A 59,204-nucleotide genomic window follows, 5' to 3' on the forward strand; every position below is an offset into this window, starting at 1 on the left:
TGTTCAAATCTAACTCACAGAGACCTTCAATGAGTGTTATGGCAATTATATGTATTATGTATTATTTTTTAAGACCAATAATTTGAAATTTTAGAAGTTATCGATATGTTGCTTATCGGCAATTTATAAGAATTATTTTTAAACGTTTGGGGCGGAAACATAGGACTCCCATTCCCAGCTGTGTTGTGGCGAAAATTAGAAGCACTTGGCCCTCAGAAGAATATTGTGGGTTCAAATACCCAAGATTTGTTGATTAAATTTACAAATATCACGTGAAATAATAAATAAATAAATAAGCAACAACGATTGGTTTTTTTATTGAAATCTTGATTTTAATTTTGCTACTAAGTCGGCTTTGCTGACATCCATAGAATATAAGGAAGACAGTGTAGCTACTCGTGAAGGAGTAGTGATTAAATCTGTAGCGACAGAGTGAACTGCTTGTTCATAAAACAGTTGCATTAATTTTCCCACATATTCTGTAAAGAAATGAAACATTTTCAAGTTTGTACCGTAATAAAAGAATCAGTACTAACACGCACCATATGTACTTTCTACCAAAACGTGTCGCACAGTAGCTGCTCCACTTTTAGCCTTAGGGTAAGATATGTAGAATTGTTCTTCTCCTTTGGCTGTTTTAGCTTGTTCTTTGTGACCATTTCATTGTAATGGAGTGCAGCAAGATAAATCCTGAGTTTGGAATTTAATTGCCTGAGAAAATGTACCCGTACAGCAAGCTCAGGGCGTATAAAAAACGAACCTCGACTGCATTGAGTCTTTTGTAAAATGGTACATTTTTGGGCTGAATGAATTCAGCACCGAATGGAAAACTTCCACTGAGTAGGTTTGATATTTCGAGGAAAGTTGGTAAATAGCGGCAAGAGTGTAAGGAGAATTTACTACTTTGCTAACTTCGTCGAAAAGTTTGGTGCCTAAAATATAATAACTGTAGTTTAGATTTTGATATAATTAAATTTGTCGAAAGAATATATGTTTCAGATCTTCCAAAATTATTTCGTCAATTTGCAAGTTATCGTTATTAACAATTAGAAACTAAAAACTACGCTTCTTCTGAGACTGGTTGTTTGTTTTTATATGAAATCTGTTACTCGTCTCTTGCGATCCATATCCTTTCATCTCGTTCTTCAAGCGGACCATGTTGGCTTTTCGAAAATTCTTTTCCATGTCCTTCATAAACATCAGTAATATGATTTAACATAGAGAGCCATTTATCCTTTCTTTCGTCTCTTGTCGTTGATGATGCCCCAACCCAATATATGTGGTTTGTTATCCCAGGTATCCACAAATTTAAAGCACTGTAACTTTTTTCTTCGCAATTACTGCTAGTTTGGCCTTTATATCTGAAAACAAAGCAAAACGACTTCATTTGCAAAATGGGGTGTACCTTTAGAGTTGATTTGTCAAATTGCATTTAGTAACTAGCTCACAATGTTGTAATCTGAGTCAAGCTAACCAACCGATTTCAGCATGCTATTTGGCACCTCCACATCAAGGTTTCAACTCTTTCTTTTGGCAACATGCCAATTATCAAACTCGTGGATAATGTCAGTGTGAGTGTCCCTCAAATAAGCTATAACCCCTTGATTACGGTCAGTTACTATTTTGGCGATTCCAATCATCATATTTGAGAAAAATTCCAGTTCTCTTTTCAATCCTTCTAATTCCATCTGGTTAGATGCCGTTACGTCAGTGGACTGGAATAATTTGTTGCCATTGATATAGTTCTTCACAAGCTTATTTTATATGACCTGCTATTACCTGAACAAGTTCAACGTGGAGTATTTTGCTCGTTTCTGCATCCATAAAAGTGTATGTCCCATACTTTGCAGAGAAGCCAGGACTATCAGCTCTACCATCACCGCAAAGAGTAAATTTCTTCGCAGGATCTGATAGCAATAGATCTTCTTGTTCTTTGACCCAAAACTTCAAAAATGGTTAGATACAAATGTCTATATCTCAAATTTATGACAATACCTTTTCAATTATGGGATGAAACATCCTTTGATATAGGAAATACATGCGGATTGAAAAAACTTTTATATTCAAGTTTTTAAACACTCGCAAACATTTTGAAGGTATTTCCCCAGAAAAAAATATTGCTGCTGCCAAGAGGTAATTTCCCCACGAAGCTAGATTGACTTTCCCAAACATCATTGTGACCTGCTAAACATTCCGTTTTGACTGTCAAACATGAGCCAGAAATATTTCTAGTCAAATGGACAATGGGATTTTGGCAATCTTGCCTCCGGCAAAATTTAAATAGTAGAAGTAATTGGGAGATGAAAACAATGTATTTATCCTCTAAAGTGGGGCTTAGTTTCTGGAACAAATCCCTCTATATATCTGCATAATAAGTTTGAAAATTTTGAAAGTGACCTTTGATATAAAATTGAGAAGAAATTTAAAACTAACTCATCTTCCGATTGTATTGCTTCACTCTCTTGTGTGCCAGAAAGACTGGGTTCATATGAAGAACTGGGATCTATTCCTAAGGCCTCGGTAGAATCACTGCAAGTTTGAGACCCTATGGGTTCTGGCACAGGTTCCTCGTCTTCCAAAACTAGCTCCTCATGAAAAAGATCTTCAGTGTCAGATATCACTTGACTCCTTTGATACTCATTTTCAGTAGAAACCTGAAGTTCAAGTGTGCCCGCTGTAATAATTTTATCGCAAATTGTACCTGATAACTCTTATGAAATTTAGCCTTAGTTAAATATCAGAATAAACTGTAGTTTCTAACTTGTATTTGCAGCAGCCTCTCCAATATGATGACTGCTTTGTACCGTACCTAATTTGGCCATTTTTCGAGATGATACTTCTCCCCAAACGCTAGGTACAGCAGTTCTTTTCAAATATTTTCGTTTATCACTTGCATAAGAACTTGGGGTGAAATGATTGGAGCACACTCTCAACTTCTTCCTTGGGATCCAATCTCCCTCTTTACCAATTGCGTTTTTCAACTGACGTAGAATTTCTGGGTTACTAGGAAAACTGTGAAATTTCACGTCTTTTCCTCGGCAATTTTCTTGAGTGTTAGTGCAGCCCGGAACCGCGCAAATATCACCCGACATCCCAATATTTTGTTACTAAACTTTTTCGTTCACTTTTAAAATACTGTATGATATATAATTTTGCATTAGGTACATAACATTTGTCAAATGTGTACATTTGTTACTAATACTTACTAAGCCTTGGCCGATAGAAAAGTTTTCAGTTTTCACCAGAATCCCGATATACCACTCGTAATTCTACGTTGAATTTTAGCGAAATATATATCTCAACTATCAGCATTTTCCCTTCATCTTCATTTATTTATTGTATATTAACTGTATTTACCGACAAATTTATCCGTCAATCCGTATTTTAACTTAAGGCGAACGCGAGCATGGCGAAGGGCGAAGGCTGTCTCAGGCTCTCAGCACGCGTTTTTCCCGCATATTTATTGTCCGCTAGAGGGGGCCCTCCTCATTGGTCAGAGGTGCAGGGCTCAAATAATAAAAAAAAGGACAAAATCGGCGCCTTTTTTTGAATTTTTAAAAATTCTAGAGATATTTCCTGAATGTTTCACTATGCATATAGGTCTTATAACTAGTAAAATAATCGATTAAAACTAACTTGATTTTCCTCTTCACCCTCCCTTTAAAAAGCTTTTGTTGACAAAGCTGTAGCTTCTGCTCTTTTTATTTTTACCCTAGAGTTAGAACTTGGAGCTCTGCCCTTCCACGTAAAATAAAAAATGTAAAATATTCTTATCTATATCTCCCTTTCTGAAGCTAATTACTATAACACATGAACTCAAGTGGCGGCCCCTGGCAGGTGGGATAGACTAATCTGCTGAATTTCTGAACGTCTGAAATGCTGAAAATAGTAGAATTCCTACCATAAAATTCTCCCATCCTACCAAACCGTAAAATGTCTGAACCTTTTTGACTATTTTGCTGAAATGCCGAATTCTGAACAGTTAACTTTGAAATTAAAGTAAGAGATCGTCTGAACCTTTTTGACTATTTTGCTGAAATGCTGAATTCTGAACCGTGAACTTTGAAATTAATGTAAGCTAGAGACCGTCTGAACTTTTTGACTATTTTGCTAAAATGCTGAATTCTGAACCGTGAATTTTAAAAATTAAGTAGTATGGAGACCGTCTGAACTTTTTTGACTATTTTGCTGAAATGCCGAATTCTGAACCGAAATTAATGTAAGATAGAGATCGACTGAACGTTTTTGACTATTTTTCTGAATTGCCGAATTCTGAACCTAAATTAATGTAAGATAGAAACCGTCTGAATTTTTTTGACTATTTTGCTGAAATGCTGAATTGATAGTATGCCGGGGGGGGCAACTAAATGAACTTCAAGGACTGGCGACAGAAGTATAGCTATGGTATTTTTAGGACATACAGAATTTACCAAAATCATTAATTTTTGGTAAAGTAATCTGAGAAATTTCGAAATTATTGTGTGAAGAAAATTTTAGAAATTCCAAAAATAAGAAAAAAAGCAGAATATAAGCGGGAAGTTTTGAAAATTACATTAGCGATATTTTAGTTTCTAAAAAGAGCATTAAAGCAATATTTTGGGAAAAAGGCACTAATTGGTTTTTAAGTAACTAGGCTTTCTCAACTAAAATTTGCTTTTCCAAAATTTTTATACTCAAATAAAATGACACCTTTTCTGAAATTTTTCTCAATTAAAATCCACCTTTTCCAGAATTTAGATGCTTACTTCATTTACAACACAAATAAAATGGGACCTTTTCCTAATTTTTTCTCAATTAAAATCCACATTTTCAAATATTATTAGCATAAATTTCATAATTTTTGTAGATTCTGCTTTTATTAGTGAGATCTAGAATTCAGCGTTTCAGCAAAATAGTCAAAAAAGTTCAGACGGTCTCTATCTTACATTAATTTCAAAGTTCACGGTTCAGAATTCAGCATTTCAGCAAAATAGTCAAAAAAGTTCAGACGGTCTCCATTCTACTTCATTTTCAAAATTCACGGTTCAGAATTCAGCATTTCAGCAAAATAGTTAAAAAAAGTTCAGACGGTCTCTATCTTACATTAATTTCAAAGTTCACGGTTCAGAATTCGGCATTTCAGCAAAATAGTCAAAAAAGTTCAGACGGTCTCCATTCTACTTCATTTTCAAAATTGACGGTTCAGAATTCAGCATTTCAGCAAAATAGTTTAAAAAGTTCAGACGGTCTCTATCTTACATTAATTTCGGTTCAGAATTCGGCATTTCAGCAAAATAGTCAAAAAAGTTCAGACGGTCTCTATCTTTCATTAATTTCGGTTCAGAATTCAGCATTTCAGCAAAATACTCAAAAAGGTTCAGACGGTCTCTATCTTATATTAATTTCAAAGTTCACGGTTCAGAATTCAGCATTTCAGCATATAGTCTAAAAAGTTCAGACGGTCTCTATCTTACATTAATTTCGGTTCAGAATTCGGCATTTCAGCAAAATAGTCAAAAAGGTTCAGACGGTCTCTATCTTACATTAATTTCGGCTCTGAATTCGGCATTTCAGCAAATTAGTAAAAAAAGTTCAGACGGTCTCTATCTTACATTAATTTCGGTTCAGAATTCAGCATTTCAGCAAAATAGTCAAAAAAGTTGAGACGGTCTCCATTCTACTTCATTTTCAAAATTCACGGTTCAGAATTCAGCATTTCAGCAAAATGGTCAAAAAGGTTCAGACGGTCTCTATCTTACATTTATTTCGGTTCAGAATTCGGCATTTCAGGAAATTAATCAAAAAAGTTCAGACGGTCTCTATCTTACATTCATTTCGGTTCAGAATTCAGCATTTCAGCAAAATACTCAAAAAAGTTCAGACGGTCTCTATCTTACATTAATTTCAAAGTTCACGGTTCAGAATTCGGCATTTCAGCAAAATAGTCAAAAAAGTTCAGACGGTCTCCATACTACTTCATTTTTAAAATTCACGGTTCAGAATTCAGCATTTTAGCAAAATAGTCAAAAAGTTTAGACGGTCTCTATCTTACATTAATTTCAAAGTTCACGGTTCAGAATTCAGCATTTCAGCAAAATAGTCATAAAGATTCAGACGATCTCTTACTTTAATTTCAATGTTCACTGTTCAGAATTCGGCATTTCAGCAAAATAGTCAAAAAGGTTCAGACATTTTACGGTTTAGTAGGATGGGAGAATTTTATGGTAGGAATTCTACTATTTTCAGCAGTTCAGACGTTCAGACATTCAGCTGATTAGTCGATCCCCTGGCAGGGGGTGGCCCCGGGCCATGGCCCTGTTGGCCCAGCCCTAAGGCCGGCTCGGAATCTTTTCTTGCACAGGCCTATGGAATATTGTTTTACATAGGTCTACGGAATGTTTTTGAGCAAATCTGCATGGAATCCTTTTGAGTATAGGAGTATGGAATCTTCTGAGCACAGGTCTATGAAATTTTTTGTTCATGGGTCTATGATATATTTATGTGCACAAGTTTGAAGAATCTTTATGTGCACACAAGTCTGAAGAATCTTTATGTGCCCACAAGTCCGAAGAATATTTATGTGCACACAAGTCTGAAGAATCTTTATGTGCACACAAGTCTGAAGAATCTTTATGTGCACACAAGTCTGAAGAATCTTTATGTGCACACAAGTCTGAAGAATCTTTATGTGCACACAAGTCTGAAGAATCTTTATGTGCCCAAGTCTGAAAAATATTTATTTGCACAGGTCTACGACTTCTGTTTGTGCACAGGTCTACGACTTCTGTTTGTGCACAGGTCTAAGACTTCTGTTTGTGCACAGGTCTACGACTTCTGTTTGTGCACAGGTCTACGAATTCTGTTTGTGCACAGGTCTACGACTTCTGTTTGTGCACAGGTCTACGACTTCTGTTTGTGCAAGTCAATGTAATCTGTTTGTTCGCAGGACTATAACATTTGTTTATGCACAAGTCTAAAACATCTGTTTGTACACAAGACTAAAACATCTGTTTGTGAGCAAGTCTATAACACCTGTTTGTGAGCAATTCTATAACACCTGTTTGTGAGCAATTCTATAACACCTGTTTGTGAGCAATTCTATAACACCTGCTTGTGAACAAGTCTATAACATCTGTTTATTCACAAGTCTATGACATCTGTTTATTCACAAGTCTATGACATCTGTTTGTGCACACACGAGTGACATCTGTTTATTCACAAGTCTATGACATCTGTTTGTGCACACACGAGTGACTTCTGTTTGAGCAAGGGTCTACGGAATATTTTTGAGCAGGGATCTACGGATTATTTTTGTGCAAATGGGTATGGAATCTTTTTGAGCATAAGGGTTTGAAATCTGTTTGAGCATAGGGGTATTGAAAATGTTTGTGCACAACTCTATGGAATCTGATGTGCACATATCTATAACAGCTCTTTTTGCGCGAGTTCACGACATTTCTTTGTGCACAAGCCTGTGATTTCAATTTGTGCACAAGCCTGTGATTTCTATTTGTGCACAAGCCTGTGATTTCTATTTGTGCACAAGTGTACGAAATATTTTTATGCATAGTTGTACGGAATATTTTAATGCACAATTGTACAGAATATTTTTGTACACAGGTGTACGAACTGTTTTGTTCACAGGTGTACGGAATATTTTTATGCATAGGTGTATGGAATATTATGGTGAAAATGGATTTGGAATATTTTTGTGCACAGATGTACGAAATATTTGTGTGCACAGCTGTACGTGATATCTGTGTACACAGCTGTACGGAATATTTTTGTGCACATGTGTACGGAATATTTTTGTGCACAGCTGTACGGAATATTTTTGTGCACAGGTGTACGAAATATTTTTGTGCACAGGTGGACGAAATATTTTTGTGACAATAGATACCTAATATTTTTGTGCACAGGTGTACGAAATATTTTTGTGCACAGGTGAACGTGATATTTTTGTGCAAATGGGTAAGGAAAATTTTTGAGCTTAGGGATATGGAATAATTTTGTGCATAGGTCCATGGAATATTTTTTGTGTACAGGTCCATGGAATATTTTTTGTGTACAGGTAAATGGAATGATTTTGTGCAGAGGTCCGTGGAATATTTTTTGTGTACAGGTACATGACTCATGTTTGTGCATAAATCTATAAAATGTTTCGTACACCGGTCTATGACATATGATTGTGCACAAGTCTATGGCAACAGTTTGTGCAAAAGTCTAAGGAATGTGTTTTTGCACAAATATTTGACATCTATTTTTGCACAAGTCTATTGTATATGTGTGTGTACAGGTCTACAAAATATGTTTGTGCATGTGCACAAGTCTACGGAATCTGATGTGCATATGTCGATGACATCTCTTTTTGAGCAAGTCTATGAAATCAGTTTTTTACACAAGCATATGACATCTGTTTGTGCACAAGTCTATAACATCGGATTGTGCAAAAAAAGTGTGACTGCTGTTTGTGCGCAAATCTATGGAATCTATTTGTGCACGAGTCTACGACATCTGTTTGTGCACGGGTCTACGGAAAATGTTTTTGCTAATGCTTGTGGAATATTTCTGTTCATATAGGGGTATGGAATGTTTCTGAACAGGTCCAAGGCATGTTTTTGTGCACAGGTCCAAGGCATGTTTTTGTGCACAGGTCCATGCAATATTTTTGTAAACAGGTCTATGTCACATGTTTATACAAAAGCCAATAGAATATTTTGTGCATAGGTCAATGGAATCTTTTTGTGCACAGTTTTACGAAATATTTTTGTGCGCAGGTCTAGGGAATATTTTTGTGCAAATGGTTATGGAATAGTTTTGTGCTATGGGTATGAAACCTTTATGTACACAGGTCTCTGGAATCTTTAGCGCGCAGGTCTATGGAATCTTTATGTGCACAAGTCTATAGAATGTTTTTGTGCACAGGTCTATGACTTCTGAGATAAGTAATTTTTTATTTCAATTATTTTATATGAAACTAATCCATTACCAGTAAAATCAGGTGATTGAATTAAATTCTAAAGAGTAGTAAAATACGGATGTCTTTAAAATTCAATAGAAAGAAAAATAATATCCGCGCTTCAGTCAACTGGAAAAAATCTTATCGTTTTGTTTTTAAGGCTTGGGCAAACCAAGTCTTTTTATATAATATCTGTTCCTTCAGTCTTAATTTGTATTAATCTGTTATAAAAATAATTTTTTGCTTGTCAAACGTCATTCATTCGATGTTCCAGTAAGATGTTCGAGAGCATATTGGCTCACACGTGTGCCTCTCATTATTTTATGGGAAATTTTATATAATTTGGTAGGGGAGTGGTAAATAAATTAACCATTATTATACGGGTGACAAATTATTTCACCAGAGGTAACCGGGTGGTAATTTATTTCACCATATGTAACCGGGTGGTAACTTATTTCACGATTAGTAGGGGTTGGTAACTCAATTCATAATTGGTTGGCGGTTCGTATCTTATTCCACCATTGGTAGGCGGGTGGTAACTTGTCTCACCTTTTAGTAGGCGGGTGGTAACTTATCTCACCTTTGGTATGCGGGTGGTAACTTATCTCACCTTTGGTAGGCGGGTGGTAACTTAATATTATATGAAAGGGTAGTGTATAAACTAACTTGAGAGCACGCACCAGAAGGAAAACTAGGAAACATAGCTTTGAACTGGTCCCTTCTGAATTTTCATAAAAGTTCCCAAGGACCAGTAACGCCCGGATTTCGAATAAAAAACTGGTCCCTTCTGAATTTTCATAAAAGTTCCCAAGGACCAGTAACGCCCGGATTTCGAATAAAAAACTGGTCCGAGCAATTAAAAAAACTGGTTTTGGACCTGTGCTATTTCCAAGACTGGTCACTATCCCGAAAATTTATCAAAAACAACCTGCCGTAGAATATAAACCACCATCACTGTTTTGTGGCTAATCCGCGTATCCCGAGGATCTGTTTAAAAAGCTAGATGACACTGGATGCTCTGTAGCTAAGATCTCGTAAGAATAAGAAAATCCTAAAATAAGAAACCATCCATCTATCCTACAAGCTTTTACAATCATCAGCTTTACATTACAAAGAAACCACTTCCGGTTTGTTTAGATAAAATTGATCTTTTGTCCTTTCAATGGGTATTTTTACAGCCAATTTCGAGCCTTTTTGGCGGCTTATTCTCAAAATGAACAAAACATTAGTTTACGCTAATAAAATGACCTTAGTACCTTTAGAACAGCAACACGAACCCAATAATTTCTATAATTATTTTCATTCGTCACCATGAACTCGGAGCTGCAGAGATATCACACTCAAGATGGAAACTATAAAAAAGCTTTAAGCAGAGCGGGGTTTTATTCCTTACATACCAATGATCTAGTACAATGCTTTGAATGCAACTGCATTTTGTTAGCTTGGAAACCGACCGATAATCCTTACGAAGAACATTTAAAACATTTCCCTAAATGTAATTTTATCAGAGGTGGACCCACAAAAAACATACCCTTTAGCTCTGATGAAACGGAAACGTACACCAAATGTATAACTAACGAAATCAAGACCGAGGCAAACCACCTGAAAAACACATAGAAAACACGGAAGAAATTTACCATACCTTTAAAGTTAAAACTAAAGATCTTGAAAGATTAGTCTTGGAACTTTACGTTAGAAAACAACTTAACGCTTTGTATATTAAAGAGAAACTTAATGCCTTACGTAAGATTTAAAAATAATCATCTTCCTTACGAAGATAGAAGAAATTATTATAGGTTAAATCAAATGAATTTTAAAATGAAAATTGAAAATATATCTTTAATATTAAAACCTATACTTTTAAAGAAAATAAAAAACTTTTTACTTTATATTATGGTCTTAATTTATAAGCTCACAAATCTATAAGCCTAAACACTCATCCATTGTTATTAATAAAAGGGAGAAGACTTTGAGAGAGAGATAAAAGGGGGGAACCTGAAGTGGGGGCCAAAGATGCCACGCCTGTATACGCCAGTGAAACTGGCGACTAAATCAATCTAGTTTAATTTCCTTGAATCGGTAATCAATCTAGTTTAATTTCCTTGAATCGGTAATCAATCTAGTTTAATTTCCTTGAATCGGTAATCAATCTATTTTAATTTCCTTTAATCGTTAATCTAGTTTAATTTCCTCGAATCGGTCATCAATCTAGCTTTACTTCCTTTAATCGTTAATCTAGTTTAAATTCCTCTAATCTGTAACAAAATTTAATTTCCTTTAATCGGTAATCTAGATTAATTTCCGGCACTCGGTAATCTAGATTAATTTCTGGCACTCGGTAATCTAGATTAATTTCCGGCACTCGGTAATCTAGATTAATTTCCTAAACTCGGTAATCTAGATTAATTTCCTGCACTCGGTAATCTAGATTAATTTCCTGCACTCGGTAATCTAGATCAATTTCCTGCACTCGGTAATCTATATCAATTTCCTAAACTCGATATTCTAGATCAATTTCCTGCACTCGATAATCTAGATCAATCTCATGCACTCGGTAATCTAGATTAATTTCCTGCACTCGGTAATTTAGCTTAATGTCCTGTACTCGATAATCTAGATAAATTTCCTATACTCGATAATCTATATTAATTTCCTATAATCGGTAATCTAGCTTAATTTCCTGTACTCGGTAATTTAGCTTAATGTCCTGTACTCGGTAATTTAGCTTAATGTCCTGTACTCGGTAATTTAGCTTAATGTCCTGTACTCGATAATCTAGATCAATTTCCTATACTCGATAATCTAGATCAATTTCCTATACTCGATAATCTAGATCAATTTCCTATACTCGATAATCTAGATCAATTTCCTATACTCGGTAATCTAGATCAATTTCCTATACTCGGTAATCTAGATCAATTTCCTATAATCGGTAATCTAGATCAATTTCCTATAATCGGTAATCTAGCTTAATTTCCTATAATCGGTAATCTAGATCAATTTCCTTTAATCGGTAATCCAGCTTAATTTCTTTTAATCGGTAATTCAGCTTAATTTCCCATAATCGGTAATCCAGCTTAATTTCCTATAATCGGTAGTCTTGCTTAATTTCCTGTAATCGGTAATCTAGCTTAATTTCCTGTAATCGGTAATCTAGCTTAATTTCCTGTAATCGGTAATCTAGCTTAATTTCCTGAAATCGGTAATCTAGCTTAATTTCCTGTAATCGGTAATCTAGCTTAATTTCCTGTAATCGGTAATCTAGCTTAATTTCCTGTAATCGGTAATCTAGCTTAATTTCCTGTAATCGGTAATCTAGCTTAATTTCCTGTAATCGGTAATCTAGCTTAATTTCCTCTAATCGGTAATCTAGCTTAATTTCCGGTAATCGGTAATCTGGCTTAATTTCCGGTAATCGGTAATCTAGCTTTTTAACCTGTAATAGGTAATTTAGCTTAATAATCTGTGACTGGTAGTCTGGCATAATTAATTTTCGTAAATGAACAAGTTTACCATAAATATAAAAAAAAGGTATTAAAGGCCTTAGAACACTATTATAACAATAGCTTTCCACTCACAACTTCATTTTTTTAAGTTAGCTTTTGAAATTTTAGTTTATATTTTGTTATTTTAAGTTGTTTTTTTATATAAATTTAGGCTTCGATACTTTAAGTTGCATTTTAATATAATTTCAGGGTTTGAAGTTTTAAGTTGTATTTTAATATAAATTTAGGCTTTGATATTTTAAATTATATTTTTTAAATTATAATGTGTTAATTTACTTACTCTTCAATTTTGTTCCCTGTATATCAAACGATGTTAATATTGCTGGTTTTTCGTTAAAATAAATCATATAATAATTACCAAATGCAAATACAGCATGTGTGGGGCTTACAAGTCACGAAGTGACTTAGCCCCACGCCATCCAATGTATAATTGCTAAAGAAAAATAAATTGAATTGAAAATGTTGTGATAAATTTTATGAAAAAGAAAACTACTCTTAGCAACTTTATTTTTTATGAAATAAACTAACAGATGGATCTTTTTGGAATATTAACCACACATTAAAGGCTCAGAATATAGTTCTGTGGAATATTTTGAAAACAATAAACAGAATATTAAAAAAGTTACATCCTTTCAAAAAATCACCCTTATATATTAGAGGCAGTATCAAGTCTTATCTAAGGGAGCTGTTCATGAGATCTCAGGATTTTTATATCTTAGTTTTAGTGTTTTGGTAGGGTAAACTTTTTCATCTCATTACGTCGAGGGGGTTATGGACTTTGTCAACGTGCAACATGCTTCGACAACATTTGCGTGCTTAGATAGTGCCGATTTCTGTAATCATCTTGGATATAAGCTTTGTCTAGTCTTTTTCCATTATTTTTAATTGTTTTTTTTATATGTTATGATTGAAGTCGAAAATACTGCAAACTGAAAGTTTTTCTGGAATTCATGAGACAGCAGGTTTTCTTCAGTGAAATGTTAATTAATAACATCATCAAGTTACTTGCACCAATTCACCGAAACGAATGAATATTACTTTCAAAAGACTCCAGCATTTTTAACCACCTCGATGAACAGTGTAATAAGCGAGATTATCATTCCATAAAGGTACAGTAAGAAAACTGAAGATAGGTATCCTAAAGTCGTTGCCATTGGTTCATTTAAATTATTATCTCTCTCCGTATCAAGAATTTCTCGAGATCGAAACAAAATCGTCTTGCGTCTGGGTTCGTTTTGTCGAGTTTCAATAAACCTACATATGCTATGTTAAAACAGTGCCAATTAATTTGTAAGTCCTCAAAGTGAGTGTCTTATAGTATTTGTAAGAAACCCACTAAGCCACAAATGCAAAAGGTCTTACAGATATTTTAGGTCTTCAAGGGTATTTGTAGGTATATTTTTGTTGAATATCATATGCAGACTCGTGGTTTCAAATTCCGTTTCTCCAATGTGTAAAAGCCTTTTCTTTTCAAACAATTGCGGCCCAAAATTTTCGAGGACACTGTCAATATATTTCATTTCGTAAAATAATACGCCCTTTCCATTTACAACGTCGTCTGTGACGTTCTTTTGGTTTGAATTCCCGAAATAATTTCCATTTAAAGCCATTCTACGTCGTAGCTTCTTGTACTCGGAAAGGGATCTCTGCGTTTAACGAAGAAATAGTTAAATTTGTTTTTAATTGATTGCTATCCTGCACATACGTCAATCATTTCCTTTAGCTCTCCAGTTTTCATGATAAACGGAAAAACTTTAGGATTTCTTAATAAATCTTCTATGGTGTTTATATACTCTGCTTTGGAAACTATCATTTCGCATTTCACCGATCCAAGATATGATTGTATGAGAATAAACGTTGCGAGTATCCATGATCCAATCAAAATCCGCGTCGGTATTTTTCGCCCCAAAACAGAAAGATCACCTAAAATATTGAATCCTGTCTCAGTGGTTTTAGTTGACAGTAACTAAAGAATAAAATTACACTTAACTGTTTAAGATTAGACTAGTTGTAAATATCCACATCATTCGAGCTAAGTTGCGTAAACGTGTTCCGTCATACATTAGGGAGGAGTCACGGTAGATACGAAGAGAAGTAATGGATACAATAAAAAGAGACAGTAAAGTATAATAGTAAATTGTGGAATTCAATAATAGGATGTTCATAGATGTTGAAGCAAAGTCATTGTTGATACTAGATACTGTACTGAAGATTCTGTAACCTGATATTGATAGTGGTGGCGAAACGTCGTATGTCATGACAACTATCGGAGAAACGTGAGTTGACGACATAAAAATATCCAACGCCTGTAAGTTATAGAAAATGATTCCCCCTTAGAAGTTCAAATTACTTCACTTGTCTTATCTCAATAACAAAAGTGAAGTAAATCCAGAACTTCTAAAGCGGAAAATGCATACATCGAGCCTCATCGCTGTAACCATATTTGCGTAATACGAGTTGTTGATAGTCTCGTTCATTCTTTTAAGATTACTAATAACTTCTTCAATACTAGTATATTTCCATCTGAAAAATTTAGAACGTTTTTCGCGTTTCAATATTCATTTCTATAAATACGATAAAACGATATCAAGGTAATTCCTACGTGATGTTTTTCATATAGTTTATTAAAAGCCTCGCGAACAAAACATGATCAGCATCGTACGCTTCATATCGTCCAGAATGCCAAAGATATTTGAAGTTATTCTATTAAGTGTGGTTTATTACAAAAGTTTAGAAAAACATGTATGAGTACACCAAGAACTGGATTTTTACATATAACATCTCCCTAAAAGTACTGGACGTAGGTTATGCTTATGTAAACAGCGTTTTCTTCCAAGAAATCCAAGCCCGCCTTCTATAGCTCAGTTTTACAACAATAGTTTTACCATTAACACGGATCTGGAGTTACGTTAACCTACGGAAGTTCCGGTTGATGGTAATACCTGTCAGTGTCGTGATTAGTTTAATTAGAATAATTTTAATTTAGAATGGCTTATGTCTCTTTGCTAATTAAGAAAAACGCCGAGGATCAATTACAATCGTTTCATGCCCAAATGAAAGACACATCAGCTGAACACGATTTATGTGATATTAAAAGCACTTAACCGTAAGCGACTAAAACGTTTTGTAAAACTGAATAATATTGACCAGCATCTTTCGCAAACGGAAAACGTTAAAGCATTTAAAAAATTTGTCAGAAAAGAAAAGGAAAACAAATTTCTATGTCGACGCACGTAACTTTTATATAGTAATAAATCGGTCCAACTATCCCGGCTAAAAACCTTTAAATCGGTGGAAACTCAGTGCTGTATTAGGGATGCATTAAAAATGTTCTAGCATGATCAAGAATATTTTGATCATTTGAATTCATATTAATTTCCTTTTCAACACAAGCGTTTAAAATTGCGCGAAATACCTATAGACCTCCAATTATTTTTTAAAATCGGAAAAATAAAGTGGACTTCTACTATTATATTCACAACCCAACATTATGTATGTAACAACTTGTTTCCTTCCGCTCTCTTCTCCTCAAACCTTTCCTCATTGACTACCACTTACTTCCGTTTGCTTCCCTGCTTTTTAAAAATTTCTTTCGCGCCAAAACCATTCCTTTGGTTTAGTTCACAAATTTGCCGCTGCGTTTCGCATATACCCTTTTCCCTTCAGTGCTGGGAGACAATAGACCTATATATAAACAAGTTGGGAAAACCAAAATATTACCTCTCCGAGTCAAGACGACTACTTACAAACTTATTTACCCAGATATGGAAATGTTTCTTAAGTTAAAATTTATGAAATATTAAAGCAGTATACAAAGCACGCCATTTAAATAGCTATAGTCCCATATAGCTATTTGTATTAATTCCTCCATGGTTTTTTCGCCAAGCTGAGAACTACGCGTTTTACGTCACGTTATCCAAAGAGCCGACTATTTTCTTTGAAGACCGCGTTAGCTCAGCGCTAAGCACCGTGACGTCAAAATTCAAAAACAGAATCCCGTTATGCAGAACACTGCTAACAGCACTGGGCTCTGCTGAACGCGGCCCAGATTTCCACCATAGATTTTAAAATCTAAGCCTATTTATTTAAAAGTGTATTTAACTTTCGGCTCACTCTGAACCGTTAATGTCTCTGCATAACAGAAACGAAAAACAAACCCAAGCTTTTAGTTTTCGGTTCACTAGGCCTATTGACAAATAAAAGTTCATTTGACCAACATAGTAGCGTTGAACTTGTATTCACGTTAGAAAGGATTATGCTATAAACAGATGTAGTATAGCTTAAGTAATATATAAACATCTATTTTAAATAATAATATTAAAAACATTCTTTGGAATATCAAAATGAAATAGAGCTTTAAAGCTACAAAAGTACTAAATGCATCATAATTACGAAAAATATTTCCACATATTCACTTTATATTAAGGATAAAGGGAATATTATGGTTCTGTAGTATTCCTTTACACATCAAAACAAAACGAACTTCTAACGCAGCGCACTACTGTAACAACGGACGGACACACACAAACAACAAGTCGGGAAAACCAAAATATTACCTCTCCGTGTCGAGAAGATTATATAACCTTAAGTATCCAATGAAAACGTCGACCTTTTGCCCTCATACTTTCCCGCGCTTTGCGCTTCCGCATTTCATCCTTACTCTCAACATTATCTTCCTCCATTTTACATATAAAAATCAAATACTCACAAAAAGAAGTGGCAAAAACCTGCTGGCTCTTTACAACCACTTAATTTGACTTAATATCCAATTTCCAACAACAATAATATACCGGTAGTTTAATTGACAACCTACTAGCATCGAAATTCTCATAAGGAATGGCTCCCGCGGATAAAAAACGGCAATTTTCAACTAGGTGGGCGTTATCTCATAAGATCTGAAAAATATCATTTGTCTTTTTTACCAATGCCTAACCGTTTGGATTTTTTAAAGCAGTCTTAGCACCAAAAAATATTTTTGAATGAGGATAAAAAAGGTCTGTCCTCTCGTAATTTTTTAAGCTTTTATCATGATTACTCTATACAACAGTAACAAGGAGTATAAACGCATTAGTGGAAGCAGTATTTTTTTCCCAAAACAATCTCGCTTATGTTTATGCAATGAATGAAATATATCACAATGCACGGGCCTTGATAGATATAGGAGGCAATGAAGGAAATATATCGCATGCACGGGCCTTGGTAGATATAGGAGGCAATGATAATCTCTCTCTTTGCACGAGAGGTTTATCTTTAATATTTAAATAAATATAGGAGGCAATGAAGGAAATATATCGCATGCACGGGCCTTGGTAGATATAGGAGGCAATGATAATCTCTCTCTTTGCACGAGAGGTTTATCTTTAATATTTAAATAAATATAATTATTTTTAATTATTTTAATCTTCAATAATTAACATTAATAATAGTTAAATCGTTTAAAATAAAGTTATACTTATTATCTTCTTAAACTTTGCTAATATTGACGTTTAAAGTGAAGGGTACCCCTCTTCCCGCTTTCTTCAAATTTTGGGGTATATATACGATTCGTTTCCATTATAATAGTAAGGAAAAACCGCAAATGCGAAAACCTTTGGTAGCGATCCTACCTTAGGGAGGCTAGACGTTTCTCGTAACCCTAGCTGATCGCCGCGTATATCCTAAAACCAAACGATGATAATGGAGTAGAAGCCAATGATACAGATTGGTGTCTATGTGGAATAGACGGAAGACCAGTGGATGGTGGTGTTAGAAGGCAGTGTAAGTGCAGACGGGTGTCAATGTGGGATTGACAAAGAACAGAAGATGGTGGTGATTAGAAGCCAGTATGTACAGACTGGTGTCCACGTGGAATGGACGAAGACCAGAAGATGGTGGTGATTAGCAGCCAGTAAGAACAGACTAGTGTCCGTGTGGTATGGACAAAGACCAGAAGATTGGTGGTGTGAGAACTCAAGTAGAGGAGCCATTTCCGTGACTGTGAAAGCAGTTCGGAAATGGCGAACACGTTTGCTCCGATACGCAAACTGCGAACGCGGTCACGTGGGTGTAACAACGGACAGACAGACACACACACACACACACACACAGACAGACACGGCCGTTACAGAACCTCTCCTGGACTACGTCACACGGAGAGGTAAAAACATAGACAGCTTTTTAACTCTTTCCGTATTAATTTTGAATTGAGAAACAAGATTATCTTAAATAATAAGATAAATATAATTAATATTTAATATTTTCTTCGTTAGTTATTCGCCTTATTGAACGTTACATCGTTTTAAAAAAGAACAATTAAACATTCTTGAGAGACTTGACTAATATTGGCGTTTGAAATGAAGCATACGCCGGTTGCTTCGCCTTAATCAAATAGGTAGTATATAAGGGTGTCGAACTACAGTTAAAAGCAAGAACAACCGCAATTGCGAAAACCTATCGTGGACAACCCACCCTAGGGAGGCTAGACGTTTCTCGTAACCCTAGCTGATCGCCGCGAATGTCTTAAACCCAACGATGACGATGGAGTAGAAGCCAGGTGTGCAGACTGGTGTCCATGTGGGATGGACAAAAACATAGACCAGAAGATGGTGGTGTAGAAGCCAGGTGTACAGACTGGTGTCCATGTGGGATGGACAAAAACAAAGACCAGAAGATGGTGGTGTTAGAAGCCAGTGTGTACAGACTGGTGTCCATGTGGGATGGACAATGACCAGAAGATGGTGGTGTTAGAAGCCAATAAGTACAGACTAGTGTCCATGTGGGATGGACAATGACCAGATGATGGTGGTGGTTAGAAGTGAGTATGTACAGACTGGTGTCCATGTGGGATGGACGAAGGCTATAAGTTGGTGGTGATTAGAAGCCAGTAAGTACAGACTAGTGTCCATGTGGGATGGACGAAGGCCATAAGTTGGTGGTGATTAGAAGCCAGTAAGTACAGACTGGTGTCCGTGTGAGATGGACAAAGACCAGAAGATGGTGGCGTGAGAACTCAAGTAGAGTAGCCATTTCCGTGACTGTGAAAGCAGTTCGGAAATGGCGAACACGTTTGCTCCGATTTGGAATCTGCGAACGCGGTCACGTGGGTGAAACAACAGACACACAGACATACAGACACACAGACACACAGACTCGATCGTTACAGAACCTCTCCGTGACATACGTCACTCGGAGAGGTAAAAAGACTTCGTTTGCCCAAGCCTTAAAAACAAAACGATAAGAGTTTTTCCAGTTGATTGAAGCGTGGATATTATTTTTTTTCTATTGAATTTTAAAGACAATCCGTATTTTACTTCTCTTTAGAATTTAATTCAATCACCCGATTTCACTGCTAGTGGATTAGTTTCGGCTCTGCCCCATTGGACCGAATCGCATTCGGCCGAAACCAGTCCCTATCAACCGAAAAACCCGCACTTCTCCGGGTTTCGGTTCGGTCCATTTGGACAAGAATGCATGCGCATATACACCCGATGGAACTAAAATGAATTTAATTGATTGCATCTTTGCGAGCAAACAACTACTTTGACTTGTAATAAAATAATGGTCAAAGAAAATGAGCACCATAGGAGAACATTCTGTAAAATATTAAGCACCTATTTTAGTTTAGAAGAACCAAATACTTTCAAATCCCCGAAAATTTACTTTTTAAAGGGAATTGTAGGTTTTTTTTATTATTTTAAGTCATATTTATCACGTTACATGGTTTTTGCTTCAGTTTTAGAGTATTAACTAGACATTTTCGAATATTGGTTTTTTAGATATGAAAACCATAACCCTTAAAAAACCTATTCGTTCCCAAAGATATATATATATATATATATAGTATATAACTGCCGAAATACCTAACTTAACCAAACCAAACCTAACATAACATAACAGTAATGTTTTGGAAAAGGCATATTATTTGAGAAGTCAAAGAAGCTAAACATAAATATATTGGAAAAGGCGTAGCATAGTTAAATGATTTATAAAATATTATTTACCTAACTTAACCAAACAAACCTAACCTAACATAACAGTAATGTTTTGGAAAAGGCATATTATTTGAGAAGTCAATGAAGCTAAACATTAATATTTTGGAAAAGGCGTACCATAGTTAAATGATTTATAAAATATTACTAACCTAACCTAACCTAACATAACAGTAATGTTTTGGAAAAGGCATATTATTTGAGAAGTCAATGAAGCTAAACATTAATATTTTGGAAAAGGCGTAAAATAATTAAATGATTTATAAAATATTACAAACCTAACTTAACCTAACATAACAGCAATGTTTTGGAAAAGGCATATTATTTGAGAAGTCAATGAAACTAAACATCAATATTTTGGAAAAGGCGTAATATAGTTAAATTATTTATAAAATATTACTAACCTAACCTAACCAAACCAAACCTATAACCTATCAATAAACCAATAACAACCAAACCTAACCTAAACTGACTTTAAAAATGTTATAAAATATTCCACCTCAATTGAAACCCTAGCCAAACATTTTCTGTCGAATGCGATTTTGTCCAATGAGATTCGGTTGAATGGGAACCCCCCTTAGTTTCCTATAAATTAATTGAAATAAAAAATTACTTATCTCAGATTTTTCAGCAACAATTCCATTTTCATGACGCTTAGGTCAACTGGAAAAACTCTTATCGTTTTGTTTTTAAGGCTTGGGCAAACGAAGTCTTTTTTATTTAGTATCTGTTCCTTCAGCCGTAATTTGTATTAATTACATTTTATTTTTCATGCTAGGCTTTCCAGCACTGGTAACCAGGTGGCGCTAGTATCTACTTGTCTTCTTTTTAGTATAGGCAGTTGCACATCCTATGGAGCGACGAATGTTTTTCACGCGCATCCTTTATCAATGGTCAAGCCATCAAAACTTCGGAAAAATTTACTGGTCAACCGTCCGGTGACCCCTTTAGTTTTAAATAAAAATTATGGAACATTTTAAATATTTATTGGACAATGTCCAGTGTCCTGTGCTTAATTACGGCCCTGAGATAGTTTCACCTATCCTGACCTGGGCCGGAAATAAAAACAGTACACTGAACTTTGTCCAATAAAATTTTTAAATGACCCATAATTTAGAAAATCGAGACAGGGATTATCTATTTATACTCAATCCTAACTCTTATTGTTAATCTCTACGGAGCTTAACATTACGACGTGAAAAGAATTTTCAGAGTTAGACCCAAGGTTTCGCAACCAAGGGGGTGCACTTTTTTCACAACAAAACTTTACAGCAATAGATTAGCAAAAGCACATCTCTCAGTGTAAAGTTTAGTTAACCATTATAGGTTTTAAAAAAAGTTATTTCTAAACCATGCGCCAGCACGCACACATTTCATTGAAAGTTTGTTATTTAAGAATTTTCCCTTCTATATACTAAGAATCTTCATCAAACATTGACAACGAGCGTTCCAAGACTAGAACCTGCAATGTTTTGCCTCGAATGCAAACGCGTTAACCATTACTCCACATGACCGTATTTGTAAGAACAAAAAAAATTATCGAAACATTGTATTTATAGGATTATTTCTTTTATGATGTATAAAAGATCTGTAAAAATAAACACTAAGCTTGCCAGGACTCGAACCTGCAATCTTCTGCTCCGTAGGCAGAAGCGTTATCCTATTCGCCACAAATCCGTTGGAGGCAGAATAAATGCTATGCAAACAGTGTAATATATGTAACGGTTTTATCATGATTTATAAATTAATTAAAATAAAATACTTAGACTTAATTGTTCTTAATCAAACTTCAGAAGTTCAACATTCCATAGTTGCTTGATAATTCAAAAGTGTTCCGAACCTTAACTTCGCAGTAGTTTCTGAGTTATTCGATGGAGTGGAACACCAAAAATCCCATGCTTTTTCTATGGGACGCTAAGCCTAAAATCTGTGAATTATTTCTTTAACATTACGGGAGGGTGTGGGTTCTTATCTAGAAGGGCCTACCGGCACTCTAGAATTCATACTTATGGCCGCGCATGAGCAGTTACAATGTTTGGCGGCATGAGTTTCTCGCTTCTATGGAGTTAACATGTAAACTTAACTTTGATGGACGTGGGGGAGAACTTTTTGTAATTTAATATTAAAATAAAATGCATAGTACTTAAACCCAAGAAAGTACAATTAAAACCAAGTTTAGAAATGAAGTGTTTATGTTTTAATGGAAACGATGCGTTGATATTAGTAGGCTAAAACTCACTTAGCCTCGGCGACGGTATAGGATGATCGCTTCCTCGGCGATATGACATTGTCCGCCGCCGATGCCGTGCCGAAAGCGCTACGGATAAAATGTTCGTAAGCCTTGGCGCCCAATTTGTTGTGTAGAATTTCATTAACTACCTTAATCTTACATCTATCAATGGAATTCGATAAAATTTCACGTAGGAAGTTCAATTAATATATTTGCTACCGGTAATACAACACTGTTTTATGAAAATAAACTAAGGCAAAAGCAATGGCTACAAAAATACGACTGGCAACAAACATTCTTTCTGCGCATGCTCATCTGTCGAGAATTTAACCCCCTTTTCACCCTCGCTCTACCGGTGAAAAGGTCTATGCTGATGCACAGCGATGTTATATCGTCCAGTACTTCTAGGGAGCTGTAATATGATCCACATTTGATTTTTATAATTTGATAATTTTAATTTTCCATAGCAACGAGACAAAGCGTTCACCAATCTTGCCGTCCAAACACAAGTTTAAAGACTTTCAAATGTAGCAATCACTAAATAGTTATGGTTTTCGACTCACCTGGTACATACCCAACCTTACAGTGGTAGTGTTAACATGTAGAGTTTCATACATTTTCCAAAGTTATCCAGTAATATTGCCCTTAAAGAAGTGATAGGCCAACTTCGGGAAATATAATTTGGAGATTTACCCTTCTGTGAAAGAATTATTCTGTGTTTCCAAGTTAACTTTGAATTTTCTGTGGGTAGAATTTGAGCGAACCAAATGGACGCCGTCGTTTCCTTATTCTCTAATCATTGAATATATATATATCCGTACGACAGCGCTATCGTTCCAAGTGAAAACACTTCGACTTGTTTTACAGCATTTCCTTCTGTAACAACGCAATCTATATACATATACAACAAGGAGTAAACCCGGCATAAATAAACAATAGCCACCTGCTAGTGTTTCTTCTACCATATTTTTCTGTTACATCGGGTAAAAGATCATTAAAGATGGCTAAATTACTGAATAACGTGTTTTTCTCGTCGCGTGTTTACAATAACACTGCTCCTACTTTGGTATTCGATGCAATGCACTGTTAAAAAGTGGGTCAGCGTTCTTAAGAAAACCATTCACGATTCTCACGAGGTTATTGCTTTGAAGGAAAGTAGATAATGTGAGAAATTCCTGAGAGGGGAAAGAAGATAGCGTGCATTGCCATAAATAATTTAGTAGTCTAACGTCATTTTACTATTTATTTTTCAGAATCAAATGGCGATGTAGCAGTGTACAATCGAATGAAAACGGAAATAAACAGTTGTTATTGACATATTCGAACTGTTGTGTTATAGTAGTAATGTTTACCTTCTTTTTTTTGGTCAAAAACTATACCTGTATAAAATTCTATTTCGTTGTTTCGTTCTGCATTATAAGCATCAATTTCGAAGTTAAATGCGCAAATAGCTATGAGAAAGTTTTTTACATATCGCAGCAAACTAAGAGAATGCAGAGGAAAACATTTGCTTTATGAAACCAAGCAAACTTGTCAGGCAACAATGTGCAACAATTCATGTAAGAAAACCTTTCGTTAACATCAGAAGCGGATTATATGTAATCCGCTTCTGTTACATCGAATTATAACATCTACAATAGGTTTATTTCACTTTTAAATATGAGGGTTATAATTCAATGCTGATTTTTATAGTTAAATAAGGGTTTTACCTAGACAATAAAAACAAAATCCATTCGAAAATGTGTTTTTACAAGTAATATTCCCCGCTTTCACATCGATAACACCATTTGGATTAGTTTTCGTCTCACACGAGTTTATATAAGCGATAACGGAGTACCCCATAACTTTCAAATTTATATTGCAAATGTGGGTGGAGGGTTTTGAGATAGAGAATATTACCAGTAACAACGAATATTTCACCATAAGAACGTTTTGGAAAATACCGATGTGTTTGATAGAAGCGGCTTTTTGAATTGCACATCCAGACATATTTTAGTTTTATACTGCAAAATATAATAGAAAACCCATTAAAGACAAATCAGTTATTCTTTAAACTATCTCATGATTATGGAATCTGTTAATAATGTTGAAATTAGCTGGGCTGTTGTACCTACGCTATTTCTAAATAATATTTAAGTGCTTAAACTTCCACTGAAACAAGGCTTCTAGAATAAGAGAACCCAGAAAAATCGCGTGTTAAACATGTAACAAGTCGTCTAAAATTTTAACACCCTAATGGTCGTTTATCTATATCTATATCTATATAAATCAAAGTCCTGACTGACTGACTGACAGACTGACTGATAATCAACGCCCAGCCCAATCCGCTTGCCCTAGAAGGCTGAAAATTTGCAGGAACGTTACTCATAAGTATTAGGCAAGTTCTAAGAAAGATTTTTCCAATCCGCCGCCATCTTAAAAAATGGCGCCCAGAAATGTAAAACTCTTCTCTATGCAACAAAGTCCGCGCGTTTCAACCGATTCCGCGCGTTTCAACCGATTTCACAGATATTTAGTACACGGGTTTCCTTTAACCTATAGGCGGACTGAATGGTCTTTTGGGTTCGATTTATTGCCATCTTTTTAAATGGCGGCCAAAAACTAAAAAACCCTTCTTTATGGAATAATGTCCGCGTGAAAAGTAATAAAAAATGTCCCGACGGGCTGACGGGCAACGCCGAGTGCCTTCGCTCCTAGGGTGCTACAAAAATATTTGTCATCAGTAAAATCTACCCATTCTTTGTATCATTTTGATGGAAGTTCTTATTACACGCGAGCGACGCCGCGGGTAACAGCTAGTTAAGCATATAACAAAAAGTCTAGATATAGATTACTCTTAAAGGTGAGGTATTAAGCTATCGACAGTACACATAGAATTAGAGAAATCCGAAAGGTGGAGTATTAAGCATTTAAAAGGGTTCAGTTCCATTGCGCCAAATCCCAATCAACCGCACCCAATCCCATTCGTCCGAAAAACCCGCACTTTGGCGGATTTATGAATCGGTCCAATGGGACAACCCCATTGAACCGAAAAACCCGCACTTCGAGTTTTTCCCGATGTAATTTAAATAAACAAATTCCCGGGAACGCAAAGATTTTATCTTTGCTAGCAAAAATTAAATTAACTTAAAACAATTTAAGGCCTATGTAAAATTAACACTAGATCCAAACATTTTCTAAATAATTATTTTAAAACTAAGGATTATAAGAACAAAATAGTAATAAATCAGCAAAATATGACATAATAAAACCAATTACTAATATTTATTTTTTTATGTTATATTCATCATGAAAATACTTTAAGCCAGCCGTTTTAAAATAATTGAAGTGTATAACCGCTCCAAAGAGGAAGAGACGGCCTCCTAACCAAACCTAACATAACAGTAATTTTTTGGAAAAGGCATATTATTTGAGAAGTCAATGAAGATAAACATCAATATTTTGGAAAAGGCGTAACATTGTTAAGTGATTTATAAAATATTACTAACCTGGCTTAACCAAATAGTGGCGTTTCCAAGTCAGTAAAAATGAATTTAAAACGCTTTCATTAAAAAACGACATTAATAGAAATTAAACTACATAGCATTTTTGGGGTCGCTGTTTTCGACAAATAGAGTCGTTTGAATTGTAAATACCTAACCCGCTATTGGGCTAAATTAATTAAAAACATTGGCGGGATTCGGTCTAATGGAATTCTGCGCAATGGGAAGATACCTGTAAAAAGACGCCTAGAATAAGAATAATAAATGAAGTGGGCTGTTTAGCATATAGAAAGACGTCTAAAATTAGCCCACCCTCAAGAGGTCCGAAAATGAGCGATGTCACAGAAAGTCTAGATTCTAGATCACCATTAGAGGTTGTGTAATAAAGATGTTACAAACCATAAAGCATTAAATCTACACCAGACTCAGAGGTTGTGAATTAAATTTATCTAGAACTATATGGCTCTCATAGGTCTGGTATTAAGACGTATGAGAGATATTAGAGGATACATTTTAGGAGGAACAACAATCTAGATGCTACACGTTGAGTCTGGCGCCACTCTTTCTAAATTGCGCGATATACACCGCAAATCGTGAAAAACACATAACAACACTTTGTTTATAAATGCAGGTTTTTCTTAATGCAAAATATTAGCTATTATTTTCCAGCGTATCGGGCCGGACCGAGCCGGGCTTTCCACATTTGAAAATTGTATCGGGCCGGGCCGGGTCGGGCTTTTCAAATTTTGGAAATTAAGGGGCCAGGCCGGTCCTGGCTTTTGTTCATTTTTCAGAATTCGGGCCGGGCCGTGCCGAACTTGATTCTCATTTAATCCAAGATTCAAATGAAAGATATGTTTAGTGCACTCGCGACTTAATAAAAATAAACATGCTTCGATAGAAAGGTAAAAATAGTTTATTAAGCGTCTCGCGACTTGTACAAAAACTACCCCGATTTGAAATTATTGATTGATAACATTCGGTGTTGCGGATCAAAGTTAAAAAGTGGACTATATAAATTAAATGTTTTCACCTTAAATTTTAGATATTGGGAGGCTTGATTGCTCGTCGGGCTCTAATTTGCTGTACTTGGACATCACTGTTATCAGGGTCTTCAGTTTTTTCTTGGGGGAGGATTGCCTTGATGATATTGGAAGAGTGGTCTTGACGGTTCTAGCTTTGTTACTGGAAATGGTACATCTTGGGCTTGGACTCGGATGTTGATGCTGTTAAGGACCCACTAGGGTATCTATATCTTCGTAACTTGAGTTTATAGAATCCTCTGAATTATCCAGGATCTGAAATCTCTTCAGCTTGTCAACGGACGTCACATTCCTGTAGAACTTCTGATTCCGTGGTGCATCTGTTTAATCCTCGATTTGATACTGATCAAAATTTAGCTTCTTAGTCACGATGTATGGTCCCCGGTAATTTCTTCTCGTTTTTCTAGGCTCTCCCGTTGCAGGTGCCTCCGATCGTACGACGACCAGGTCTCTAGATTTATAGTCTTCAGCTTCCATTCTTTTGGAGTTATATCTGCGGCGCTGATTATCTTGATCTTGACGGATTTTGTTTATAGCTTCCTTTCGACGATTCATAATGCTATCATCAAACGTTTCTTTTACTGCGTCGGTTGCTGGGTCTCCAGTAGGGTTACGGGAGGAATAATTGAAAAGTAGCCCGAACGGTGTGCTACCGGTGGATTTGCTGAAGGTCTTATTTAAACCCCATTGTACTTGGGGTACGCGACGATCCCAATCCCTATCATCTTCCAGCTCACAGAGAGAAGCTAGCGCTGGCGTGATTGAACGATTGAACCTTTCCACCTAACCATTGCCTATACAGTGTTCTAGACCTGGATAGAATCTCATTTGATTATCGGGAAATATATCCTGACTCGCCTTCGGTTCCCCATTGGTATGCATATCCACAAAACCAATGTAGTTTGATGGAATAACGGTAGCTCTGGCGGCCCAAAGATTTACCAATGGTTTTGGTAAGTCCGGAATATTGATCTTGCGCAGGCAGTCGTCATGGTCTTGGTCGTTATCTTCAGTTTTCTCATTGAAGAGCCTTACGATATTCCGTCTTCTGATTAATGTGACATACGATTGTTCAGTAAAGGGTTGTCCGACCATTAACGGGATACTTTGAGTGGAGTCAGGAACTATGTAAACTTCGACTGAGGCGTCTGCTTGATCAACCTTCAAATGAGCTTTGAATCTTCCTATAGGTTTGACAACACCAGCCCCGTATCCATTGATGATGCATCCATCCGGAGGTTCTTCATGGGCAAGTTTTAACTTTTGAGCATCTGTTTCTCTGATAGTCACGCATTTGCTGCCTTGATCCAAATAGGCGCGAATCTTCTTGTTGTCAAGTTCTGCTTCGAAGAAGTACTTTTCATTCTGGTTCTGGTTTGAATTCTGTTTTTCCATGCAGAGGTTGTTGCTCATCCCATTATTATGACTTCCCGCTGAAGATCTTCTGGTTGGGCAACTCCTTCACTCATGAGTGGTCTTTTGACAGTGGTCGCAACGTGGCTTCCTTGATGGTTGAGAGCAATCTTTGGCGAAGTGACCATACTCGGAGCAATTAAAACAAAGTGCTTCTCTCTTTGAGTTAAATCTCGGCTTTCGTGATGGATTGAGTTAAATCTCGGCTTTTGTGATGGATTTGGACCTTTTTCAAACTTCGGCTGACTACGCTGGTGGTGAACTTCCGCGAATTTTTCTTCATCCTGATATCTGGCAGATGAGGCTTATCTTGGGTCCTTTCGTGAGTTTTCCCATTCTTGCGCTTGAAGAGAGACGGAGACGTTCTTCCATCTGCTTCACAAACTTGAGGAGTTCTTGAGGATTTGCGTACTCTCTTACACTCAGAGACGTAATAAGTTGGTCATCCATCAATCCCGTGATTAGATATTCCACCATATCCGACTCCGTAAGGTTGCAGAAGTGAACTTTCGCAATCTTATCATGGTAATAAGCCTAGAACGTTTCTCCCTTCCGTCTGGTTCGCTGCTCCGTTTCTCGGTAGAGTCTCTGCATAGATTTTGTTGATGGAAACCATTCCTTGAGCTAGTTTTTCCAGTCCATCTAGCTATGATTGACTGAGGCGAGCCCGTCGTACCATACCCTTGCATTACCTTCAAGCTTCGACAGAGCGTGACTGATTGTAGTTTTTTCCGACCAGGAATATGCGTTTGCAATCTCGTCTACCTTGGCCAGCCACGTCTCCATGGACTGTTGCGGAGCCATTTCCGGATCAAATATTGGAATCAGCTGGTTTGTTTCATTCCATGGTTGTAGTAGAGGGGTTACTGTTTGCGCAATTGGGACTTGGTTTTGTTCAATATTCATGACTGCTGCTAATGCTTGTTGTACTGCGGTGCTGACGGCTACTTGCATGGCTTTCTCGAAATCCGCCATTGCAACGATTCCAGTTGGTGGTGAACCTTGAGCCATTGCCCTTGTCGAGTGGTGGACGAACTCGTTATCGTTGGGCAAATCGTGTAGGCTTAAACTTGACTGGGAATCGGCTATATCCAATTGAACTAGCTTAGGGTTCGTGACAGAGTCTTTTACGTTTGCGTTCGAATAGTTAACCTTCTTAACTTGGCGAAATTCACTAAGATTGTTCTTACTGCGTACAGACTTAAACGTTGCCATACTCACGGCAGTGATACGAAACTTATTCTTCTCCGCCAATCTTGCACTGGTTCTTAATCCGTCCGCCGAATCCCTTTTCTTCATTAAAGACTCTTCTTGTTGTTTAAACCGATGTTGCCAGGTTGATATGTAGCTCACAAAAAGTACCGCCGACTGTTTCTCATTTTTAGATATTTCATTCGTTCCCGGGTTATTTTCGTGACGTTTAGGCGTTTGGGTTTACTTTAATCCCACTTCTGAAATGTTAGCGCACTCGCGACTGAATAAAAATAAACATGCTTCGATAAAAAGGTAAAAACATAGTTTATTATAAAAAAACGTCTTGGTTTGGACCAAGGCCGAAAAAACAAACGATATGTGTGAGGTTTATCAATTGGCTGAAGTTTCAGATATTGCAATTTTTTTTAGTTATTTTTATCCATTTAATCCTTAAAAAATATTAAATTCAATCAACTGATTTTACTGTTAATCGATCTAGTCCCTCTAAATTAATTGAAAAAATTACATATCTACGCTTTTTCAAGAACAATTACATTTTCCGAAAACATTTTATCATGAAATTAATTATTTTGAAGGAAGTACGTGCTGAGGGATCAATAATGAATATTTGAAATACTCTGTATAAAAAGACCAAGCGAACTTTGACATAATTCGAAAGGAAAATGAAAATTTTTAAAAGTGGATTCCAAAGCAGGGTGTTGCACGAATTCATACATTTAATTTCGTATATCGAAATGCTACATTTCCAATGTCGTGACTATGAAGTAAAGGTTGCACTGCAATTTCCCTTTTCGTACTTTAGAATTTGAAACGTCACCACCCCTTTCTACATTGTTGGCGTTACTTGTACACCGGTAACGTATTACGCATAATCATTTTAGCACGCGTAAATACCATTTCGGAAAACACAGTGGCGAGGCCACCATTGGGTATTCTCCCTCGCACCAAGGGTCACCGCCAGACGGTAACAAAGTTGACTGCAGGCAGGAGGCTAGTCAACTTTCACTGCCTATAGCGGTGCTTCTAGGCGAGAGAGAGGACCTTAATGGCGGCATCACACCTGTGTTTTAATTCTCTGTATGTAATTTCTAAAATGGTCTACTCTCTTACAAATGTACACCGATTGGACTGAGTGATCGGTCCTTCAGGCGCTAGCGAGTGTCAAGCCACAACAATAATCATTCTTGTACACGAACGTTTTATAGTTTTAGGTTATTAAGGTTGGCGGGCAAGTCCGGAGAGTCATATACCGTTCACTAATGTCACGTGAAAAGGTTTCGACCTATATGGTAATATTTGCTGGGTGTATTGCGTCGGCTCAGATAACCCAAAACACTGGAACAACTGGTGATTGTAAAATTTTATATATTGGGGAAATGGAGGAAGGGGGGGGGGGTTAAGTTAAGTGTGACCTTCTTCGTTTAACTGGTAATGAATGGAGATGAATATAACAAGCCTTTGGAACTGAAACGTATTTCTTTTTATGCAATCTTTACCCTTACCTTTGGTTATATACCGATATCATATTTGTCCAGTGTTACAGATAGCTACCTACTAAATGAAACCACACAGGATAAACGATGTTGCTTTGTCTTAAATAGACGACATTAGTTATTTAGTTTATTAACTAGTCTGAACAAAATAAATTTAAATTATCATGTTTTTTTGAACATCAGTCTTCTTAGCAACTTACAGATTTAAACTTTTTTGGGTGCAAATTTGAAAATTTGTCAAGCCAGCAACAATTAAATCTATGTCCGTCAAGGTGCTTACACGAAATCCCTTCAAAATAGTTAATTTCATGATAAAATGTTTTCGGAAAATGTAATTGTTCTTGAAAAAGCGTAGATATGTAATTTTTTCAATTAATTTAGAGGGAATAGATCGATTAACAGTAAAATCAGTTGATTGAATTTAATATTTTTTAAGGATTAAATGGATAAAAATAACTAAAAAAAATTGCAATATCTGAAACTTCAGCCAATTGATAAACCTCACACATATCGTTTGTTTTTTCGGCCTTGGTCCAAACCAAGACGTTTTTTTATAATATCTGTCACTTCAGTCTTAATGTAATTAAATTTTGAATAATTATGTTAGCTCTACCGTCATACATTTTGGGTTGAAAGAAGAACTTATGTATCGTTAATTACATTTAACTTATATAAAAAACATAGATTTCGATAAGCATATAATTTGTACTTTATTTAAGATAAAGTTTAAAAATTACAATATTTAAAATATAGAATAAAAATGTTTATTTGTTTCGTACACTCTATACATATACAGTGTGGTCGAGATCAGACCAACACCTTCCTTTATGTACAACCCCCAATACTGCCAACGGCTGATGTCATACTAAATTATACAGCGTGTAAATAAATGTCTGGAATTCATGATTATTATATGCTAGTGACAAGTTACAAAAAGAATACTGGAGAATATGCCTGAACACAACAAAATATTTTAAAGCACAGTCCTACGATTGGTCTTAGAACGTGGGCCTCAAATTAAAACTTCTTAACTGTTTGGTAAACACATCAACGAAAATATTCGACGTTTCTACCATTGTGGTTGAGGCAGACGACTGTCCATGTCTTGCAATACATTTGCAAGCAGTAAACTCATGACGCCTGGTAAGACTAATGGTATTGCCGTCTTAGGTAATCCTCGTCCGTTAAGGCATGATGTAAGGGGTATGATAATGGCGGTAGTGATGCCATTGTAAACTGGCACAAACAGTAGAAAGGCTTAGTGCAACTTCTTGTTCCACCGCTCTATTATTACTTATTAGCATGAATTGGCTTCAAAACGTGCTACGATGTCAAAATCTCTATCCTCATTACAGACTATACAGTCTCTTCTACATTCACGATCTTGCACTACCGAAATCACGAAGGTGCTCGCCAATGTCGGCAAAGGTGCTTCGCACCGGATGTTGTCGGTGTGGAAACAGTTCGGCATAAAGCACTGCCTTTAGTTGAACGTTACTGCGACCTTCACCCAAAATAAACATCATGTCCAATTTGTCCTGGTTTGAATAGGTTGGCATTTTGCTAGGAAACGAAACTAACTACTATAATTCTACTACTTAGCTGCTACACTGAAGACCCTGTATATCAAAAGGGACCGGAAGTACCTCAAAGTTTTCAAAGATTGCCAGATTGAGCGGGTCATGGGGTTTATAGGTTGCTTTGACTTTCGACACGTGACACCGCGGTATGTTTTTGGTGCTTCAATGTCCTCTCCCGATAGGCCCAACCAATTACCATCCTGGTTTTTCGGCTCAGTGTTGCGGTATTGCTGGTCCCATTAGAAATACAAGGTCTGTATTGTTAAGGCTTAGAAATACGTGGTCTTATAAACTGGTCCTCAGGATTAGTGACCCCTAACGTCTATAAAAAATAAACTGGTCCTTAGGACCAGTGACTCTTACCATAATATTCTTTCTACTGGTCCCATTGTAAAGTTTTTTTGTTGATATATATAGGCGCTAGCCACTTGCGAGAAGGTTCAAGGTAGTTTGACCATAAATGACAGGTTTGACTAAATTGACTCTGCGAGACTTCAAAATTCCAATCGTGCCGAGACTGCCGACTGCCGCGTAGTTTTAAATCTAACTTAATACCACTACCAAAACCTGGTACCACTTTGGGTCTAAACTCTAGAGTGATACGGTTTATTGTGTTTGAAAGAGAAAAGTTAAGAGTAGAAATTGGAAGAAAGCTTGAATTTTTAAACTGGTCCCGCCTCAATTCCCATCAAAAAACTTAATTATTAATTTTTTCAATTAAAAAACTGGTCCAAGCAATTAATAAACTGGTTTTGGACCAGTGGACGTGTGCTATTTCTAAGTCTGGTAGTGTTAAAATTGTAACAATACTCCTGTTAAAAAGGCACGAATACTGTAACATCCCGCTCAAACTTTTAAGTTTCGCTCCTTTTCAATGGCTCTCTTTTCAATATGGGAAAAATGCTTTTAAATGACAATTTATTTACGTGTAAGAATCAAACAGGAAAATGGAGGCTGAGTGAAAGATAAGTGTAGTTTTAATTATAATTTGTTAGTTTATTTATAAGGTATCCATGAATTTCCCAAAAAAATTCGTGTTTTGGGTTAATTTCACATTAATTATACTTGATTAAGTTTAATTTAACGGTTTATCTAGTGTGGATACAAGTTTCGATAAAATATTAACTTTAATTGCAATTACCCTAAAATATGTATTTTAATGATGAATTAAATTAATTTGAAAGTGAAATAGGAAACATCTGTGGCTGTGCGAAAAACTTGTGATGTTTTAATCTTAATTTGAGTGCGGTTCGGGAGAGTGGATTAAGCTTAAAAGTATAATTTATTGGAATTTTTTACCCTAATTGCAACGTTTAGTGAAGTTTAACATTTTTGCCAGTCATTATTTTACCCAAAACTTTTGAATTTCGCGCCTATTAATGTACTTTAAAGATAATTTAAATTAACTTAAGTGTGAAATAGAAAACATGGGGCTATACCAACAGCTTGTCCAGTTTAAATCTTAAGTTACTCGAGTTCTCATCCAAAATATGTACATTTCATCTTTAAATTCACGCTAATTATACTTAATTAAGTTTAAATTTATGAAGGATTGAGGTTTGGCAGTGTTGATTTAGCTTATAAAATGAGTTTCAAATTACCTTTATAGTAAAGTTCAGAAGAGTTTTTTCATTCTTGCCAACACATTGCGTTCTATTTTTATCACACCCCGTGCTATATTTTTGGTAACATAAAGATCATCTATAACATATGTTAATGAATGATGTGATTCTATAGTTTGGCAACTTTGACTTGAATACCAGTAATTAAATTAAATACCTAAACAATTCATAGCAATTTAGTCAAATAAACAAACGGCAATGTGAACTGTGGAGATAACGAACAACGTAACCCTCCGTTGCTGACGTGGTTACGTTTGAAAAATCAGCGCAAATGTAAACATGGAAATTATTTGACTAATTAAATTACATAACGACACTGTCCTCCTGGATTAACCAGCACCACTGTTATATTTATGAATTAACAAAATCCACTGTTGGTAACAAATAATTTTTAAAATGATTAACGTAACATACTGACTGGTTCAATAGTATAGAAATTGTTTTAACGAATAATCTGGTCCTCTACGTTGGTTGAGTTTCAGGAATTATATCACATACCTTCACAATTAGTAGCATTTTAGTGAGATTAACAAATAATGAAACCTTGTATACCTCAAATGAGAATGTTGAATTAACTGCGCTAAACGTAAACACGACGACTCTTAAAACTGCCGTAAGGAAAACACATTGAACTTTTTGTCATTTCCAGTAGTATTTTGAAGTTCTCGATCTTTTCAAAGGGTGAAAAGCACTATTTTTATTTCAACACCTTAATAATTTGAATAAATATGCCATTTTTTACTTCAAATGGTAAATGCAGTAAAAAAAAAACCTGGGGTTAGCCTGGTTAGGAAATGTTTCTAGCATAAAACGGAGCAGACTATATAAAGAATTCCAAAACTAATGAGAGCTGGAAATAAGCCGTTTTAATAATCTTTGAAGAGGACAGACATTATAAAGACTATAATTTCATAGACTAACTAAAATACAACCTAAGCCTTGGCCGTAAAGAACGTCGAAAAACTTACTTCAAAAGATATAAAAACCTCTATTAACTGTAATTATTTACCTGAATTAATTTTTTAGATGAAAATTCGACCTGATAACAAAGTATTTGTTCTTAAGGGTGTTATAGATAATTAGCAAATCCAAATAAAGGTGTTCAAGCTCGGATGAAATACCAAAGTAATTAATTTTAGTTGCCTTACTGTCGTCTGTTATGAAATTAGGAATTTTCCACATAAAAGCAAACGTTTGAAATTTATCAACGTAACTTGTTAGTACGCAAAAAGCTAGGCCGTTCTAGTTATCAATGAGAACGAAAATGGGGAAATAAGTTTAAACGCGCTAGGAGGTTAGGCTGACTTCTGACCCAAAAGTAAATTTTTGACGTACTATCTTAATTAGTTAAATTACAAAAATTAGAATTCATTAATTAAAAATCGAAACAGGTAAGTTTCTCATTTAAGAAATGCTTGTTAATTTAGAAGCATTCCTAAAACTAACTTCGCTATAGTTTTCCGTATGGCCTGTCTCAATTTCCTTAAAAAACCGAAATTTTTTTAATGCTTTTTCTATGGGACGCTAACCCTAAAAGGTATGACTTTTTGTTTAACATTACGGAAGGGTTAAATCAGTTAAATACTCACAAAGGTTGGCAAAATCAATCTCCTTAAATACTCACACAGGTTGGCAAAATCAATCTCCTTCAGTAATACGTAAGGCTTAATTATATTATTTGCCGAACAAAATTAATCGAGCAAATTTAACACTTAACTTCTTCCTTCGAAATTCTATCAAAGAATGAATCAACTGTTTAAAAAAGGTTTTTTTCGCGAATAGGGCGCTATCATACCAACAGCAATTCCGTCATATTTAAAAAATATACATTGCCAACACTTTTTTCAAATAAAGAATGATAAAAGTGCGTAAAAAAAGGTCTTTCACAAATAGGCCTAGGGGGCGTATAAACTAAACAGCAACAACGCTCTACAGCTACACTAATCTTACACAAACAAGGAGTACTATAAACCCACTACTGGAAGCGGTATTTTTATTCAAACGTAAAACAATTTCGCTTAAGCTTAACATCTCTAGACATCGGTAAAAATGTCTCTATCACTCCTAGACATTATAACTCAAATTCATCTGATTATGTTTTAACAAGGTTAAATCTAACTGGGAGTAAGATGAAAGGAGTAGAAGCTTATCTGTCTAAGGAAATATGAAATTTTATCTTAACAGTTCGTTAAATCATAAGTTTATAACGAAAAAACGCGGAAGGGGAAAACGAGCAGACAACTGCGATTTTTGGGGGTAGAAGGTTAAGAGCGCCATCTGTCGTCCGTGCCAAAGTTGAACTTCCACTCGAAACGCAATGAGAAAGTGGATAAAATAATGCCATCAGCTATTTAACTGCGTCGATATATTTAACGACTTGACCCATGACCAGCCCATAACACTGGCTTCTATGAATCCTATTTATTCTTGGATGCTAGGAAACTTGGTAGACGTAACAGTCTGTACCAAGTACCCAAGCATCCTTCAATAAACGCCTGGCAACATTGTGGTACGCATGGTACAACTTAAAAATAGGATGTGTATCTATCTTTCCAGTCACTCCAAGTCGTTAAGCCCTCATTACAGAGGATTTGAAACACTATCGTAATTCCAAGTGTCTCGAATCTCTAAGTTCCTGTCCATTATGAACAGTGCTGAGAGAATGATACATCAGAAAGAGCCATTCAAATCGAATTGCCGAAAATATTATCCTTATTTTCATTTCATATAACAGAGAAAACAAATTATTATGGTTCTGAGAGGAGCTTCCCATTTTGGTTGTTGTTCTCAAAAATATATCGCAATGCACGGGCCTAGATAGATACAGGAGGCAATGTAGGAAATATAACGCAATGCACGGGCCTAAAAAGATATAAGAGACAATGTACGAAATATAACGCAATGCACGGGCCTTGATAGATATAGGAGGCAATGATTTAACGACTTCGGTACTTGGGTTTATCTTTAATATTTAAATAAATATAATTATTTTTAATTATTTTAATCGCCAGTAAATAACTTTAAAAATAGTTAAATCGTTTAAAATGAAGTTGTTCCTATTATCTTTCGAAACTTTGCTAATATTGACGTTTAAAGTGAAGGGTACCCCTCTTGCCCGCTTTTTTCAAATTTTGGGGTATATATACGTTTCGTTTCCATTATAATAATAGATAAAAACGCATTCGCGTGAACCTTTGGTGGAAGCCCTGCCATTGGGAGGCTAGACGTTTCTCGTAACCCTAGCCGATCGCCGCGTATATCTTAAAACCAAATAATAGATAAAAGCGCATTTGCGTGAACCGATGGTGGAAGCCCTGCCATTGGGAGGCTAGACGTTTCTCGTAACCCTAGCCGATCGCCGCGTATATCTTGGAAACAAACGATGACGGAGGAAAAGAAGCCAGAATGTACTGACTGGCGTCCATGTGGAATGGACAAAAGACCTGAAGATGGTGGTGCATTGAAGCTGGTGTCAATGTGGAATTGACGAAGAACAGAAGATGGTGGTGCATAGAACCTGGTGTCAAGGTGAAATTGACGAAGAACAGAAGATGGTGGTGCTTAGAAGCTAGCAAGTACAGACTAGTGTCCATGTGGGATGGACAAAGACTAGCAGATTGTGGTCCTTAGAAGCCAGTTAGTAAAGACTTGTGTTGGTAGATGAATGGCCAAATTTCCGTGAACCGCGAACGCGTTCCGGAAATCGGGTATTTGTTTGCTCCAATACGCAAACTGCGAACGCGGTCACGTGGGGTCTGACAGACACACAGACACACAGACAGACACACAGACAGACACACATACACGGCCGGTGTAATACCTCTCCGTGACATACGTCACTCGGAGAGGTAAAAAGTAACTTCTTTATATGAGATATAAAGAGACCGAACTAACCACCGACGCGGCACTAGTTATCGGATCGCGAGCTGATTAACAGAATGCCTAGTAAAATGCTTTTTACCTCTCCGAGTGACGTATGTCACGGAGAGGTTCTAATTTCGACGTGTCTGTCTGTCAGTCTGTTGTTACACCCACGTGACCGCGTTCGCAGCTTGCAAATCGGAGCAAAGGTATTTTCAATTTCCGGACCGAATTTACAGTTCCCGTTAATTGAATTCCACTTCATTGCCTGTCTAACACCACAAGCCTCTGGTCTTTGTCCATCCCACATGGACACCAGTCTGTACTTACTGGCTTCTAACACCACCATTTTCTGGTCTTTGTTTTTGTCCATCCCTCATGGACACCAGTCTGTACACCTGGCTTCTAACACCACCATCTTTTGGTTTTTGCTTTTGTCCATCCCACATGGACACCAGTCTGTACACCTGGCCTAACACCACCATCATCCTTAAGGTTAAGACATACGCGGCGATCGGCTAGGTTTACGAGAAACGTCTAGCCTTCCATTGACGGGGTCTTCCGCCAAGGTTCACGCAATTGCGATGTTCTTATCCATAGCTGCGATTCGAAACCCTTATATACTACTTATTTGAGTAAGGCGAAGCAACCGGCGTATGCTTCATTTCAAACGCCAATATTAGTCAAGTCTCTCAAGAATGTTTAATTGTTCTTTTTTTAAACGATGTAACGTTCAATAAGGCGAATAACTAACGAAGAAAATATTAAATATTAATTATATTTATTTTAATATTTAAGATAATCTTGTTTCTCAATTCAAAATTAATACGGAAAGCGTTAAAAAGCAGTCTATGTTTTTGTCTGTGTGTGTCCGTCCGTTGTTACACTAGTGCGCTGCGTTAGAAGTTCGCTTTGTTTTGATGTGTAAAGAAATCCTACAGAACCATAATATTCCCTTTATCCTTAATATAAAGTGAATATGTGGAAATATTTTTCGTAATTATGATGCATTGAGTACTTTTGTAGCTTTAAAGCTCTGTTTTATTTTGATATTCCAAAGACTTTTTTAATATTATTATTTGAAATAGCAGTTTACATATTACTTAAGCTATACTACATCTGTATATAGAATAATCCTTGGTTTAGTGATTTCATGAAGAAAGCTAAGATCTAAACTCCGGCGGGTATATCTAGTATTACCCGCAATAGGCTTAGTGAAAAAAGGAGTAAATTATTGAGGCCTGAGGTGAAGTAAACTTTGGGTTTTGAGTTTCGTGCCTGAAATGAAGGTCTCTTCATCAACGGTTCAGAGTGAGCCGAAAGTTAAATACACTCTTAAAAAATCAGGTTAAGATTTTATAATAGAAGAAAAGATCATGGTGGCAATTAGATTAGTAGGGCTAAGCTACAGAGTTTTTATTCTCTTTATGGTGCGCATAGACTATCAGTGCGGCTAGCTACAATTTAGCTTTGGTATTATTTAACGTTGACACTCATGTTGGCAAACTAAGAATATTGTTGAGGTGAGACGAGACGGTATTGTTTACACTGCTAACCAGTTGTGAATGTAGCTGTCAGAATATATTGTAAACAGCTGAAGCGTAGACTTCATTTCCAGTTCTTTTTGCCATTGACTGATTTCCATGTGTCCAAGATTTATCCTTATTGGATGTAAAATGGCGTCTGCTTTACTGTATATTCGCTATGCTTGGAATACTGCTTCAATATTTCGTAAATTTTTACTTCGAAAAAGAGAAATAATTCCATATCTAGGTTTAATAAGTTTGTAGTAGTAGACCACTTGACTCGGAGAGGTAATATTTTGGTTTTCCCAACTTGTTAACTTTAATAAGTCTCTTTTGTAAAACGTAACATGTTGATAGAGTCGGGTTTAATAACGTAGCAATAATTAATTAGTTCGCACCAGACATTTCTTCGCGATGGCATCTATCACAAGTCCCAAAGCTTTTGAACCTGGCACAGATCCAGCGTCGGCATGGAAGATATATAAGGAAGAATTTGAATACTTCACCGAAGCCGCCAAACTAAAAATGGAATCGAATAAAATGCAAGTAGCCACGTTTTTACATATACTGGGAGCAGCAGGCAGGCGAATCTATAAGACGTTAGACATAACAGAAGCGATCGAGGATCGAACTCTGGACATCATTTTGGCAGCATTTAACAAGTACTATGCTCCTAAAAAGACTGACATCTTTCATCAGTACGCTTTTATAACGGCCAGGCAAGCCCCTCACCAGACATTCGACGACTTCTAAACGGACCTCAAGACTAAAGCACAAGCCTGTGAGCTCAAGGACTTACAGAAACCTCTACTACGTACCATGATAGTAGCAGGAATTAACGACGAAGAATTATGGAAGCAACTTCTCAACAAGGGTAACACGCTAGACCTCGACATGGCTGTCCTTACATGCAAAGCTTACGAAATCGCCAACTCTCAAGCATCCAAAACAACGCTTTCCGAAACAACATCAGTCGATGCTATCAATCAGCGCAGAACAGCAAATAACCCACACCAAAGAACCCACTCCTTTCAAACTCGATCCACTCGACCTCTGCCATTCTCTCAACGATATCAAAATCAAGGATATCATTGGTTTATGATTATACTCTGCACCGTATTGGGTAATACATAACAGAGTTTTGTTTTGTTTAGTGTTTGAGCGGATAAGAAAAGGTGCCTTATGCACACCCTTTAACAGCGTGGGACCCTATATATTTTTTTTTTGTAAATAAAGAAAGATGCATGTATATAGAAGTAAATAAATAAATAAATAAATAATGTAAACGATCGATAATGTCTCGAGGATGAAAATTGATAGTAGTGGCGGCCCTTAGATGATTGGTAAGGCAGCGGAAAATTTAAGGGGTGAGTGACAGCAAATCGAAGTTGGTGTCAATAAAATGCATTAGCTTCCGCAGATGTTGAAGCATGTTCCCATTAGTTAGAACTTTTTGAATAGTTCCGTCAAAAGTAGAGCGATTCAAGATGCCTTCTGTGAGGGGACATTGCAGAATGTAGTGCCTGGCGTCGGCGATAACAGCTCCGCACCCGCAAAACGGGTTGGGGTGATGACCGAGATCGTGAAGATATTGCGGGAATTTTCCGTGCCCGGTAAGAATTTGCGTCAGGTAGTAGTCCGCGCCAGGACCATCAGTAGAGGGACGTGGGTAGAATTCGTGCGTGAGTAGACCAGTGATACCAGTTTCCCACAAATTTTGCCATGCATTGGTCGAAATTTTGTGCAGGTAAGTCTTTAAATAGTGACGGGATGGCGCTATATATATTTGAGGAAAGGCAGTGCCATGGGCAGTTTCTTTAGCTGATTGATCAGCAAGTTCGTTGCCGTGATTTCCAGCATGGGCCTTAATCCACGATAGGCGGACTAAGGGCAAATTGTTTAGTGTAGACTTAATGGACGGGACCAAGTCGGTCGTGTTAGAGCGGTTACGAAGGGCGGTTATTGCAGAAAGACTATCGGTGTAGATGTGGACTGATTCGGTTATGTGATTTTCGACAATCCATCGGAGGGATTGGTGAATCGCAACGAGTTCTGCGATGTATATTGTGCATTCGTTGTTCAGGGTGAAGCGCCGACAGACGAGGGTACGAAAATCGTGGAAAACCACGAACGCGCAACCGACACCGTCATCGAAGCGGGAGCCGTCTGTATAAATTTCAAGACCAAGCCCACTGGGGTCGTAAGCCCGACATGGAATCAATATTCGTTTTGCAGGATGAGCAGCAAACTTGGGGACTTCGGAAAGGTAAGTGTGACTGGTTAGGGGTGTTGTAACGTGCATTGTATTTTCTTTCAGGTTGTAACTGCGAAAAACCGCGGCTTCTTCGCTAGCTACAAGATGAAGAGGTAGGATACCGGTAAGGACTTGCAGAGCGGCCGTGGATGTCGTACGATAAGAAAGCGCCATGCGTTGAAGGCAAGCGCGTTGAATGGTGGTTAGACGACGGACTATTGCTGAGTTTTTGGTTGCTGGAAACCAAACACCACAAGCATATAAAATCATGCGCTCCAGACCCTTTTTATACAGGGATTTTAGAGCAAGGCCTTGAACTCCCCAGGTCTTACGGGCTAGGGCGGCCATTTATTGGAGAGAGACGGACACCTTGGAGTATATTTCATGTAAATGGGGAAGGTAGGTCAATCCCTGGTCAATGGTAACACCTAGGAGACGGAGCTCTTTGGTGTTAGGAATGTTGGTATTTCCCATCTTATAAGTTGGGGGACGATCAGGTTCTTTCGATCCACTGCGAAAGAACGTGATGGCTTTGGACTTGGAGGGACTACAGCTGAGTTTATTTTTGATGCACCATTGATAAACGGAGGCCAATAGTGTGTTTCCTTGACGTTCACAAACACTGCGAGAAGGGTCCCAGACGATGCAGTTGATATCGTCGGCGAAGCCCTGCATGTCGGTTTGAGGGATGTAAGGCGTTTGGAACAAAGTGTCGCAAACAACGTTCCACAATGTGGGACCAATACAGGAACCCTGTGGGACGCCTCGGGCTATCGGTTTAGTAATTGCGAAATTCGGAGTCGAGTAGATGGCAGTTCTGTCAGAGAGAAAACTGTTGATCAGCATGTAGAGATTGCGAGGACATGATTTGCGTTTGAGGGAACGTAGGATAGAAGGTATCCACACATTGCCAAACGCGCCCTCAATATCAAGGGAAATGAGTGACGTATGGAGCTTTGCTTGTTTGTTATTCCGTATTAACGAATCAGCGCGAGACAGTGCATGAACTGTTGATTTTCCCTGTCAAAACCCGAATTGACGGGGGTCAAGGAGCTGGTTAAATTCTAAATAGTGGGTGACACGTTCTGTGAGTAGTTTGTCGAGAATTTTGCCGAGTGTTTCGAGGAGACAGATTGGGCGATACGACCTAGGACATGTGGGGTCACGACCAGGCTTATTGATGAGGATCAGGCGGGATGACTTCCAAGCAGTAGGGAAGTATCCCAACGTCAAGCAAGAATTGGAGAGGCGATGTAAGATCTCTGGTCGAAGACCATTAATCGCGACCATAACTTCCATGGGAATGGCCGTGAGTCCAGCAGCCTTTTTGGGCGGCATGAGTGATATAACTTCCGCAATCCCAGCTTCCGTGAAAGCGAGGTCGTCGGCACTGGTAGGTGGAGTCTCTATATCGGCACGCACCATAGAATGGTACGGAAGGTCATCGGCGGGATTGTCGGGGGAGAACAGCGTGTCAAGGATTACAGATAGAGTCTGACCGATGGTGGTGGTCAGCTCACCAGAAGGAAGGCAGACCGAGGATAGAGTTGTTGGGCCTTTAAGTCGGTGCATGGAAATTTTGTATGGGATGGTGAACGGATTTGCAGCGGAAACAGAAGCACAAAAGGAGCGCGCCACGACAACAATTTGGCCTGTTTAATGTTAAGTTTAAATAATGCAGCATCTCTTTTATAGGCTTCTCTGTACGATGACCGTAATGCGGGGTTGGAACAGCGCTGAAAACGCCTACGAAGGGCATTGACCCTTTGCCTCTGTAGATGGAGGGTGGTAGACCACCATGGAACAGACCGATGTTGTGTGGTCTGGGACTTTGGACGAAGATTAGTAACACATATGGTGGAGATCAGAGAGGTATATTTTGCAACAAAAGTGTCAATATCAGAAGTGGTAAGCAGCGCCGGAAGGGGTAGACTGTTCAGAAGATCAGTGGCAGGATTAGAAAAATCAGTCCAATCGACGTTGGAAAGATTGTAACCCGTATTGTGGGTATAATTGGTGGGAGTACTTGTATACTTAAATGTGATACAGCGATGATCAGAAAGAGTGTCAGCGGTCATGATTTTCCAATCAACAACCCGGTCGACAAGATCTAATGATGAAATGGTGAGATCGATGAAGCTCGTTCCTCGGCCATCGAAAGTGGGTCCAAATTCCGGGATGTTATGAACGTATAGGTTCCGACCATGAACGAAGTCAGAGGTCAAGATGCCGCGATGATTGGTTAATGGGGATCCCCATAACGGATGTTTAGCGTTGAAATCGCCAGCTATGAGCATGGTGGTATCGCCCTGCCTATCAATGAAACTGTTTAGATTGTCGAGGAACTGATCGTAGTCGCATGTTGGTGAAGCATAGACGCTGGAGACTCGTAAGGTGGCACTCCCGTAGCGAACTTCGACGCAAACGAGGTCGGGACAAGAGTGGATCTGTAACACATCAACTGATCGATTAAGTACGACTATGGCGCACTTTGGGTTAGCTATGGCTGAATAAATTCGCGAGGTTACGGAATACCCGGCAACCCTACCCTGGTATAAATATGGTTCGGAAAGCAAAGGAATATCAAATGATTCTTCCAAACAGGTTTGTCGGAGAAAGGCAGTGGCGATCCTTCAAACGGCCTAAGGATAACCGGGTACGGGAAATAGCAAGGCAAGGCCGGAATCCGAAAGTACTGCCCCTTTCGGTAAACACGAGACACCCGCACTGCCACGACCTCTGGGCGCCACCGCCACCTCTGAATCAAGGATATCAGCCTCCACCCCGTAAACCTAACTAAGAAGGATATCAACGACAAGGATCATCATGTAGATTCTGTGGTACGCATCACGTACGCCGCCCTTGCCCGGCAAGGGATACCATGTGTCTTAAATGCCACACCAAGGCCCATTGGGCCGCAACCTGTCGCTCAGCCTTCCAACTTCAAACTCAAGACTTTAATCCATCAGACTTGCCCGCCATTCAGAGGTATTATGGGCAGCATCAGGTACAACCACATGATAATGACAATACTGATGGATATTACAACGATTTCCAAGACGACGACGGCACTTACTTCACATATCAGTCTACGCCCTCTTTGCCAACCGACTTCGATTCTTTCACATGATCTTTCGTGCCATACTACAACTTCCCGACCAACAGACATCGTCGACGATGAATTATACGACGACTTATACATTTACAACACTCGCCACAAATTCAAGGTGGACACTGGATCCCAGGTTAACATAATCACGAGAAAAATGTACGACGCTCTACCCGAATAACCACCATTAAAATAACCACTATACACAGTTTCGTCGTATTCTTGCCATTCCATACCAATTGACGGAGTGACTCACCTCCCTAGTACTTCTGGAAACGCTTGCTTACTCGAATGCCCATTTTACGTTACCTCACAAGACCGTACGCCGATACTTGGAGCACGGGCATCACAGCAACTTGGTCTCATCCATCGAACACTAACACCACTAGGAACACAGCCTCCCTCTTTCACCGCCAAGACAGCCCAGATTCACGCCACATTGAAGACGCCAACTCCCACCACTGCTCAGGAACTCGTCAATCAATATCATATGGTCTTTGACACTATTGGGAAGCTTCCGGCGGAATACGACATCAAACTTAAACCAAACGCAATTCCAATTACGTCCGCATGTCATAAAATCCCACACGCTTATCGTCAAGCCACGAGTGAAGCTCTTGCACGGATGCTCGAACAAGACATAATAACACAAGTCAATGAACCAACGGAATGGATACACAACATCGTCGTGGTTCCAAAACCCACGAGAAAACCCACATATCCTGGAGAAATTGTAAAGCAAGAAGTCCGAATCTGTCTCGACCCGCGGAATTTAAACGGAGCTATCAAACGCCAACCATATCCGCTCCCAACAACTCAAGAAATCTTTGCTGATTTGCAAGGTTGCAAGGTATTTACTGTCCTCGATGTGCAAAGCGCCTTCTGGCAAATTCCCTTAACCGAAGCAAGTTCCCGTTTGTGTACATTCGCCACACCACAAGGACGTTATCGTTTTAAACGCCTCCCATACGGTATTGTCACTGCGACGGAAATATTCCAACAGCAAATGCGAGAAATATTCACGGCACATCAATTCCGAAATGTACACATATAAACTGATGACTTCTTAATAGCTACATCGGATATGAAGTCGCATCTACAAATACTTCAACAAGTCCTGGAGCGGGCTAAGCAACACGGCCTGCGTTTCAGCACACGGAAGATGCAATTAGCCGTCGGACGAATAACGAACCTGGGACACGTTGTAATGCAGGAAGGTGTCCAAGTAGACCCAAAGAAAGTCGAAGCGATATGCTCCCTTCCGCCCCACCTGACAAGAAAACTCTTCAAAGATTTCTGGGGATGGTAAATTTTGTATGCCGGTTTATCCCAACGTACGCAGAACATACGGCTCCTCTTAGAGAACTTCTGAAAAGCGATATAATATTCGAATCGACTGAAATACACCAAAAGCATTATGACGCACTTAAATCTCGTTTAGCGTCGGCACCAGTGTTAAGGTTCTACGACCCTAAACAGCCTAACGTAATTTCAACAGACGCCAGTCAATTTGGTGTCGGGGCCGTCTTCATGCAAAACCATCAACCAATAGCTTACACCTCGACAACATTCATCGACACCCAAATGCGATACGCTCAAATTGAGAAAGAGATGCTCGCCATAGTCCACGCTTGTGAACACTTTGATTTCTACATTGCTGGAACCCAAGTAACGGTTCAAACTGATCATAGTCCGTTACTATCAATTGTCAAGAAACCGCTTCACCTGCTATCACCGAGACTACAACGTCTTCTACTACGTCTGTTTCGGTACAATCCAACTCTAATTTACGTACCAGGGAGTCAATTGTATGTGGCAGATACTTTATCTCGGGCCCCTCAGCAACATCAAGGAATAAACAAGGACTCGTTGGATGGACCACACACTGCTCTCTATGCTGTGACAACACTAACTACAGCCAGTCAAGAAAAATACAAATCAGCCACAGACCTAGACCCTACATTAGCTCTTATACGGGAATACATCACTGAAGGATGGCCGAAACATCGGAAACAAATACCCTCGGAAGCAGTACCATTCTGGCCATATCAGACAGAACTGTACACGCAAGATGGCCTAATCTTCAGAGGAACTAACCTGGTTGTATCAAAAGCACTACAGACCGAACTCGTAGAACGGATCCACGGCGCAGCCCATTACCGAATTAACAGTTCTATAGCAAGAGCCAAGGAGAATGTTTTTTGGCCAAACATGATAACAGAATTAACGCAGCATATCCATAACTGCTCTACCTGTCGTAGCCGAGATCCCGCAAACCAAAAGCCACCGATAACCGCTCACCCAATACCTCAGTACCCGTGGCAAATTGTTGGTACAGACTTATTTCAAATCGACTCCAAACACTACTTTCTTATGGTGGACTACTACTCCAAATACATAGAGAACCACGAATGCCCATTCTGTCATCGAATTCATGAACGCCCAATTTGCCCGTCACGGGGCACCCCAACGCATTGTCTCGAATAATGGCCCACCCTCCAATTCGTATCAGTTTAGAGCATTCCTGCAACAATGGCATGTCGACCATGTGACTTCAAGCCCTCATTACGCACAATCCAACGGCATGGCTGAAAGAGCGATACAAACGCTTAAAAATTCCATGATCAAAGCCAAGCATGAAGGAAAGGGTCTGGACCATGTACTGATGGAATATCGATCTACTCCCAAAGCCAATGGCCCCTCACCCGCAGAAATGCTAATGGGACGTCGTATAAGAACACCATTAACGACCAATGCCGAAACCCTGAAACCACATTATCCAACAGATGATATCGAACGAGTATTAAGACGGAACCAAAGTAACATCAATCGACAAAGGAATGTGAGAACTACTCTTCCCCCACTTCACGTTGGTCAGAATGTAAGATACTTTGCCGCCCACCGGACATGGCTACCAGCTATCATCACGGCTCAGGCAGAAGAACCACAATCATACCACATAAGAACATCTAAGGGTCAGAACTTCAGGAGAAACCGAATACACCTTCGACCAGACACTACTAGGAGACAAGAAACACCAGCAACTAAATATCTTCAGCAAAGTGTAAATTATCCTCAAAACCAGTCAGTAATATCGGAACGTCCTACTGCGGTTGTTAAAATAGGGTTGCAGAATAGTCATGACCAACAGTTTCTCATTCGCCAGCACACCACCCAACCAGAACAATTCTACAAGCCTTATCATCAACTAATCAGAGAAAAACCAATCCAGTACTATCGACACCAACCCATTCTGAAGTCTCAGAAAGTGTCCGTGATGAAAGTCATCAAAGTCTACAGCCACCTCGCATATCGACAAGAATTCGCCGACCACCTGAACGTTATAGTTCATCACAAGACTATAATTATGGAAGAAGAACTTTAATATGTCTCTTTTGTAAAACGTAACAAGGTTAGGTTAGGTTAGGTTAGGTTTGGTTACGTTAGGTTAGGTTAGGTTAGGTTATTTTAGGTTAGGTTAGGTTTGGTTTGGTTTGGTTTGGTTAGGTTAGGTTAGGTCTTTTAGGCTTATTAAATGTTGCAAGATGGAACTGCCTCCGTGATTTGAGAACAATATCTGCTTTTAAGTTTCTACTGCTCTTGTTATATTCTCTTTGATGTTGGTCGAAAAATTTTTTGGGCTATTTTATTTTTTAATGTTCTGAACTTTGGCTCGTTGGGAGGTATATAAGTCGGATGTTTCTCCACATATTGCATGGAAATGGAGAAGCTCGTGTCGAATAAAGGCGGTATTAAAATACTACGGGAAGGTTTTTTGCATGTTAAACAAAAGACCCTTAGTAACGCGTTGATAAAATGGGAGTGCGTCAATAGGAAATTAGGATGCCGTGGAAGTTTGACAACTGACGAGAATGTCCAGGATGTAATTAAAGTGTCCTATCATAATCACTTGTCCAATGTGCTCGCGTCCGAAGTTACCAAGTTTCGTACTTCACTCAAGGAACAAACTGTTTCATCAAGTGATTCGAGGTTGGCAGTTTATGGTGCTGCGCTTGCCACGGTTTCGTCTGATTTGAAGTCGTACATTCCCACTTCAGAAGCTATCAGAAAGACCATCATAAGATCCAGATTATCACTGCGCCCAGCCGTTCCAAAAAGCCTTGCTGATCTGTGAATCGAAGGGGACTGGACCATGATTACTGGAAGCGAAGGGGCGAGAGAATTCTTGCAATATGACAATCATTCAAGTTTGGGTAACGAGTCTTCAAGAATTTTAATTTTTGCGGTCCCTGAATGTTTAAAGTACTTAAGTGATTGTTCGGAATGGTTTATGGATGGTACATTTAAAAAAGTCCCGGATGGTTTTTTGCAAATTTATGTTATTCATGTAAGATTGGGAGGTAGATCATTAGCCGCGGTGTATGCCTTATTAGAGAAAAAAAATGCTAAAACATATTGTGAATTGTTCGTTACCTTAGATAAAATTTGCCGGGATCGTAATATAATTCTTGCTCCCCAAACCGTTGTAATTGAGTTTGAGAAAGCTGTATTTTCTGCCTTAAAAGAGGTATTTGGTTATCATGTGAAAGTACGATATTGTTCCTTTCATTTATCTCAAGAGTGTTTTACGTAAGGTTCAGGAGCTTGGGTTTATTGTTAAATATAGACATGACAGAAACTTTCGTAACTTTGTTCATTCATTAGTTGCTTTGGCATTCTTGCCAACAGATCGTGTATATGAAGGAATATTGCATTTGTATTATATATCCGATGAGTCAGGTATGGAGCTGCTTGACTATTTCGATGCTGTCTATGTAAGAGGCCCATTTAAAAAGAAAGTTACGGCTAGTGGCCTAAAATTAAAACGGTCAAGTCCGCAATTTGAACCCGAGACCTGGAACGTTCATGATGTAACCCTCAATGACGGATCAAGAACGAATAATATTTCTGAGGGATGGAACAGAAAATTTTCTTTTCCTACTTAAGGGGAATAAAATTAATATTTGGTCTTTTATTGAGGGTTTACGCTTGGACGTTGCTATTGCCTTGGGTCTGTTACATGACGAACAAAATGGCGTTGAAATTAAAGACAAAAATTGTAAAAAATATTTCGAATAGCAAAAAATTCTAAAAAATATGTACGTGAAATATGATAAAGGGCTTGTAAGTTTGGAAAATTTTCTAAGCTGTGCCGCCAAAAAATGTGAAATGTGAAATAAAAAAAATACTTATATTTGAAACTTCTGTTATATATTTCTCAGAGGATTTTCGTTGGGGGATTTTGTCTTCTTATAAGGATTTGGGGGGATTTTGTCTTGTTATAATGATTTGGGGGGATTTTGTCTTGTTATAATGATTTGGGGGGATTTTGTCTTGTTATAATGATTTGGGGGGATTTTGTCTTGTTATAATGATTTGGGGGGATTTTGTCCTACATTGGGGGGATTTTGTCGCATTGGGTTAGATGGGGGGATTTTGGTATACATTCCGGAAAACAAATTATATACTCGGACTCGGGCTGAGTGTAGGACTTATTCAAAATGCTAAATTCCTGGCCGGGCTTGGGTCGGGCCTGAAAAACTCTTATATTACTGGTATATATAACTGGTATATAACCCAGGGATTGACAACTGTTTTACTATAATTAATTTTCTTTTAGGGTGTTCAGTAGGCCTGTGCGAGTCCAGTTTTTTTGGCTTCGAGTCGAGTCTCGAGTCCTAAAAAAAGCTCTTATAGAATCTCGAGTCGAGTCTTTTAACTGGTATCGAGTCCTCGAGTCCTAAAATCAGCTTCAAAAACTACGTCTCAAGCCCTGTGTCGAGTCCTGATAAATTACATCAAGTCCCAGTCGAGTCCTAATAAATTATTTCATGCCAAAATTAAGGCTAAATATTTTCATATCTTTAATTTTTTACTCTTCATTTGTTCAAATATCACAGGTTGGATATAGAAAGTGCCAAACGTCAATAAACAAAATTTTAACTTTTGGCTTTGGTTTGTTCTAGCTGACGTCAAATTTTTGTCCAATCACCTGTCTTCACTAAAATCTAAATCGGTAAAACCCCACTAGATGCCACACTCTACTTGAAATTCCTGGTCACCGAGTTCAGGGGAAATACATGGATAAAGAATGAGCGTGAGAACATTTGTTTTCACGCTAGAGGGTAGGCAACCCCCTATCTCCGAAGGCAGCTTATTCGATATATACTTTGTTGCAGCTTCGGTTGTCAGCACGGGAAAGCTAGGCCTCTATGTAATGTAGATTTGTGCGTGCTGACAAGAGACGAAAGAAGAATAAATTATTTATCCATGGTAAATATTTATGGACTTGATATGGTGTTAAGCCTCGGTTCGAGTCCTCCTCGAGTCCAGTAGTGAGGATTTTTGAGGACTCGAAATTATTCTCAAGTCGATCGAGTACTCGCACAGGCCTAGTGTTCAGACAGTGACATATTCTTCTGATAGAACTGAAACATTTTCAATTTAAATAAAATCTAATTTTCAAAGTTGTAATAATATAATATCTTCCAATATGTTAGATGCATAGACTAGACACGCATGATGAATTTTATATCATTGTCAAGAAATCTTTGCTTATAACGCAGCCAAAAGTAGGTTAAATTGGTTCAAAAGCAATAGTGGTCAGCTTACGTTTCTACAAAGGAAATATGAGCAGCAGCTATTTAATATAGAATTATCACCTAAACTTCGATGAAACCGATGCAAATGGTAAAAAATAAGTACAATCAATGACGTTACTGTGCATATATCGAAAGTAATTTATTCAACTTCCAAAGCAGTCCTAGTCTAACTCTGAAACTATCTTGTCAAAAAATTATTAACCACAAGAAAAAAATAAGAATTATTATCTGCTAAACTGAAAAACAAAACTTAAAATAAAGAAATGCAACATTGAAAATATTTACCCTCCATATGAATGCATGCATTTTATAACGAAGAACTTTTGTTTATCAGATGTATAATTATAACATTACAATATAGAATTTATAAATTTAACTCTTAGTCTCAAGGCTTTTGCTAGAGTAAATGAAAACAATATTTATATAAACGGCTACGTAAATTTAACTGTATATTAATATAATGACAAAATCTCTTTATATTATTCAAATAAATATGATGTTAGTTTAAAATAAAGCGATTTTCCTAATTTTACGTTAATTGAGCGTACAGAAAGAATATAGCAATCCTTAGAGGGAGCGCGCTGTTTAAAAATGAAAGTTTATTGCCGCTTCATTAGACTCCCTCCTTCCATTAATATCGACCATCTGCTCATGTCGCTGAGTACTGAACACAATTGGATAATGGTTAAACCCCGAGTTTCCTTGCTACTATTAAACGATTCGTTACGCTTATTTTAGCTACAGCCGCTCCACATCATTCTATGATTCAAACTATTAATAATTCGGTGAGTCTCTGAAGGTGACAAGAGTAATCTTTACTCAAATTTCACCTTTAACGGTCATTGCCAGAGTATAAAATAACGTGCGAAATTTTATATACAGTGTATGAGATCAGAGCACACAGTATTCGTCAGAAGTTACCTCAATGTCCAAGTATCTGGAAAAGAGACAATAATTAATTTCAGTTCGGTTTGTTCGTTTCTATATAGAGAAGTCCGACCGGATCTAGGCACTCTAAGTCGGCAAATTAAAAGGCTATTTCTTGTTTTAATGAAGAGCAAAAAAGCTGTCAAAAGTCGAAATAACTCATTTACAAAACTGAAAGCATTATTATTATTCTTGAATCCCTCCATTTAATGACAGACTTCAGTGGTCTTTCTATCTTCAAGAAAGAAAAAATATCCAGCTTTTTATATATAGTAAGTAACACTTGCCCAATACAACTTACACGAGAAAATTACCTCTATCAACTCTTCAAATACACAAAATTGAGATGTAAAAAGTTTAATTATCGACAACAGAACAAGAAATATTCCGAAACACTTTTACGAGCTTTAGATGCTATCACCATATTAATATGATATTTTTACTCCGCAAGATAGATTTTCATTTCAAGCACATACATTGAACGTACGGAATTTATGAATTCACAAACTAAGACTGTATTATTAAAAATGAAAATTCCTGGTAGATATTGAAATACAGGTAAATTTCAATGAATATTTAACATTACACAAGGCTTCGCTTCAATAAAAGGAGGGTAGAGGCTGTGGCTTATATCGTTGCGAAATCTTCTTTCTAAGATAAGTAAACAGTCACTAAACAATTCACAAAAATACCTCCACCAGAGAAAAGTGTATTTAAAAACTTTTTTTTGTCAATAACATCGTCAAATCGCACTATAATCTTATGATTCACATTCATTACGGTTAATACATAAAAAGACGTTATCAAGATATTGGAAAGGCCAGGGTATAGGATAAAAATGCCTGTTCAGTTATTTATAGTATTAATTTTTTGATTTAACACGTGACTTTAACAATTCTTATGGCTAAATTATTTAACCAAACCAATGGCAAGTCATTTGTTAACGCGAGCTATCTTTTGTTTCTGGATCCGGTTATGTTAGATTGCTTTGAATCCAATTATTAACACAATCATACCGACAGCCAAAACAGATGCTTGAACGGTTAAATACAGTGAAATTAATAAAATAAAATCCTAAAGCTTCTGAAGCATTTTGACTAGAGATGTGAAATTACCGTAATTTTTGAAAACGGTAATTTACCCGGTAAATTACCGATAAATTACCGGTAAATTACCGATTGAAATCTTGGGAAAACAAAAATTACCGTTCGGTCGGTAATTTTTGGTAATTTATATTTTCCCGTCCGTACAATTCTTTACTTTATACAACGTATAATTGTGAGCACTATCTGACTGCTTTACACGTATTTGCGGCTTTTGCTACCATGACGGCATCCATGGCCTTTCTAATCTGATCTCTAACTAAATATTTATTAAAAGACTAATTTCTAGCCCAACTTTGCAAGTTTTAAGGCTAGCGATTAGCGCCTGGTGAGTCATTTTGGCTCACAGAAATAGTAAACACAGAAATAGTTGATCATTTAAGTGTAAAATGAACTTTTAATGCATAATAAAAATGTTTGGTAATTACCACGGTAATTTACCGTCGTAATTTACCCGTAAATTACCATTGTAAAATTACGGTAAGATATAAAACGGTAATTTACGCGGTATTTGGTAAATTACCGGTAATTTACGGACGGTAAATTACCGACTCACATCTCTAATTTTGACAATTATGCTACTTTACTTAAATCTGAACTGTGTATCTGTTCAAACAGACAATTATATTTTCAGTCTACACCGTTGAGAATTAAGTAAAAGGTTCAGCCAGTCCCTATCGTAGAGAATTTTCAATACAATGTTCATCAGTTCAGACGTTCAAATGTACCTAGATTAGTCGATCCCAGAGAAGATAGTAGTGATGATGTTAACAAACAGGAAATAGAAGATTAAAATTTTAGACTACCCTTTAAAACCTACCCTTCTACCACTTATATGTTAAATTCTTTGTAACCGAATCAATAATGCTGAAAAACGAAAAGCTCAACGAGGGAAAACGCAGTGTACGTTACAACGCTACCACCAGGCTTTAAAAATTATAAAAACCGCAAAATTTTGTAGTTCCTCTGATCCAATTTTGTAATATACAGGGTGTATCTGAAATGGACGTAGGAGCGGAAGTATTTGGGTTCCTGGGGCCAATATAAGGCGAAACTGGGGTATGACATTTTGTCGTACGCCAACCCATTTGGAAGTTACTCGAACTTAACACTTGCTAGTTTGCATAAAGCACAGCATGTTGACTTCGTCTAAAACAGTAGGAATTAAGTTCAAAATAGGATGATTATTGCAAATTAGTGGTTGCCAGCTAGAACAAATAAAAGCCTCATAGCCATAGAGTCAATTTTTAAATAGTAGAAAGTTGTACAGTTGGTGACTCATAACGAACATCATTGGGAAACAACATGTTACGATTAGTTTGTTGAAAAAACTGACCGATACTAACGGGAAACTGACAGCGATAAGTAGCGCAGTCTAATAAGGAACACCGACATTTTGCTTCATTCTTCAAACAATCCATAGGTTGCAAAAGCGTTCATTTTGGTTTTTGTACAAGACTACATATCCGGCGACGTCTTGTTTCCATTAATTTAGCAAATTATTTTTAACATGCTTTAAAACACTTTGAACCTTTGAAAGAAGTACCTTTTTTACCGTTTTTATTGGCAATTTTCATAGAATAATTCTAAGGAGTAAAAATGTACATTTCCTTATGGGTACATTACATTGCATCTCGCATTGCACGTAGGTCTCCTGTCGATCTCAACGCTGGCAGATTGCTACCAGTTAGTAAACGTCATTAGTCTAAAGTTTTAAGGTGGTCTGCAAATTTACTAAGGTTTAATCGTTTATTAATTTTTTGCGAAATTTTTTCTTAGTTTTAAGTTAACCCTCCACTTTTTGGTTTTTTCTCAAATTTTCTTTAGTTTTATTTGCGGTCATCCGTTCGGTTCCGAGGCTAAGAACGAAAATTTCTTCTTAAAATTTTTCTCTGCTATTACTTTTGGTGGTACCTCGTAATCAGTGTAGGCCAATCACGAGCCTTTCAACCCTTTCTTGAACAAGTTAGTAGTGTGTGACCTTGAGAAGGAATGCTAGGTTTCATGAAGCCCACTCCTAGGTACGCTATTCAACATAGCGTACCTAATTTGTTACGGGTTAAGTTTCGGGTGAGGCCACAAGAAAAACGCCATTACTCCCTCACTGTAATTTTTTGGAGAAAGGAATGTTCCCTTTTTTGGTCACTTTGAACCATAACAAATTTTATTTCATTTTTCAACATTTAGGTTTCTTCATTATTTGTTGATTTTTATAGGGATTAAATTTTACAAATTAATTTGTAAAATTTAATCCTTAACAGGCGTTGCCCAACATCCCATCCCAAACATTCGCCCACTAACATTTATTCACGAATACCGATTTCGATAAGTTGCAACATTAACCTAATCTTTAAACTAAATGCAACCTTTCGATTGTTTGAAAAATGAAGCAAAATGTCGGTGTTCCTTATTAGACTGCGCTACTTATCGCTGTCAGTTTCCCGTTAGTATCGGTCAGTTGTTTCAACACACTTAATCGTAACATGTTGTTTTACATTGATGTTCTTTATGAGTCACCAACTGTACAACTTTCTACTCCTTAAAAATTGACTCAATGGCTATGAGGCTTTTTTTTTTGTTTTAGCTGGCAACCACTAATTTGCAATAATCATCCTATCTTGAACTTTATTCCTACTGTTTTCGACGAAGTCAACATGCAGTGAATAATGCAAACTAGCAAGTGTTAGGTTCAAGTAACTTCCAAATGGGTTGGCGTACGACAAAATGCCATACCACAGTTTCGCCTTATATTGGCCCCAGGAACCCAAATACTTCCGCTCCTACGTCCATTTCAGATACACCCTTTATATTTAGTCTTTGTCGATTGTTACTCTTTCCCTTCTACATAAAGGGAGCGAAAAAAAATAATAAGTAAGAAACTCTCGTTAGAAAAAAATATAAGAACGGCAGCCTCTAAGTCGAGGGGTCGGACGTTTAGGAAAAAGTGTACGGGATTTCGAAATCCAATTTGATTTCGTCGGATTTCATTTGATTTCGTCGGATTTCATTGGATTTCATTTGATTTCATCGGATTTCGTTTGATTTCGTTGGAATTTGTTTGATTTCTGAATTCGATAAAATCCAATGGATTTCATCGAATTTTGAGATTTTTCCCGTGATTCCGTCGGATTTTGCTATTTTTACAGTGATTTCATCTGATTTTGAGATACTTCCCTTGATTTCGTTGGATTTTGAGGTTTTTCGCGTGATTTCCTCGGATTTTGAGATTTTTCCCCGTAATTTCGTCGGATTTTGTGATTTCTTTTGATTTTGGATTTTGTGAATTTTGTAATGGATTTCACGATTTCTTTACTGATTTTGCTTCTGATTTTGGGATTTCGCTTCTGATTTCGTGATTTCTATGTTGATTTCGTGATTTCTATGTTGATTTTGTGATTTTTTTTACTGATTTTGTGATTTATTTACTGATTTTGTGATTTCGTTGCTGATTTCGAATTTTTTTATTTGATTTCGAAATCAGCATTGATTTCGGATTTCTTAAATTGGATTTCACGGGTAGCGTACGAGATTTCATGAATGACTGACCCCTCGCTCTAAGTCGTTAAACTTTGCACGCGAAGATATTTTTCCGTTCGTGTAAAAAACATCTAATAAAATCAAAGATGAAAGAAGGAGATATATACATCCCCCTACTCAATTAAAGAAGAAAGATCGTTTTTGACATGTCGTAATTTATTTCATTTTCCAAAGTGATATTATATTTTTCCACACTACATAAAGTTGCATGCGTACTATTTTGAAAGAAATGAGAAAACACGTTTCGCTTCTGGCTATTGATATTGGAGGTTTTCTGCTCGATAATACCGCTTTCGAAACTCGTTATTGAAAAGGAATCCAAATACGATAATTAGGCTGCCTCTTGCAATAAAAATCTATCCGATATAGAGGCGCATTTTCTGACCCTTCTACTAACTACACTTATAATTTTTTCATCAATTAAATTATTTGATAAAATTAATGTTTGGATATTAAAACGTTATTTTATCAAAATGAATGCCATTTATCTGAGGTTTATGAGGTTTTATATTAAAATAATAAAACCGATTCTTTTTTATTCAAAAGAAACTAACGTTAGATACTTAAATCAGTTAAACCATTGTTTATCTGTCTGTTCATCACTATTGAACAAGTTGGAAAAACCAAAATATTACCTCTCCGTGTTAAGAGGTCTACTACTACAAACTTATTTACCTAGATATTATTTAAACGTGTATTTAACTTTCGGCTTACTCTGAACCGTTAATGTCTCTTTTTACAGACACTATAATCAAAACCATAGTTTACTTCACCTCAGGTCTCAATTATTTACTCTTTGGTTCACTAAGCCTATTACGCATAAAACTTGATCTAACCGACAGAGTCTAGGCCTTAGCTTTCTTCTTGCAAACACCAAAGCAAGGATTATTCTACATACAGATGTAGTATAGCTTAAGTAGTATATAAACAGTCATTTCAAATAATAATCATAACAAGGAGTATAAACACATTAGTGGAAGCAGTATTTTTTTCCGAAACAATCTCGCTTATGTTTATCCTCTCTAGACTTCGCTAAAAACGTATTACTCCTACGTAAAATATTAATAGACAGGCAAGGATTCATACCATTAAAGAAGGAGCGCAATATTATCCATATTTTCATTTCATATAAAGAGAAAAGAAATTATTATGTTTCTGAGAGGAGCTTCCCATTTTGGTTCTTTTTTTGAAAATTATATCGCAATGCACGGGCCTTGATAGATATAGGAGGCAATGAATGAAATATATTACAATGTACGGGCCTTGATAGATATAGGAGGCAATGAATGAAATATATCACAATGCACGAGCCTTGATCGATATAGGAGGCAATGAAGGAAATATATTGCATGCACGGGCCTTGGTAGATATAGGAGGCAATGATTTAATCTCTCTCTTTGCACGAGAGGTTTATCTTTAATATTTAAATAAATATAATTATTTTCAATTATTTTAATCTTCAATAATTAACATTAATAATAGTTAAATTGTTTAAAATAAAGTTATACTTATTATCTTCTCAAACTTTGCTAATATTGACGTTTAAATTGAAACGTACCCTCTTAACCGATTCTTTTAAAATTTTGGTATATATGGAAATCGTTTCCCTTATAATAGTAAGGAAAAAGCGCAATTGCGAAAATCTTTGGTGGCCGATCCCACCTTAGGGAGGCTAGACGGTTCTCGTAACTCTAGCTAATCGCCGCGTATATCCTAAAACCAAACGATGATAATGGAGTAGAAGCCAATGATACAGATTGGTCTCTATGTGGAATAGACGGAAGACCAGTGGATGG

The 59,204-nt window shown here is 37.2% G+C and overlaps 5 protein-coding genes and 1 long non-coding RNA gene across 9 annotated transcripts in view; 1 reads left to right on the forward strand and 5 right to left on the reverse strand.

Moving 5' to 3' along the window:
- Window positions 1–306, forward strand: part of LOC149620749 (uncharacterized) — a 1,189-nt gene extending 883 nt beyond the window's left edge. The window contains exon 4 of one of the 2 annotated variants that reach the window (XM_089854302.1): window positions 95–306. In XM_089854302.1, the coding sequence (XP_089710428.1) occupies window positions 95–257 (163 nt within the window). In that variant the 3' untranslated portion in view covers window positions 258–306. The remainder of the gene's footprint in view (window positions 1–94) is intronic. The other variant, XM_089854303.1, reaches the window with a different exon arrangement.
- A 19-nt stretch (window positions 307–325) lies between these two features.
- On the reverse strand, window positions 326–3,434 carry LOC149620750 (uncharacterized). 2 transcript variants are annotated; one of them, XM_089854301.1, is made up of 9 exons: window positions 3,207–3,434; window positions 2,762–3,135; window positions 2,434–2,674; window positions 1,996–2,364; window positions 1,780–1,944; window positions 1,449–1,715; window positions 761–1,361; window positions 543–690; window positions 326–479 (listed from the first exon to the last, which is right to left on the reverse strand). In XM_089854301.1, exons 2-4 carry the CDS (start codon window positions 3,090–3,092, stop codon window positions 2,316–2,318), a joined length of 621 nt encoding a protein of 206 aa, XP_089710427.1. In that variant the 5' UTR covers window positions 3,093–3,135; window positions 3,207–3,434; the 3' UTR covers window positions 326–479; window positions 543–690; window positions 761–1,361; window positions 1,449–1,715; window positions 1,780–1,944; window positions 1,996–2,315. The 2 variants fall into 2 exon arrangements, with proteins under 2 accessions (XP_089710427.1, XP_089710426.1); XM_089854300.1 differs by having other exon boundaries at window positions 543–1,361.
- Window positions 3,435–13,003: 9,569 nt separating this feature from the next.
- On the reverse strand, window positions 13,004–19,291 carry LOC149620751 (uncharacterized). The gene is made up of 6 exons (XM_089855037.1): window positions 15,047–19,291; window positions 14,862–14,967; window positions 14,435–14,750; window positions 14,150–14,367; window positions 13,807–14,090; window positions 13,004–13,707 (listed from the first exon to the last, which is right to left on the reverse strand). Exons 1-6 carry the CDS (start codon window positions 15,058–15,060, stop codon window positions 13,485–13,487), a joined length of 1,161 nt encoding a protein of 386 aa, XP_089711163.1. The 5' UTR covers window positions 15,061–19,291; the 3' UTR covers window positions 13,004–13,484.
- Window positions 19,292–31,377: 12,086 nt separating this feature from the next.
- On the reverse strand, window positions 31,378–35,698 carry LOC149620752 (uncharacterized). Of its 2 annotated transcripts, none has more exons than XR_016375159.1 (6): window positions 35,499–35,698; window positions 35,042–35,159; window positions 34,908–34,987; window positions 34,647–34,831; window positions 34,469–34,568; window positions 31,378–33,458 (listed from the first exon to the last, which is right to left on the reverse strand). It is a non-coding gene; the product is annotated as an uncharacterized LOC149620752 (long non-coding RNA). The 2 variants fall into 2 exon arrangements; XR_016375160.1 differs by lacking the exon at window positions 35,499–35,698 and adding an exon at window positions 35,232–35,283.
- Window positions 35,699–41,236: 5,538 nt separating this feature from the next.
- On the reverse strand, window positions 41,237–42,478 carry LOC149620753 (uncharacterized). The gene has a single exon (XM_089854592.1). It carries the CDS (start codon window positions 42,476–42,478, stop codon window positions 41,237–41,239), a length of 1,242 nt encoding a protein of 413 aa, XP_089710718.1.
- Window positions 42,479–43,107: 629 nt separating this feature from the next.
- On the reverse strand, window positions 43,108–45,013 carry LOC149620754 (uncharacterized). Its single transcript, XM_089854593.1, has 5 exons — window positions 44,986–45,013; window positions 44,165–44,636; window positions 43,838–43,959; window positions 43,275–43,782; window positions 43,108–43,183 (listed from the first exon to the last, which is right to left on the reverse strand). Exons 1-5 carry the CDS (start codon window positions 45,011–45,013, stop codon window positions 43,108–43,110), a joined length of 1,206 nt encoding a protein of 401 aa, XP_089710719.1.
- Between the last annotated feature and the right edge of the window lie 14,191 nt (window positions 45,014–59,204).

Source organism: Phalangium opilio, unplaced genomic scaffold (genome assembly GCF_054372755.1).
Source record: "Phalangium opilio isolate 3A_F unplaced genomic scaffold, DU_Popi_V2 ptg000209l_1, whole genome shotgun sequence".
NCBI lineage: Eukaryota > Metazoa > Arthropoda > Arachnida > Opiliones > Phalangiidae > Phalangium > Phalangium opilio.

What these genes read in the sequence shown, in the direction of transcription:
- LOC149620750 (XM_089854301.1), bottom strand. Translation starts at nt 3,092, where the DNA reads ATGTCGGGTGATATTTGCGCGGTTCCGGGCTGCACTAACACTCAAGAA. An exon ending in AGAGGCTGCTGCAAATACAA is followed by an intron (nt 2,675 to 2,761) that starts GTTAGAAACTAC and finishes AAATTATTACAG; the next exon opens with CGGGCACACTTGAACTTCAG. An exon ending in GCAATACAATCGGAAGATGA is followed by an intron (nt 2,365 to 2,433) that starts GTTAGTTTTAAA and finishes CTTATTATGCAG; the next exon opens with ATATATAGAGGGATTTGTTC.
- LOC149620751 (XM_089855037.1), bottom strand. An exon ending in TTACAGCGATGAGGCTCGAT is followed by an intron (nt 14,751 to 14,861) that starts GTATGCATTTTC and finishes TATAACTTACAG; the next exon opens with GCGTTGGATATTTTTATGTC. An exon ending in AGCTAAAGGAAATGATTGAC is followed by an intron (nt 14,091 to 14,149) that starts GTATGTGCAGGA and finishes CGTTAAACGCAG; the next exon opens with AGATCCCTTTCCGAGTACAA.
- LOC149620753 (XM_089854592.1), bottom strand. Translation starts at nt 42,478, where the DNA reads ATGGCCGCCCTAGCCCGTAAGACCTGGGGAGTTCAAGGCCTTGCTCTA.
- LOC149620754 (XM_089854593.1), bottom strand. Translation starts at nt 45,013, where the DNA reads ATGGTATCCCTTGCCGGGCAAGGGCGGC. An exon ending in CCTTGCCGGGCAAGGGCGGC is followed by an intron (nt 44,637 to 44,985) that starts GTACGTGATGCG and finishes GAATTTATTCAG; the next exon opens with CCATAGCTAACCCAAAGTGC. An exon ending in AACCCCGCATTACGGTCATC is followed by an intron (nt 43,783 to 43,837) that starts GTACAGAGAAGC and finishes AACATTAAACAG; the next exon opens with GCCAAATTGTTGTCGTGGCG.